Below are 72,089 nucleotides of genomic sequence, written 5' to 3'. Positions count from 1 at the left end.
CACCAACGTCCACTGCTGTCCTGGGAGAAGGTGTCATCTTACATCACTGATCCACCAACGTCCACTGCTGTCCTGGGAGAAGGTGTCATCTTACATCACTGATCCACCAACGTCCACTGCTGTCCTGGGAAAAGGTGTCATCTTACATCACTGATCCACCAACGTCCACTGCTGTCCTGAGAGAAGGTGTCATCTTACATCACTGATCAACCAACGTCCACTGCTGTCCTGAGAGAAGGTGTCATCTTACATCACTGATCAACCAACGTCCACTGCTGTCCTGAGAGAAGGTGTCATCTTACATCGCTGATCCACCAACGTCCACTGCTGTCCTGGGAGAAATTGTCATCTTACATCACTGATCAACCAACGTCCACTGCTGTCCTGGGAGAAGGTGTCATCTAACATCACTGATCCAGCAACGTCCACTGCTGTCCTGGGAGAAGGTGTCATCTTACATCACTAATCCACCAACGTCCACTGCTGTCCTGAGAGAAAGTGTCATCTTACACAGGGCTCTGGCAGACAGAGAGCTGCTCTGCACATCTATGGAAGTTAGATGTGCTGCCTGTGTGCTGGGGCGGGGCGGGGCGGGGCGCCCCCCCCCTCCAGCTGGCCACGCCCCCCCCTCCAGCTGGCCACGCCCCCCCCTCCAGCTGGCCGCCTGCCTCTTTCGTGCAGCAGAGGTGAAGAACACTGAGGGAGAAGGAGAAAGGGAGAACTGGGACCGAGGAGGAGGCACAGACAGAAGGTGGGAGAGACAGCAGCTGCACGGGGGAGGGCAGATACACAGGAAGTGCTGCAGGAGACACACAGGAAGTGCTGCAGGAGACACACAGGAAGTGCTGCAGGAGACACGGCCCCCCCCGGGAACAGGCAGGTGAGAGCTGTGGTGCCGCTGGTACAGAACACAATCACCAGCACTGAGGAGAGGAGAAGGGCTGTCACCCGGCAATGCTGATCTTAGCTGGGGGGAAAGGTGAGCGCTGTGCTTCCTGTACATGAAGAATGACTGCAGCTGTACACACCACACACTGTATACACTGAGGGGCAGGGCCGGCGTCAGCACCTGGCATACTCGGGCAAGTGCCGGGGCCCACGGCCGCCCAAGGGGCCCCCGACACTTGCCCAAGCAGTGAGACAGACGCCCGCCGCATCACCGACCGCCGTGGGAGCGGGTGCTGCTGACCCCAAGTCCAGGGAAGGCTGGAGGGGCTGGGGAAGGACCTGCCGTGTTTGCTGCACTGGGGAAGGACCTGTGGTGACGTCATAAGAGGGCAGGGCTGAGAACGTGAGAGGCTGTATATGGATGAAGGACCTGTGGTGACGTCATAAGTGGGCGGGGCTGAGAACGGGAGAGGCTGTATATGGATGAATGACCTGTGGTGACGTCATAAGTGGGCGGGGCTGAGAACGGGAGAGGCTGTATATGGATGAAGGACCTGTGATCATTGTCATGTGACATGAGGAGGCGGGGCTCACTAATACCTTCCCTCTGTATGCTGTGAGTTTTAGTCCTTCTATTATATCTCCTTCTGTAATGGCCTCTGATCTCCCATAATAACAGCTGTCCATGCTGGGAGTTGTAGTTCTCCTCATATAATGGCCTCTGATCTCCCATAATAACAGCTGTCCATGCTGGGAGTTGTAGTTCTCATATCTCCTCCTGTAATGGCCTTTGATCTCCCATAATAACAGGCTGTCCATGCTGGGAGTTGTAGTTCTCATATCTCCTCCTGTAATGGCCTCTGATCTCCCATAATAACAGGCTGGACACACTGGGAGTTGTAGTACTATTATATCTCCTTCTGTAATGTCCTCTGATCTCCCATAATAACAGCTGTCCATGCTGGGAGTTGTAGTTCTCCTCATATCTCCTCCTGTAATGGCCTCTGATCTCCCATAATAACAGGCTGTCCATGCTGGGAGTTGTAGTCCTCTTATATCTCCTCCTGTAATGGCCTCTGATCTCCCATAATAACAGGCTGTCCATGCTGGGAGTTGTAGTCCTCTTATCTCCTTCTGTAATGGCCTCTGATCTCCCATAATAACAGCTGTCCATGCTGGGAGTTGTAGTCCTCTTATCTCCTCTTGTAATGGCCTCTGATCTCCCATAATAACAGGCTGGACACACTGGGAGTTGTAGTACTATTATATCTCCTCCTGTAATGTCCTCTGATATCCTATAATAACAGCTGTCCATGCTGGGAGTTGTAGTCCTCTTATCTCCTTCTGTAATGGCCTCTGATCTCCCATAATAACAGGCTGGACACACTGGGAGTTGTAGTACTATTATATCTCCTCCTGTAATGTCCTCTGATATCCTATAATAACAGGCTGTCCATGCAGGGAGTTGTAGTCCTCTTATCTCCTTCTGTAATGGCCTCTGATCTCCCATAATAACAGGCTGGACACACTGGGAGTTGTAGTACTATTATATCTCCTTCTGTAATGTCCTCTGATCTCCCATAATAACAGGCTGGACACACTGGGAGTTGTAGTACTATTATATCTCCTTCTGTAATGTCCTCTGATATCCCATAATAACAGGCTGTCCATGCTGGGAGTTGTAGTCCTATTATATCTCCTCCTGTAATGGCCTCTGATCTCCCATAATAACAGGCTGGACACTCTGGGAGTTGTAGTTCCCCCTGGTATACCTCATGTAATGTCTCTTATTGTAACTCCATTCTAGCCTGCTCTATGGTGAAGAAGCTAGAACACAGACTCCAGGGGGACGACCTCCTTCTAGCACGTCCATTCTAGTCCATTCTAGCATGGATGCGATCTCACCAACAGGCGCAGAGCGATGACGTCATCACGCCTGCTGGTGGATCCACAAGGCGCACACAAGGGAGAAGAGGACCCGTCCCCCGCCCGGATTAGTGAGTATGTTTTATTTTTTTATTTTCTTGTGCTGAGGGAGATCAGGGGGCATTTCTATGGGGCAGAGCAGGGGGCATTTCTATGGGGCAGAGCAGGGGGCATTTCTATGGGGCAGAGCAGGGGGCATTACTATGGGGCAGAGCAGGGGGCATTTCTATGGGGCAGAGCAGGGGGCATTACTATGGGGCAGAGCAGGGGGCATTACTATGGGGACAGAGCAGGGGGCATTACTATGGGGCAGAGCAGGGGGCATTTCTATGGGGCAGAGCAGGGGGCATTACTATGGGGACAGAGGGCATTATTACTATATGGGGGGCACAGCACGGGACCCACAAACCTCATTACTTTACGGCACATGACACCAAACAGTGAAGTTACTACTGTATAGGAGCCTATGGGTGGGAAAAAGGGAAGGAAGTTGCTGGAAAAGTGCGGAGCCTAAGATGTTTGTCTGACAGGTCCAGAAGAGATGAATTGTAGCTGGAAGAAATCATCATGGAGGTCTGGGCCACATGGAGAGGAAACGGAGAGCGATCGCCTCAGATCAAAGAAGACGTCACCTGTGAGCTACTGGATTACGCTTTTTTTCGATATTTTGTCAAACTTTATTTGGTAGGTGTGCCCCGAGGTGTGCTATACAAAGGGGCCCGCTGAGGCTCTCTCGCCCAAGGGCCCACAAAAACCTGCAGCCAGCCCTGCTGAGGGGGCAGCCATAGTGTGTGATGAGGAGCCCTGTATACACTGAGGAGGCAGCCATAGTGTGTGATGAGGAGCCCTGTATACACTGAGGAGGCTGCCATAGTGTGTGATGAGGAGCCCTGTATACACTGAGGAGGCTGCCATAGTGTGTGATGAGGAGCCCTGTATACACTGAGGAGGCAGCCATAGTGTGTGATGAGGAGCCCTGTATACACTGAGGAGGCAGCCATAGTGTGTGATGAGGAGCCCTGTATACACTGAGGAGGCAGCCATAGTGTGTGATGAGGAGCCCTGTATACACTGAGGAGGCTGCCATAGTGTGTGATGAGGAGCCCTGTATACACTGAGGAGGCAGCCATAGTGTGTGATGAGGAGCCCTGTATACACTGAGGAGGCTGCCATAGTGTATGATGAGGAGCCCTGTATACACTGAGGAGGCTGCCATAGTGTGTGATGAGGAGCCCTGTATACACTGAGGAGGCTGCCATAGTGTGTGATGAGGAGCCCTGTATACACTGAGGAGGCAGCCATAGTGTATGATGAGGAGCCCTGTATACACTGAGGGGGCAGCCATAGTGTATGATGAGGAGCCCTGTATACACTGAGGGGGCTGCCATAGTATATGATGAGGAGCCCTGTATACACTGAGGAGGCTGCCATAGTGTGTGATGAGGAGCCCTGTATACACTGGAGGCTGCCATAGTGTGTGATGAGGAGCCCTGTATACACTGAGGAGGCTGCCATAGTGTGTGATGAGGAGCCCTGTATACACTTAGGAGGCTGCCATAGTGTGTGATGAGGAGCCCTGTATACACTGAGGAGGCTGCCATAGTGTGTGATGAGGAGCCCTGTATACACTGAGGAGGCAGCCATAGTGTGTGATGAGGAGCCCTGTATACACTGGAGGCTGCCATAGTGTGTGATGAGGGGCCCTGTATACACTGGAGGCTGCCAAAGTATATGATGAGGAGCCCTGTATACACTGAGGAGGCTGCCATAGTGTGTGATGAGGAGCCCTGTATACACTGAGGAGGCTGCCATAGTGTGTGATGAGGAGCCCTGTATACCCTGAGGAGGCAGCCATAGTGTGTGATGAGGAGCCCTGTATACACTGAGGAGGCTGCCATAGTGTGTGATGAGGAGCCCTGTATACACTGAGGGGGCTGCCATAGTGTATGATGAGGAGCCCTGTATACACTGAGGAGGCTGCCATAGTGTGTGATGAGGAGCCCTGTATACACTGAGGAGGCTGCCATAGTGTGTGATGAGGAGCCCTGTATACACTGAGGAGGCTGCCATAGTGTGTGATGAGGAGCCCTGTATACACTGAGGAGGCTGCCATAGTGTATGATGAGGAGCCCTGTATACACTGAGGAGGCTGCCATAGTGTGTGATGAGGAGCCCTGTATACACTGAGGAGGCTGCCATAGTGTGTGATGAGGAGCCCTGTATACACTGAGGAGGCTGCCATAGTGTGTGATGAGGAGCCCTGTATACACTGAGGAGGCAGCCATAGTGTGTGATGAGGAGCCCTGTATACACTGGAGGATGCCATAGTGTGTGATGAGGAGCCCTGTATACACTGAGGAGGCTGCCATAGTGTGTGATGAGGAGCCCTGTATACACTGGAGGCTGCCATAGTGTGTGATGAGGAGCCCTGTATACACTGAGGGGGCAGCCATAGTGTGTGATGAGGGGCCCTGTATACACTGAGGAGGCAGCCATAGTGTGTGATGAGGAGCCCTGTATACACTGAGGAGGCAGCCATAGTGTGTGATGAGGAGCCCTGTATACACTGAGGAGGCTGCCATAGTGTGTGATGAGGAGCCCTGTATACACTGAGGGGGCAGCCATAGTGTGTGATGAGGAGCCCTGTATACACTGAGGAGGCTGCCATAGTGTGTGATGAGGAGCCCTGTATACACTGAGGAGGCAGCCATAGTGTGTGATGAGGAGCCCTGTATACACTGGAGGCTGCCATAGTGTGTGATGAGGAGCCCTGTATACACTGAGGAGGCTGCCATAGTATATGATGAGGAGCCCTGTATACACTGAGGAGGCAGCCATAGTGTGTGATGAGGAGCCCTGTATACACTGAGGAGGCTGCCATAGTGTGTGATGAGGGGCCCTGTATACACTGAGGAGGCTGCCATAGTGTGTGATGAGGAGCCCTGTATACACTGGAGGATGCCATAGTGTGTGATGAGGAGCCCTGTATACACTGAGGAGGCTGCCATAGTGTATGATGAGGAGCCCTGTATACACTGAGGAGGCTGCCATAGTGTGTGATGAGGAGCCCTGTATACACTGAGGAGGCTGCCATAGTGTGTGATGAGGAGCCCTGTATACACTGAGGAGGCTGCCATAGTGTGTGATGAGGAGCCCTGTATACACTGAGGAGGCAGCCATAGTGTGTGATGAGGAGCCCTGTATACACTGGAGGATGCCATAGTGTGTGATGAGGAGCCCTGTATACACTGGAGGCAGCCATAGTGTGTGATGAGGAGCCCTGTATACACTGGAGGATGCCATAGTGTGTGATGAGGAGCCCTGTATACACTGAGGAGGCTGCCATAGTGTGTGATGAGGAGCCCTTTATACACTGGAGGCTGCCATAGTGTGTGATGAGGAGCCCTGTATACACTGGAGGCTGCCATAGTGTGTGATGAGGAGCCCTGTATACACTGAGGAGGCTGCCATAGTGTGTGATGAGGAGCCCTGTATACACTGAGGAGGCTGCCATAGTGTGTGATGAGGAGCCCTGTATACACTGGAGGCTGCCATAGTGTGTGATGAGGAGCCCTATATACACTGAGGAGGCTGCCATAGTGTGTGATGAGGAGCCCTGTATACACTGAGGGGGCAGCCATAGTGTGTGATGAGGAGCCCTGTATACACTGAGGGGGCTGCCATAGTGTGTGATGAGGAGCCCTGTATACACTGAGGGGGCAGCCATAGTGTGTGATGAGGAGCCCTGTATACACTGAGGAGGCTGCCATAGTGTGTGATGTGGAGCCCTGTATACACTGAGGAGGCTGCCATAGTGTGTGATGAGGAGCCCTGTATACACTGGAGGCAGCCATAGTGTGTGATGAGGAGTCCTGTATACACTGGAGGCAGCCATAGTGTGTGATGAGGAGCCCTGTATACACTGGAGGATGCCATAGTGTGTGATGAGGAGCCCTGTATACACTGAGGGGGCAGCCATAGTGTGTGATGAGGAGCCCTGTATACACTGAGGAGGCTGCCATAGTGTGTGATGAGGAGCCCTGTATACACTGAGGAGGCAGCCATAGTGTGTGATGAGGAGCCCTGTATACACTTAGGAGGCAGCCATAGTGTGTGATGAGGAGCCCTGTATACACTGGAGGCTGCCATAGTGTGTGATGAGGAGCCCTGTATACACTGAGGGGGCAGCTATAGTGTGTGATGAGGAGCCCTGTATACACTGGAGGCAGCCATAGTGTGTGATGAGGAGCCCTGTATACACTGAGGAGGCTGCCATAGTGTGTGATGAGGAGCCCTGTATACACTGAGGAGGCTGCCATAGTGTATGATGAGGAGCCCTGTATACACTGAGGAGGCTGCCATAGTGTGTGATGAGGAGCCCTGTATACACTGAGGAGGCAGCCATAGTGTGTGATGAGGAGCCCTGTATACACTGAGGAGGCTGCCATAGTGTGTGATGAGGAGCCCTGTATACACTGAGGAGGCAGCCATAGTGTGTGATGAGGAGCCCTGTATACACTGGAGGATGCCATAGTGTGTGATGAGGAGCCCTGTATACACTGAGGGGGCAGCCATAGTGTGTGATGAGGAGCCCTGTATACACTGAGGAGGCTGCCATAGTGTGTGATGAGGAGCCCTGTATACACTGAGGAGGCTGCCATAGTGTGTGATGAGGAGCCCTGTATACACTGAGGAGGCTGCCATAGTGTGTGATGAGGAGCCCTGTATACACTGAGGAGGCTGCCATAGTGTGTGATGAGGAGCCCTGTATACACTGAGGAGGCAGCCATAGTATATGATGAGGAGCCCTGTATACACTGAGGAGGCTGCCATAGTGTGTGATGAGGAGCCCTGTATACACTGAGGGGGCAGCTATAGTGTGTGATGAGGAGCCCTGTATACACTGGAGGATGCCATAGTGTGTGATGAGGAGCCCTGTATACACTGGAGGCTGCCATAGTGTGTGATGAGGAGCCCTGTATACACTGAGGAGGCAGCCATAGTGTGTGATGAGGAGCCCTGTATACACTGAGGAGGCAGCCATAGTGTGTGATGAGGAGCCCTGTATACACTTAGGAGGCTGCCATAGTGTGTGATGAGGAGCCCTGTATACACTGAGGAGGCTGCCATAGTGTGTGATGAGGAGTCCTGTATACACTGGAGGCTGCCATAGTGTGTGATGAGGAGCCCTGTATACACTGAGGAGGCTGCCATAGTGTGTGATGAGGAGCCCTGTATACACGGAGGAGGCTGCCATAGTATATGATGAGGAGCCCTGTATACACTGGAGGCAGCCATAGTGTGTGATGAGGAGCCCTGTATACACTGAGGAGGCAGCCATAGTGTGTGATGAGGAGCCCTGTATACACTGAGGAGGCAGCCATAGTGTGTGATGAGGAGCCCTGTATACACTGAGGAGGCAGCCATAGTGTGTGATGAGGAGCCCTGTATACACTGAGGAGGCAGCCATAGTATATGATGAGGAGCCCTGTATACACTGAGGAGGCTGCCATAGTGTGTGATGAGGAGCCCTGTATACACTGAGGAGGCTGCCATAGTGTGTGATGAGGAGCCCTGTATACACTGAGGAGGCTGCCATAGTGTGTGATGAGGAGTCCTGTATACACTGGAGGCAGCCATAGTGTGTGATGAGGAGCCCTGTATACACTGAGGGGGCAGCCATAGTGTATGATGAGGAGCCCTGTATACACTGAGGAGGCTGCCATAGTGTGTGATGAGGAGCCCTGTATACACTGGAGGCTGCCATAGTGTGTGATGAGGAGCCCTGTATACACTGAGGAGGCAGCCATAGTGTGTGATGAGGAGCCCTGTATACACTGAGGGGGCAGCCATAGTGTGTGATGAGGAGCCCTGTATACACTGAGGAGGCAGCCATAGTGTGTGATGAGGAGTCCTGTATACACTGAGGAGGCTGCCATAGTGTATGATGAGGAGCCCTGTATACACTGAGGGGGCAGCCATAGTGTGTGATGAGGAGCCCTGTATACACTGAGGAGGCTGCCATAGTGTATGATGAGGAGCCCTGTATACACTGGAGGCTGCCATAGTATATGATGAGGAGCCCTGTATACACTGAGGAGGCTGCCATAGTGTGTGATGAGGAGCCCTGTATACACTGGAGGCAGCCATAGTGTGTGATGAGGAGCCCTGTATACACTGAGGAGGCTGCCATAGTGTGTGATGAGGAGTCCTGTATACACTGAGGAGGCTGCCATAGTGTGTGATGAGGAGCCCTGTATACACTGAGGAGGCAGCCATAGTGTGTGATGAGGAGCCCTGTATACACTGAGGAGGCTGCCATAGTGTGTGATGAGGAGCCCTGTATACACTGAGGAGGCTGCCATAGTATATGATGAGGAGCCCTGTATACACTGAGGAGGCTGCCATAGTGTGTGATGAGGAGCCCTGTATACACTGAGGAGGCTGCCATAGTGTGTGATGAGGAGCCCTGTATACACTGAGGAGGCTGCCATAGTGTATGATGAGGAGCCCTGTATACACTGAGGGGGCAGCCATAGTATATGATGAGGAGCCCTGTATACACTGAGGAGGCTGCCATAATGTGTGATGAGGAGCCCTGTATACACTGAGGGGGATGCCATAGTGTGTGATGAGGAGCCCTGTATACACTGAGGAGGCTGCCATAGTGTGTGATGAGGAGCCCTGTATACACTGAGGAGGCTGCCATAGTGTGTGATGAGGAGCCCTGTATACACTGAGGAGGCTGCCATAGTGTGTGATGAGGAGTCCTGTATACACTGAGGAGGCTGCCATAGTGTGTGATGAGGAGCCCTGTATACACTGAGGGGGCAGCCATAGTGTGTGATGAGGAGCCCTGTATACACTGAGGAGGCTGCCATAGTGTGTGATGAGGAGCCCTGTATACACTGAGGAGGCTGCCATAGTGTGTGATGAGGAGCCCTGTATACACTGAGGAGGCTGCCATAGTGTGTGATGAGGAGCCCTGTATACACTGAGGAGGCTGCCATAGTGTGTGATGAGGAGCCCTGTATACACTGAGGAGGCTGCCATAGTGTGTGATGAGGAGCCCTGTATACACTGAGGAGGCAGCCATAGTGTGTGATGAGGAGCCCTGTATACACTGGAGGATGCCATAGTGTGTGATGAGGAGCCCTGTATACACTGGAGGCAGCCATAGTGTGTGATGAGGAGCCCTGTATACACTGGAGGATGCCATAGTGTGTGATGAGGAGCCCTGTATACACTGAGGAGGCTGCCATAGTGTGTGATGAGGAGCCCTGTATACACTGGAGGCTGCCATAGTGTGTGATGAGGAGCCCTGTATACACTGGAGGCTGCCATAGTGTGTGATGAGGAGCCCTGTATACACTGAGGAGGCTGCCATAGTGTGTGATGAGGAGCCCTGTATACACTGAGGAGGCTGCCATAGTGTGTGATGAGGAGCCCTGTATACACTGGAGGCTGCCATAGTGTGTGATGAGGAGCCCTATATACACTGAGGAGGCTGCCATAGTGTGTGATGAGGAGCCCTGTATACACTGAGGGGGCAGCCATAGTGTGTGATGAGGAGCCCTGTATACACTGAGGAGGCTGCCATAGTGTGTGATGAGGAGCCCTGTATACACTGAGGGGGCAGCCATAGTGTGTGATGAGGAGCCCTGTATACACTGAGGAGGCTGCCATAGTGTGTGATGAGGAGCCCTGTATACACTGAGGAGGCTGCCATAGTGTGTGATGAGGAGCCCTGTATACACTGGAGGCAGCCATAGTGTGTGATGAGGAGTCCTGTATACACTGGAGGCAGCCATAGTGTGTGATGAGGAGCCCTGTATACACTGGAGGATGCCATAGTGTGTGATGAGGAGCCCTGTATACACTGAGGGGGCAGCCATAGTGTGTGATGAGGAGCCCTGTATACACTGAGGAGGCTGCCATAGTGTGTGATGAGGAGCCCTGTATACACTGAGGAGGCAGCCATAGTGTGTGATGAGGAGCCCTGTATACACTTAGGAGGCAGCCATAGTGTGTGATGAGGAGCCCTGTATACACTGGAGGCTGCCATAGTGTGTGATGAGGAGCCCTGTATACACTGAGGGGGCAGCTATAGTGTGTGATGAGGAGCCCTGTATACACTGGAGGCAGCCATAGTGTGTGATGAGGAGCCCTGTATACACTGAGGAGGCTGCCATAGTGTGTGATGAGGAGCCCTGTATACACTGAGGAGGCTGCCATAGTGTATGATGAGGAGCCCTGTATACACTGAGGAGGCTGCCATAGTGTGTGATGAGGAGCCCTGTATACACTGAGGAGGCAGCCATAGTGTGTGATGAGGAGCCCTGTATACACTGAGGAGGCTGCCATAGTGTGTGATGAGGAGCCCTGTATACACTGAGGAGGCAGCCATAGTGTGTGATGAGGAGCCCTGTATACACTGGAGGATGCCATAGTGTGTGATGAGGAGCCCTGTATACACTGAGGGGGCAGCCATAGTGTGTGATGAGGAGCCCTGTATACACTGAGGAGGCTGCCATAGTGTGTGATGAGGAGCCCTGTATACACTGAGGAGGCTGCCATAGTGTGTGATGAGGAGCCCTGTATACACTGAGGAGGCTGCCATAGTGTGTGATGAGGAGCCCTGTATACACTGAGGAGGCTGCCATAGTGTGTGATGAGGAGCCCTGTATACACTGAGGAGGCAGCCATAGTATATGATGAGGAGCCCTGTATACACTGAGGAGGCTGCCATAGTGTGTGATGAGGAGCCCTGTATACACTGAGGGGGCAGCTATAGTGTGTGATGAGGAGCCCTGTATACACTGGAGGATGCCATAGTGTGTGATGAGGAGCCCTGTATACACTGGAGGCTGCCATAGTGTGTGATGAGGAGCCCTGTATACACTGAGGAGGCAGCCATAGTGTGTGATGAGGAGCCCTGTATACACTGAGGAGGCAGCCATAGTGTGTGATGAGGAGCCCTGTATACACTGAGGAGGCTGCCATAGTGTGTGATGAGGAGCCCTGTATACACTGAGGAGGCTGCCATAGTGTGTGATGAGGAGTCCTGTATACACTGGAGGCTGCCATAGTGTGTGATGAGGAGCCCTGTATACACTGAGGAGGCTGCCATAGTGTGTGATGAGGAGCCCTGTATACACGGAGGAGGCTGCCATAGTATATGATGAGGAGCCCTGTATACACTGGAGGCAGCCATAGTGTGTGATGAGGAGCCCTGTATACACTGAGGAGGCAGCCATAGTGTGTGATGAGGAGCCCTGTATACACTGAGGAGGCAGCCATAGTGTGTGATGAGGAGCCCTGTATACACTGAGGAGGCAGCCATAGTGTGTGATGAGGAGCCCTGTATACACTGAGGAGGCAGCCATAGTATATGATGAGGAGCCCTGTATACACTGAGGAGGCTGCCATAGTGTGTGATGAGGAGCCCTGTATACACTGAGGAGGCTGCCATAGTGTGTGATGAGGAGCCCTGTATACACTGAGGAGGCTGCCATAGTGTGTGATGAGGAGTCCTGTATACACTGGAGGCAGCCATAGTGTGTGATGAGGAGCCCTGTATACACTGAGGGGGCAGCCATAGTGTATGATGAGGAGCCCTGTATACACTGAGGAGGCTGCCATAGTGTGTGATGAGGAGCCCTGTATACACTGGAGGCTGCCATAGTGTGTGATGAGGAGCCCTGTATACACTGAGGAGGCAGCCATAGTGTGTGATGAGGAGCCCTGTATACACTGAGGGGGCAGCCATAGTGTGTGATGAGGAGCCCTGTATACACTGAGGAGGCAGCCATAGTGTGTGATGAGGAGTCCTGTATACACTGAGGAGGCTGCCATAGTGTATGATGAGGAGCCCTGTATACACTGAGGGGGCAGCCATAGTGTGTGATGAGGAGCCCTGTATACACTGAGGAGGCTGCCATAGTGTATGATGAGGAGCCCTGTATACACTGGAGGCTGCCATAGTATATGATGAGGAGCCCTGTATACACTGAGGAGGCTGCCATAGTGTGTGATGAGGAGCCCTGTATACACTGGAGGCAGCCATAGTGTGTGATGAGGAGCCCTGTATACACTGAGGAGGCTGCCATAGTGTGTGATGAGGAGTCCTGTATACACTGAGGAGGCTGCCATAGTGTGTGATGAGGAGCCCTGTATACACTGAGGAGGCAGCCATAGTGTGTGATGAGGAGCCCTGTATACACTGAGGAGGCTGCCATAGTGTGTGATGAGGAGCCCTGTATACACTGAGGAGGCTGCCATAGTATATGATGAGGAGCCCTGTATACACTGAGGAGGCTGCCATAGTGTGTGATGAGGAGCCCTGTATACACTGAGGAGGCTGCCATAGTGTGTGATGAGGAGCCCTGTATACACTGAGGAGGCTGCCATAGTGTATGATGAGGAGCCCTGTATACACTGAGGGGGCAGCCATAGTATATGATGAGGAGCCCTGTATACACTGAGGAGGCTGCCATAATGTGTGATGAGGAGCCCTGTATACACTGAGGGGGATGCCATAGTGTGTGATGAGGAGCCCTGTATACACTGAGGAGGCTGCCATAGTGTGTGATGAGGAGCCCTGTATACACTGAGGAGGCTGCCATAGTGTATGATGAGGAGCCCTGTATACACTGAGGAGGCTGCCATAGTGTGTGATGAGGAGCCCTGTATACACTGAGGAGGCTGCCATAGTGTGTGATGAGGAGCCCTGTATACACTGAGGGGGCAGCCATAGTGTGTGATGAGGAGCCCTGTATACACTGAGGAGGCTGCCATAGTGTGTGATGAGGAGCCCTGTATACACTGAGGAGGCTGCCATAGTGTGTGATGAGGAGCCCTGTATACACTGAGGAGGCTGCCATAGTGTGTGATGAGGAGCCCTGTATACACTGAGGAGGCTGCCATAGTGTGTGATGAGGAGCCCTGTATACACTGGAGGCTGCCATAGTGTATGATGAGGAGCCCTGTATACACTGAGGAGGCTGCCATAGTGTGTGATGAGGAGCCCTGTATACACTGAGGGGGCAGCTATAGTGTGTGATGAGGAGCCCTGTATACACTGAGGAGGCTGCCATAGTATATGATGAGGAGCCCTATATACACTGGAGGATGCCATAGTGTGTGATGAGGAGCCCTGTATACACTGAGGAGGCTGCCATAGTATATGATGAGGAGCCCTATATACACTGGAGGATGCCATAGTGTGTGATGAGGAGCCCTGTATACACTGAGGAGGCTGCCATAGTGTGTGATGAGGAGCCCTGTATACACTGAGGAGGCTGCCATAGTGTGTGATGAGGAGCCCTGTATACACTGAGGGGGCAGCCATAGTGTGTGATGAGGAGCCCTGTATACACTGAGGAGGCTGCCATAGTGTGTGATGAGGAGCCCTGTATACACTGGAGGCTGCCATAGTGTGTGATGAGGAGCCCTGTATACACTGAGGAGGCTGCCATAGTGTGTGATGAGGAGCCCTGTATACACTGAGGAGGCAGCCATAGTGTGTGATGAGGAGCCCTATATACACTGAGGGGGCTGCCATAGTATATGATGAGGAGCCCTGTATACACTGAGGAGGCAGCCATAGTGTGTGATGAGGAGCCCTATATACACTGGAGGATGCCATAGTGTGTGATGAGGAGCCCTGTATACACTGAGGAGGCAGCCATAGTGTGTGATGAGGAGCCCTGTATACACTGGAGGCTGCCATAGTGTGTGATGAGGAGCCCTGTATACACTGAGGAGGCTGCCATAGTGTGTGATGAGGAGCCCTGTATACACTGAGGGGGCAGCCATAGTGTGTGATGAGGAGCCCTGTATACACTGAGGGGGCAGCCATAGTGTGTGATGAGGAGCCCTGTATACACTGAGGAGGCTGCCATAGTGTGTGATGAGGAGCCCTGTATACACTGAGGAGGCTGCCATAGTGTGTGATGAGGAGCCCTGTATACACTGAGGAGGCTGCCATAGTGTGTGATGAGGAGCCCTGTATACACTGAGGGGGCAGCCATAGTGTGTGATGAGGAGCCCTGTATACACTGAGGAGGCTGCCATAGTGTGTGATGAGGAGCCCTGTATACACTGGAGGCTGCCATAGTGTGTGATGAGGAGCCCTGTATACACTGAGGAGGCTGCCATAGTGTGTGATGAGGAGCCCTGTATACACTGAGGAGGCAGCCATAGTGTGTGATGAGGAGCCCTATATACACTGAGGGGGCTGCCATAGTATATGATGAGGAGCCCTGTATACACTGAGGAGGCAGCCATAGTGTGTGATGAGGAGCCCTATATACACTGGAGGATGCCATAGTGTGTGATGAGGAGCCCTGTATACACTGAGGAGGCAGCCATAGTGTGTGATGAGGAGCCCTGTATACACTGGAGGCTGCCATAGTGTGTGATGAGGAGCCCTGTATACACTGAGGGGGCAGCCATAGTGTGTGATGAGGAGCCCTATATACACTGGAGGCAGCCATAGTGTGTGATGAGGAGCCCTGTATACACTGAGGAGGCAGCCATAGTGTGTGATGAGGAGCCCTGTATACACTGAGGAGGCTGCCATAGTATGTGATGAGGAGCCCTGTATACACTGAGGAGGCTGCCATAGTGTGTGATGAGAAGCCCTAGTGTGTACATAGCTCTGCCATGTGTCTGTGTGTGTGTGTACATAGCTCTGTCATGTGTCTGTGTGTGTGTGTGTGTGTGTACATAGCTCTGCCATGTGTCTGTGTGTGTGTGTACATAGCTCTGTCATGTGTGTGTGTGTGTGTGTGTGTGTGTACATAGCTCTGCCATGTGTCTGTGTGTGTGTGTGTGTGTACATAGCTCTGTCATGTGTCTGTGTGTGTGTGTACATAGCTCTGTCATGTGTCTGTGTGTGTGTACATAGGTCTGTCGTGTGTGTGTGTTTGTGTACATAGCTCTGTCATGTGTCTGTGTGTGTGTACATAGCTCTGTCATGTGTCTGTGTGTGTGTGTGTGTGTGTGTACATAGCTCTGTCGTGTGTGTGTACATAGTTCTGTCATGTGTGTTTGTGTACATAGCTCTGTCATGTGTCTGTGTGTGTGTTTGTACATAGCTCTGTCATGTGTCTGTGTGTGTGTGTACATAGCTCTGTCGTGTGTGTGTGTGTGTACATAGCTCTGTCATGTGTCTGTGTGTGTGTGTGTGTGTGTACATAGCTCTGTCGTGTGTGTGTGTGTACATAGTTCTGTCATGTGTGTGTGTGTACATAGGTCTGTCATGTGTCTGTGTGTGTGTACATAGCTCTGTCATGTGTCTGTGTGTGTGTGTGTGTGTGTACATAGCTCTGTCATGTGTCTGTGTGTGTGTACATAGCTCCGTCATGTGTCTGTGTGTGTACATAGCTCTTTCATGTGTCTGTGTGTGTGTGTACATAGCTCTGTCGTGTGTGTGTGTGTGTGTGTACATAGCTCTGTCGTGTGTGTGTGTGTGTGTGTGTGTGTATATAGCTCTGTCATGTGTCTGTGTGTGTGTGTACATAGCTCTGTCATGTGTCTGTGTGTGTGTGTATATAGCTCTGTCATGTGTCTGTGTGTGTACATAGCTCTGTCATGTGTCTGTGTGTGTGTGTACATAGCTCTGTCATGTGTGTGTGTGTGTGTATATAGCTCTGTCATGTGTCTGTGTGTGTGTACATAGCTCTGCCATGTGTCTGTGTGTGTGTGTGTACATAGCTCTGCCATGTGTCTGTGTGTGTGTGTGTGTGTGTGTATATAGCTCTGTCATGTGTCTGTGTGTGTGTGTACATAGCTCTGTCATGTGTCTGTGTGTGTGTGTGTGTGTACATAGCTCTGTCATGTGTCTGTGTGTGTGTACATAGCTCTGTCGTGTGTGTGTGTGTGTGTGTGTATATAGCTCTGTCATGTGTCTGTGTGTGTGTGTACATAGCTCTGTCATGTGTGTGTGTGTGTGTGTACATAGCTCTGTCATGTGTCTGTGTGTGTATGTGTGTGTATATAGCTCTGTCATGTGTCTGTGTGTGTGTGTACATAGCTCTGTCATGTGTCTGTGTGTGTGTGTGTGTGTACATAGCTCTGTCATGTGTCTGTGTGTGTGTGTACATAGCTCTGTCGTGTGTGTGTGTGTGTGTGTGTGTGTATATAGCTCTGTCATGTGTCTGTGTGTGTGTGTACATAGCTCTGTCATGTGTGTGTGTGTGTGTGTACATAGCTCTGTCATGTGTGTGTGTGTGTGTGTGTGTGTGTGTGTGTACATAGCTCTGTCATGTGTCTGTGTGTGTGTGTGTGTGTGTGTGTGTGTACATAGATCTGTCATTTGTCTGTGTGTGTGTGTACATAGCTCTGTCATGTGTCTGTGTGTGTGTACATAGCTCTGTCATGTGTCTGTGTGTGTGTGTGTGTGTGTGTACATAGTTCTGTCGTGTGTGTGTGTGTGTACATAGGTCTGTCGTGTGTGTGTGTGTACATAGCTCTGCCATATGTGTGTGTGTACATAGCTCTGTCATGTGTCTGTGTGTGTGTGTATATAGCTCTGCCATGTGTCTGTGTGTGTGTGTGTGTGTACATAGCTCTGTCATGTGTCTGTGTGTGTGTGTGTACATAGCTCTGCCATGTGTCTGTGTGTGTGTGTGTACATAGCTCTGCCATGTGTCTGTGTGTGTGTGTGTGTGTGTATATAGCTCTGTCATGTGTCTGTGTGTGTGTGTACATAGCTCTGTCATGTGTCTGTGTGTGTGTGTGTGTGTGTGTACATAGCTCTGTCATGTGTCTGTGTGTGTGTGTGTACATAGCTCTGTCATGTGTCTGTGTGTGTGTGTACATAGCTCTGTCGTATGTGTGTGTCTGTCTGAGTGTCTGAGTTTGGGGAGCTGGGGGTGGTAGTTGTGTGTATGGCTGGGGGTAGTTTGGTGAATGGATCTGGGGGTAGTTGTGTGTATGGCTGGGGGGGTTGGTTGTTGTTGATGTGTGAATGGTGGAGGGGTAGTTGCATGTATGGCTGGGGGGGTTGGGTAGTTGTGTGTATGGCTGAGGGGTAAGGTAGTTGTGTGTTTTGCGGGGCTAGTTGTGTGAATGGCTGGGGGTAGTTGTGTGAATGGCTGGGGGTAGTTGTGTGTATGGCTGAGGGGTAAGGTAGTTGTGTGTTTTGCGGGGATAGTTGTGTGAATGGCTGGGGGTAGTTGTGTGTATGGCTGAGGGGTAAGGTAGTTGTGTGTTTTGCGGGGATAGTTGTGTGAATGGCTGGGGGTAGTTGTGTGTATGGCTGGGGCTAGTTGTGTGAATGGCTGGGGGTAGTTGTGTGAATGGCTGGGGGTAGTTGTGTGTATGGCTGGGGCTAGTTGTGTGAATGGCTGGGGCTAGTTGTGTGAATGGCTGGGGGTAGTTGTGTGAATGGCTGGGGGTAGTTGTGTGTATGGCTGGGGCTAGTTGTGTGAATGGCTGGGGGTAGTTGTGTGAATGGCTGGGGGTAGTTGTGTGTATGGCTGGGGCTAGTTGTGTGAATGGCTGGGGGTAGTTGTGTGAATGGCTGGGGGTAGTTGTGTGAATGGCTGGGGGTAGTTGTGTGTATGGCTGAGGGGTAAGGTAGTTGTGTGAATGGCTGGGGGTAGTTGTGTGTATGGCTGAGGGTAGTTGTGTGTTTTGCGGGGATAGTTGTGTGAATGGCTGGGGGTAGTTGTGTGTATGGCTGGGGCTAGTTGTGTGAATGGCTGGGGGTAGTTGTGTGTTTTGCGGGGATAGTTGTGTGAATGGCTGGGGGTAGTTGTGTGAATGGCTGGGGGTAGTTGTGTGTATGGCTGGGGCTAGTTGTGTGAATGGCTGGGGCTAGTTGTGTGAATGGCTGGGGGTAGTTGTGTGAATGGCTGGGGGTAGTTGTGTGTATGGCTGGGGCTAGTTGTGTGAATGGCTGGGGGTAGTTGTGTGTATGGCTGAGGGGTAAGGTAGTTGTGTGAATGGCTGGGGGTAGTTGTGTGAATGGCTGGGGGTAGTTGTGTGAATGGCTGGGGGTAGTTGTGTGAATGGCTGGGGGTAGTTGTGTGAATGGCTGGGGGTAGTTGTGTGAATGGCTGGGGGTAGTTGTGTGAATGGCTGGGGGTAGTTGTGTGTATGGCTGGGGGTAGTTGTGTGAATGGCTGGGGGTAGTTGTGTGAATGGCTGGGGGTAGTTGTGTGTATGGCTGGGGGTAGTTGTGTGTATGGCTGGGGGTAGTTGTGTGTATGGCTGGGGGTAGTTGTGTGAATGGCTGGGGGTAGTTGTGTGAATGGCTGGGGGTAGTTGTGTGTATGGTCGGGTCATGGCTGTTGTCTGGAGGGCTTGGAGGCTGAAGGAGCTTTATGTTACCTTTAAAGGTGTGTGTGTTTGGGGGGGCGCCGAAAACAAGGTTTGCACAGGGCGCCATTTACCCTAAGGCCGGCCCTGATCTTACATCACTGATCCACCAACGTCCACTGCTGTCCTGAGAGAAAGTGTCATTGTCAGGATGGTATCTGTGCGGAGCGTCATGCGTCCCTCTGCTCGTGCTGTGCGGCCGAGAAGGCGCTGATTTTCTTGTATCCTGTTTCTGTGTTTTGTTTTGCTGTGTCTGAACACTGGTTTATTTGCTCTCTTTGGGAGACACACCCGACTTCACCTGCTGAGTTCTGTCTGGCCATGTCAGGGTTAATCTGTGTTCTGGTTCTGCTGTGACTGACAGGTCATCCTGCCAGTGATCTGTCTTGTTCTCAGGTGTCTGTGCTTGGAGATCAGGGGGATGGTCCAATTACATTCTGGATCAGATCCCCGGCCTCCTATATAACCTCAGTCTGTGCACTTATGGCTGGTTATTGACTTGTCTCTGCCCGCTTGTATCTTCTGTGTATTTGCTATCTCTGACTCAGTCTCTGCCCGCTTGTATCTTGTGTGTATTTGCTATCTCTGACTCAGTCTCTGCCCGCTTGTATCTTGTGTGTATTTGCTATCTCTGACTCAGTCTCTGCCCGCTTGTATCTTCTGTGTATTTGCTATCTCTGACTCAGTCTCTGCCCGCTTGTATTTTCTATCTCTGACTTAGTCTCTGCCCGCTTGTATTTGCTATCTCTGACTCAGTCTCTGCCCGCTTGTATCTTCTGTGTATTTGCTATCTCTGACTTAGCAAATACAAGCGGGCAGAGACTAAGTCAGAGAAAGCAAATACACAGAAGATACAAGCGGGCAGAGACTGAGTCAGAGATAGCAAATACACACAAGATACAAGCGGGCAGAGACTGAGTCAGAGATAGCAAATACAAGCGGGCAGAGACTAAGTCAGAGATAGAAAATACAAGCGGGCAGAGACTGAGTCAGAGATAGCAAATACACAGAAGATACAAGCGGGCAGAGACTGAGTCAGAGATAGCAAATACAAGCGGGCAGAGACTAAGTCAGAGATAGTCTCTGCCCGCTTGTATTTGCTATCTCTGACTTAGTCTCTGCCCGCTTGTATTTGCTATCTCTGACTTAGTCTCTGCCCGCTTGTATTTGCTATCTCTGACTCAGTCTCTGCCCGCTTGTATCTTCTGTGTATTTGCTATCTCTGACTCAGTCTCTGCCCGCTTGTATCTTCTGTGTATTTGCTATCTCTGACTCAGTCTCTGCCCGCTTGTATCTTCTGTGTATTTGCTATCTCTGACTCAGTCTCTGCCCGCTTGTATCTTCTGTGTATTTGCTATCTCTGACTCAGTCTCTGCCCGCTTGTATCTTCTGTGTATTTGCTATCTCTGACTCAGTCTCTGCCCGCTTGTATCTTCTGTGTATTTGCTATCTCTGACTCAGTCTCTGCCCGCTTGTATCTTGTGTGTATTTGCTGTCTCTGACTTAGTCTCTGCCCGCTTGTATCTTCTGTGTATTTGCTATCTCTGACTTAGTCTCTGCCTGCTTGTATCTTGTGTGTATTTGCTATCTCTGACTCAGTCTCTGCCCGCTTGTATTTTCTGTGTATTTGCTATCTCTGACTCAGTCTCTGCCCGCTTGTATCTTGTGTGTATTTGCTATCTCTGACTCAGTCTCTGCCCGCTTGTATCTTGTGTGTATTTGCTATCTCTGACTCAGTCTCTGCCCGCTTGTATCTTGTGTGTATTTGCTATCTCTGACTCAGTCTCTGCCCGCTTGTATCTTGTGTGTATTTGCTATCTCTGACTCAGTCTCTGCCCGCTTGTATCTTGTGTGTATTTGCTATCTCTGACTCAGTCTCTGCCCGCTTGTATCTTGTGTGTATTTGCTATCTCTGACTCAGTCTCTGCCCGCTTGTATCTTGTGTGTATTTGCTATCTCTGACTCAGTCTCTGCCCGCTTGTATCTTCTGTGTATTTGCTATCTCTGACTCAGTCTCTGCCCGCTTGTATCTTGTGTGTATTTGCTATCTCTGACTTAGTCTCTGCCTGCTTGTATCTTGTGTGTATTTGCTATCTCTGACTCAGTCTCTGCCCGCTTGTATCTTGTGTGTATTTGCTATCTCTGACTCAGTCTCTGCCCGCTTGTATCTTCTGTGTATTTGCTATCTCTGACTCAGTCTCTGCCCGCTTGTATCTTGTGTGTATTTGCTATCTCTGACTTAGTCTCTGCCTGCTTGTATCTTGTGTGTATTTGCTATCTCTGACTCAGTCTCTGCCCGCTTGTATCTTCTGTGTATTTGCTATCTCTGACTCAGTCTCTGCCCGCTTGTATCTTCTGTGTATTTGCTATCTCTGACTTAGTCTCTGCCTGCTTGTATCTTGTGTGTATTTGCTATCTCTGACTCAGTCTCTGCCCGCTTGTATTTTCTGTGTATTTGCTATCTCTGACTCAGTCTCTGCCCGCTTGTATCTTGTGTGTATTTGCTATCTCTGACTCAGTCTCTGCCCGCTTGTATCTTGTGTGTATTTGCTATCTCTGACTCAGTCTCTGCCCGCTTGTATCTTGTGTGTATTTGCTATCTCTGACTCAGTCTCTGCCCGCTTGTATCTTGTGTGTATTTGCTATCTCTGACTCAGTCTCTGCCCGCTTGTATCTTGTGTGTATTTGCTATCTCTGACTCAGTCTCTGCCCGCTTGTATCTTGTGTGTATTTGCTATCTCTGACTCAGTCTCTGCCCGCTTGTATCTTGTGTGTATTTGCTATCTCTGACTTAGTCTCTGCCCGCTTGTATTTGCTATCTCTGACTCAGTCTCTGCCCGCTTGTATCTTGTGTGTATTTGCTATCCCTGATCTTTGCCTTATTTCCTGACCTCCCTTGCTTGCCGCCGGCCCTTGACCATTTTGCCTGGACTTTGACTACGTTTATAGGATTGTGATTTTGTACTTTTGCTGCCCGATTGTTGTGACCCGGATTGTTTACTATTCTTTATTGTGTTTTGTCTGTCTGTCTTGTATTTGTGTCCCACCTAGCCAGTGCAGGGACCGCCGCCCAGTTGCTCACCGCCATCTTAGGGCGGATTGTGGCAAGTAGGTAGAGGACAGTGGGCGGGGCTGAGCTTAGAGCTCACTGTCTTGTCTTGTCCTGCTGTCCGGTTCCTGACAGTCATCTTACATCACTGATCAACCAACGTCCACTGCTGTCCTGAGAGAAAGTGTCATCTTACATCACTGATCAACCAACGTCCACTGCTGTCCTGAGAGAAGGTGTCATCTTACATCACTGATCAACCAACGTCCACTGCTGTCCTGAGAGAAAGTGTCATCTTACATCACTGATCCACCAACGTCCACTGCTGTCCTGAGAGAAGGTGTCATCTTACATCACTGATCAACCAACGTCCACTGCTGTCCTGAGAGAAAGTGTCATCTTACATCACTGATCCACCAACGTCCACTGCTGTCCTGGGAGAAGGTGTCATCTTACATCGCTGATCCACCAACGTCCACTGCTGTCCTGAGAGAAAGTGTCATCTTACATCACTGATCAACCAACGTCCACTGCTGTCCTGAGAGAAAGTGTCATCTTACATCACTGATCAACCAACGTCCACTGCTGTCCTGGGAGAAGGTGTCATCTTACATCACTGATCCACCAACGTCCACTGCTGTCCTGAGAGAAGGTGTCATCTTACATCGCTGATCCACCAACGTCCACTGCTGTCCTGGGAGAAAGTGTCATCTTACATCACTGATCCACCAACGTCCACTGCTGTCCTGGGAGAAGGTGTCATCTTACATCACTGATCCACCAACGTCCACTGCTGTCCTGGGAGAAGGTGTCATCTTACATCACTGATCCACCAACGTCCACTGCTGTCCTGAGAGAAGGTGTCATCTTACATCACTGATCCACCAACGTCCACTGCTGTCCTGGGAGAAGGTGTCATCTTACATCTCTGATCCACCAACGTCCACTGCTGTCCTGGGAGAAGGTGTCATCTTACATCACTGATCCACCAACGTCCACTGCTGTCCTGGGAGAAGGTGTCATCTTACATCGCTGATCCACCAACGTCCACTGCTGTCCTGAGAGAAGGTGTCATCTTACATCGCTGATCCACCAACGTCCACTGCTGTCCTGAGAGAAGGTGTCATCTTACATCGCTGATCCACCAACGTCCACTGCTGTCCTGAGAGAAGGTGTCATCTTACATCACTGATCCACCAACGTCCACTGCTGTCCTGGGAGAAGGTGTCATCTTACATCACTGATCCACCAACGTCCACTGCTGTCCTGGGAGAAGGTGTCATCTTACATCACTGATCCACCAACGTCCACTGCTGTCCTGAGAGAAGGTGTCATCTTACATCACTGATCCACCAACGTCCACTGCTGTCCTGGGAGAAGGTGTCATCTTACATCACTGATCCACCAACGTCCACTGCTGTCCTGGGAGAAGGTGTCATCTTACATCGCTGATCCACCAACGTCCACTGCTGTCCTGGGAGAAGGTGTCATCTTACATCACTGATCAACCAACGTCCACTGCTGTCCTGGGAGAAGGTGTCATCTTACATCGCTGATCAACCAACGTCCACTGCTGTCCTGGAAGAAGGTGTCATCTTACATCGCTGATCCACCAACGTCCACTGCTGTCCTGGGAGAAGGTGTCATCTTACATCGCTGATCCACCAACGTCCACTGCTGTCCTGGGAGAAGGTGTCATCTTACATCACTGATCAACCAACGTCCACTGCTGTCCTGGGAGAAGGTGTCATCTTACATCGCTGATCCACCAACGTTCACTGCTGTCCTGGGAGAAGGTGTCATCTTACATCACTGATCAACCAACGTCCACTGCTGTCCTGGGAGAAGGTGTCATCTTACATCACTGATCCACCAACGTCCACTGCTGTCCTGAGAGAAGGTGTCATCTTACATCGCTGATCCACCAACGTCCACTGCTGTCCTGGGAGAAGGTGTCATCTTACATCGCTGATCCACCAACGTCCACTGCTGTCCTGGGAGGTGTCATCTTACATCACTGATCAACCAACGTCCATTGCTGTCCTGGGAGAAGGTGTCATCTTACATCACTGATCCACCAACGTCCACTGCTGTCCTGGGAGAAGGTGTCATCTTACATCACTGATCCACCAACGTCCACTGCTGTCCTGAGAGAAGGTGTCATCTTACATCACTGATCCACCAACGTCCACTGCTGTCCTGGGAGAAGGTGTCATCTTACATCACTGATCCACCAACGTCCACTGCTGTCCTGAGAGAAGGTGTCATCTTACATCGCTGATCCACCAACGTCCACTGCTGTCCTGGGAGAAGGTGTCATCTTACATCGCTGATCCACCAACGTCCACTGCTGTCCTGGGAGAAGGTGTCATCTTACATCGCTGATCAACCAACGTCCACTGCTGTCCTGGGAGAAGGTGTCATCTTACATCGCTGATCCACCAACGTCCACTGCTGTCCTGGGAGAAGGTGTCATCTTACATCGCTGATCCACCAACGTTCACTGCTGTCCTGGGAGGTGTCATCTTACATCACTGATCAACCAACGTCCACTGCTGTCCTGGGAGAAAGTGTCATCTTACATCACTGATCCACCAACGTCCACTGCTGTCCTGGGAGAAAGTGTCATCTTACATCACTGATCCACCAACGTCCACTGCTGTCCTGAGAGAAAGTGTCATCTTACATCACTGATCCACCAACGTCCACTGCTGTCCTGGGAGAAAGTGTCATCTTACATCACTGATCAACCAACGTCCACTGCTGTCCTGAGAGAAAGTGTCATCTTACATCACTGATCCACCAACGTCCACTGCTGTCCTGGGAGAAAGTGTCATCTTACATCACTGATCAACCAACGTCCACTGCTGTCCTGAGAGAAGGTGTCATCTTACATCACTGATCAACCAACGTCCACTGCTGTCCTGAGAGAAAGTGTCATCTTACATCACTGATCCACCAACGTCCACTGCTGTCCTGGGAGAAAGTGTCATCTTACATCACTAATCCACCAACGTCCACTGCTGTCCTGGGAGAAGGTGTCATCTTACATCACTGATCCACCAACGTCCACTGATGTCCTGGGAGAAATTGCATGATTGACAGAGTGATTTACATCTTTTAAAAATTGTAATTTTCAAATTTTTGACCCTGTTTAAGGAACATCTGTTGATGAAAACCTCCCCCCCAGTGGTGTCCTGGTAGCTGTAGTCCCCCCCCCATCCCCAGTGATGTCCTGATAGTTGTAGTCCCCCCCAGTGGTGTCCTGGTAGCTGTAGTCCCCCCCCCATCCCCAGTGATGTCCTGATAGTTGTAGTCCCCCCCCCAGTGGTGTCCTGGTAGCTGTAGTTCTCCACCTGGTAGCTGTAGTCCCCCCCAGTGATGTCCTGGTAGCTGTAGTCCCCCCCAGTGGTGTCCTGGTAGCTGTAGTCCCCCCCCATCCCCAGTGATGTCCTGATAGTTGTAGTCCCCCCCCCCCCAGTGGTGTCCTGGTAGCTGTAGTCCCCCCCCATCCCCAGTGATGTCCTGATAGTTGTAGTCCCCCCCAGTGGTGTCCTGGTAGCTGTAGTCCCCCCCAGTGGTGTCCTGGTAGCTGTAGTCCCCCCCAGTGATGTCCTGGTAGCTGTAGTCCCCCCCAGTGATGTCCTGATAGTTGTAGTCCCCCCCAGTGGTGTCCTGGTAGCTGTAGTCCCCCCCCATCCCCAGTGATGTCCTGATAGTTGTAGTCCCCCCCCCCCCAGTGGTGTCCTGGTAGCTGTAGTTCTCCACCTGGTAGCTGTAGTCCCCCCCAGTGATGTCCTGGTAGCTGTAGTCCCCCCCAGTGGTGTCCTGGTAGCTGTATTCCCCCCCCCCCCCCCAGTGGTGTCCTGGTAGCTGTAGTCCCCCCCCCCCCCCAGTGGTGTCCTGGTAGCTGTAGTCCCCCCCAGTGATGTCCTGGTAGCTGTAGTTCAATCTCCTCACAATGTCCCTTCTCCTGTCTCTGCTCCACCTGCTCCAGAAACTGCTTATGGCACCTGACGTGTTTTTTTCAGGTAAATGGTATTTGCAGCCTCTTGCTTTGTGTATTGGCCTCTGTTTATTAGCGGGTCCTCCATATTGGCTAAGATTTACATGAGGTAAAAAGGGGGGGGGGGCAGTATACATAGCACAAATCTTCATACAAATATATATATATATATATATATATATATATATATATATATATATAGTGTAGAGACACATTGTATTATACTGAATTACACTAAATCTCACAGTGTATTTTACTGGATTTTGGGGGTAGTAATGGACTCACAGGCCATGATGTGTTATATTGAATACATTGTGTATGACAATAAAGGGGACCTAGAACATGTTTTGGGGACACAGTACATGGCGGTATATACTGGACAGTGTGTGGCACTAGTCTCTACATACAGGATAAGGATCCGCAGCCAAAGATACCAGCAGGGTAAAATACCTGAACTGGTGAAACAAATGCCCGGTGACATGGATGATAACTCTGATGTCTTCCTCCTTCCTAGGGACGGATTCTTGCTGACAGCCTACGCTACGCCAACCATCTGCAGGGTGACAATCCTCTTCAGCATCTCTTTAGACCCGGTAATTGTTCTGCGCTGCACAGTTGACACAGTGATTGGGGGGAGATTTCTATGTGGGCTGATGGGGTTTGCCCCGCCATAGGGTGATAACATAAGAGAAGAGAGAGGTGGTAGCTGTAGATGCCGAGATCCCAAGCCAGGAGATGGGGGAATGGAGAATGGTAGATGAAGTGTCTGATCCTCGGGCGGGGACCACAGGAGCCAGAATGACCGCGCTTCACGGCTTCAGGTTTAATGAAGTAAAATGATGAATTTTAATGGTCTTATGAACAACGCGTTTTGAGGCATAAATTGCCCCTTTGTCAAGTAGGAGAGACACCCCTGCCATAGATCCTCCAGCCTAAACCCAGAACACTGCTTCCGGGTTCGGGCTGGTGGGAGCCTCTGGGTGGTGGGGGCCCCAGGCCATGTGCCCCAGGTGCCCTCCCTTTAATCTGGCCCTGGTGCCACCACACCTGACCTTCCCTTCCAGAGAGCCACAACACATGGTGACACCCCGACAGTGTCTGGGGGCCGAGCACTGGGACCACTCCAACCCCGGGCGCTGCATATGGACTGGATAGAATCCTCCCTTCTAAAGTGAAGGAGAGTCAAGATGTTTTCCAGGGGAGGAAAAGATTCATTGCTATCCTCCCCTACACACATGGCGTCCACAACCCCACACAGGAGGTGGCTGAAGAGGATCTATTCTGAGCGACCGCCGCTACAACATAAACCAGTAATACCCTCACAGCCCCTCGCCCCCCCTCACAGCCACTCGCCCCCCTCCCAGCTCCCTTGCCCCCCTCCGTACATCCTCTCCCCCTGTTTGTTACTCAGGATTTATGAAACTTCCTAAGAGAAACTGCTGACCTAAAACCATTGAGGAATAAGACCAGTGGAAATCTGATGGCTATCTGGCACCTGATAGAGCAAGTAAGGATGGGTGTGTGCATGTAAGGATGGGTGTGTGTGTGTGTGTGTGTGCATGTAAGGGATGGGTGTGTGCATGTAAGGATAGGTGTGTGTGCATGTAAGGATGGGTGTGTGTGTGCATGTAAGGATGGGTGTGTGTGTGCATGTAAGGATGGGTGTGTGTGTGCATGTAAGGATGGGTGTGTGTGCATGTAAGGATGGGTGTGTGTGTGCATGTAAGGATGGGTGTGTGTGTGCATGTAAGGATGGGTGTGTGTGTGCATGTAAGGATGGGTGTGTGTGTGCATGTAAGGATGGGTGTGTGTGTGCATGTAAGGATGGGTGTGTGCATGTAAGGATGGGTGTGTGTGTGCATGTAAGGATGGGTGTGTGTGTGCATGTAAGGATGGGTGTGTGTGTGCATGTAAGGATGGGTGTGTGTGCATGTAAGGATGGGTGTGTGTGTGCATGTAAGGATGGGTGTGTGTGTGCATGTAAGGATGGGTGTGTGTGTGCATGTAAGGATGGGTGTGTGTGTGCATGTAAGGATGGGTGTGTGTGTGCATGTAAGGATGGGTGTGTGTGTGCATGTAAGGATGGGTGTGTGCATGTAAGGATGGGTTTGTGTGTGCATGTAAGGATGGGTGTGTGTGTGCATGTAAGGATAGGTGTGTGTGCATGTAAGGATGGGTGTGTGTGTGTGCATGTAAGGATGGGTGTGTGTGTGTGCATGTAAGGATGGGTGTGTGTGTGTGCATGTAAGGATGGGTGTGTGCGCGGGTTGTTATTACAAAAGTTGAATAACATAATTATGAAAAGAAAGAAACTTTAATCTTTTTGCAATAAGTAAACAGATACAGCAGTCAGCCTTGGTAGAGGCTTAGATACAGCAGTCAGCCTTGGTAGAGGCTTAGATACAGCAGTCAGCCTTGGTAGAGGCTTAGATACAGCAGTCAGCCTTGGTAGAGGCTTAGATACAGCAGTCAGCCTTGGTAGAGGCTTAGATACAGCAGTCAGCCTTGGTAGAGGCTTAGATACAGCAGTCAGCCTTGGTAGAGGCTTAGATACAGCAGTCAGCCTTGGTAGAGGCTTAGATACAGCAGTCAGCCTTGGTAGAGGCTTAGATACAGCAGTCAGCCTTGGTAGAGGCTTAGATACAGCAGTCAGCTTTGGTACAGGCTTAGATACAGCAGTCAGCCTGGGCACAGAGTACTCTCCATTCTTGTAAAGAGACTTCTACAATCTGCTGTAGGACTATGGGGCAGTCACACCATGGGGTATGGTCACTGAAACACATCTCCCCTATGATGGGGGTGAGGGGGTGCTTTGTTTTAGAGTCAGATCTTCTGAATGACTGGGTGAAGCCAAGCTCCATTGGGATTGGTAACTGCACTCGGCATCGGAGTCTGCACTGTGGCTAGGAGGATGGGCGGCTTCCTCTGCAGCTTCTTCCTGATACCAGGAGCTGCAAGGGGTGACAGAGAAATGGGCTGAGCTGCCGCCACTGGCGGGGGCCTCTCTGGGGGCAGCGGGTGGGGTCAGGGCCCGCACTGCATTGTGGAAGGACCTCAGGGCTCTCTCACTGCGTTGTCTTTCCTGACGCTCTTTCTTCTCTTTGCGCCGCTGTTGTTTGCGCTGTTCCCTCATCATTTTTTTACGAGAGTCAACAAGGTCCCTGATGAGAAAATGTGAAGATGAGAAAAAAGGATCAGTGCAACCATTTCAGGAGAGGCAGAGAGGGGAGACTTATCCATCACACGTCCGGCGTACATTGGCAAGAAGACACTGATTTTTAGTTTACACTAAAATCTGCACCTTTTTGCCACTGGATATGTGGAGAGCGCGGCAAGGTGGAGAGGAGGCATGGCACTCCCCGGCACCACAGCTAGGATAGATTAGTGAGGCTGCCACACCGCAGGGTCAGATTTACCAAAGTCATTGAGAGATGTGCACATCCCGTGAATCCAGCGTGGAGCATGAGGGCGGGAATTTATCCAAGACAAAGGCGCACATCTAGGTCATGATAAATTCCACCCCCATAATGCACGCTGTCTAGAGACTCAATCATGTTAGGACAATACATGGAGACCTGGAGAAGGCCAAGGTTCGCGAGATAAGAGCGGAGCAGGTAAAGACACTGTTCAGAAGAGGAATTATGGTGATCTGGAGACGAGAGACAGCGAAAATGGTGAGCAGGAGCTGAGGACAATGCTGGAGTGTAAACCTATGATTGTCAGCAGTAACACAACCAGACATGCATGGACCACTGAGAGACATATGAGGACTACAGTGACGTGGACCTCCTGGGGGATTACATGGGATATAGGATATAGCTCTCACCTGTAGTCTATGGTGCCCGTCTGGTCTTTATCCAGTCTTTGCACCAATGAATCCATCTGGGCAGCATCCAAGGGCAGACCTTCCGCCTGGGAAAGGAGATTTGGGTGATTACACAGGACACAAAGTAACCACTTTGCCCATTAAAGGAGAAGTCATATTGACCTGTTCTGGTGCCCACGCAGTGCCGCGTTCCGCTCCTGGATCCTGGCGGCTGTCTTCTTAGCTCCCTGCTGGCTACTTTATGACCAGCCTGTCAGGGGCGGGACGCCGCTGCAGTCACTGATTGGCTGAGCAGGATAAACCCCACCCATCTGTGAGGGTGACCCTGGGTCGTGATGTACCTGGGAGAAGATGACAGCCGGCAGGTGCCAGGAGCTCTGTGATGTGGCGCAGCACAGGCTATGGGAGCAGTAAGCATATTGGTCTGCCCGTAGTTATTTTTGCCCGGTTTAGGACTTCTCCTTTAACCATCTAAGGCCCTTTAGTCCCTCAGTCTACTGGTCATAGGTCAGCTGAGGTAAAGCTCAGCCTCACTCCTCACCAGTCACATACATAGTGACAACTGTATATGGGAAGGTTCCAAAAACCCAGGAGAACCCAATGACCTCTCATCTGGAGCATGGTACTCACTGCCATGTATCTGCAGAAGTCGCTGACAAGAACTCTCATGCTGCCATCTTTGTCCATTTTCTTGAAAAAATCCAGTAATCTTAGTTTGCGTTCATCTAGGAAATCCTATTGAGAACATGAAGAAACCTTCAGGTCAGGTTATCTCTGTGCCACATCCACCAATGGATTCAGTCACACCTCAAGCTAACCCCAGTATCCACACGCCCAGAACAAGGCCACGTATGTCTTATAGCCTGCAGGATGGAGCAGCGTATGGTGGGCAGGGATAGGCCAGGGCTGATGGTATTACGGCCATGGACGTGCACACAGCACTGACCACACTGAACATTAGGGCAGACAGAAAGCTCCACATTGACGCTGAGGCCTTATAGAAATAAACATGCAGAACCTGAATGACTCTCATGGGATCTGGACGAGCCGACCGCTTTTTGGCAGTGAAGCCCTTTTTGCCAGCATAGAAGACATGTAGGGAAGGACGGGATGAAGAAGCCAAGTTAAGGATGGACAGGAACTGCTCATTCACCAGAACGTTCTAGAAAACACAAGACCTTCAAATGCTTGCACCATAAACTCCATGGCTTGTTGTGTAGACCTCCTTGGTATACTCACAGAGATGTCCAGCTCTTCAATCCTGTTCTCTGGCCTCTTAGTGATGGAGCTCAGGAGCGTGATGGCACCCTCCACAGTGATGGGGTTTCTGGAGAGCTGAAGGAAGTATAATGCAGGCTATTATGACCATGTGTCTCTTCTACACCCTGGGGCATGATGGATAGGGTGAGGCTGCTGGACCTTGCTCATGCACACAAGCTACAGGGGCCATCTCATTGTCAGTGTTGTGGTTTCTGAAGCACATGCGTCCTTTCTAGTGTGGCTTTTGGGTTTGGGTTATTTTATCCTCCGTGGTCATATGTAGAACTACATAAGGAACACACCACCCGCAACACTATCTGGAGGTCTGGGATTCGGAACACAGCGCTGCCCGGGGAAAAAGTCACCTGAGAGAGCCCAGTGGGGACACCATAACTGACTGGAGAAACGTGAGAGAGCACAGCAACCTAAAGGTCAGTGCTGCCTGGGCACATTGTGCAGGGTCCATCCTCTCACCCTGAGCACACGCATTGTCTCATTGCTCTCCAGGCCTTTACAGATCAGACGGGCTCCTTCATTACTGATCCGGTTGCAGCTGATATCGAGGTGAAGCAGCGAACTATTCACCCTCAGAGCTTCTCCCAGCGCCAGAGCCCCCTCATTGCCAAAACCATTATAGGAAAGATCGAGGACTTTCAGCATCCCATTCACCTGTGTGAGGACAAAGAACATCCATGAGACTGCTGCTACAGAAGTCAATAACATCATATCGGGGGGTTAGTATGGGGGTGATATTGGAGGGTTAGTATGGGGGGATATTGGAGGGTTAGTATGGGGGGATATTGGAGGGTTAGTATGGGGGTGATATTGGAGGGTTAGTATGGGGGGATATTGGAGGGTTAGTATGGGGGGATATTGGAGGGTTAGTATAGGGGTGATATTGGAGGGTTAGTATAGGGGTGATATTTGAGCGTTAGTATGGGGGTGATATTGGAGGGTTAGTATGAGGGTGATATTGGAGGGTTAGTATAGGGGTGATATTGGAGGGTTAGTATGGGGGGATATTGGAGGGTTAGTATGAGGGTGATATTGGAGGGTTAGTATAGGGGTGATATTGGAGGGTTAGTATGGAGGGATATTGGAGGGTTAGTATGAGGGTGATATTGGAGGGTTAGTATAGGGGTGATATTGGAGGGTTAGTATGGAGGGATATTGGAGGGTTAGTATGGGGGGATATTGGAGGGTTAGTATAGGGGTGATATTGGAGGGTTAGTATGGAGGGATATTGGAGGGTTAGTATGGGGGAATATTGCAGCGTTAGTATGGGGGGGACACTGGAGGGTTAGTATGGGGGAGCTATTGGAGGGTGGTCATGGGGGGATATTGGAGGGTTGGCATGGGGGTGATATTGATGGCAGGGCAGGTCCAGGGCTAGTATAAGACTACTGTGTATATCAAGGATTCTTGAAGCCTATATGATATGAGATTTGGGACAAGTCACCCGGATTTACCCTGAGGCCGGCGCTGAGTGCTATGGCCCCCTTCATGCGGATGTGGTTCCAGCTGAGATTCAGCTCCTGGAGACCCTCATTTGCTGCTAAAATGAAAGTAGAGTCAGCAGAATTACATGACGGAAACCTCCGTGCTGCAGCTACTACACCTGTATATACCACAGGGGATGTATTGTGTCCCTGGAGCCCTACCCTATGTACAGTACAAAAAGCCGGCATTCACCGATTATATATTTCTTCAGTCTTTATTCAATATCCATTATCATAAAAGTGTGAATGTTCAAACCAAGCAGAACGCGTTTCGGCATAATAGCCTTTATCAACTGCCTTGTACACCACACAAACTAACTTAAATAACAAAGAAAGTCCATGATCACTAGGATTGCGGGGATCGCTGGGATTGTACTCCTGTCCTTGTGCACCACGGGACTTTGCACGGAGTGCTCCTCTGAACTTTCTTCTGTACTACCCAGGAAGGAACCAGTGACCCCTATATTGGAGCCCCCTACCCTCTTACAACTGCTTCCCTTCATGGAGATTAGACCAATGATCCTGAGTGCATCATAAAACCCCGGGATCACCAGTGCGAATCCACATTACACATGAAACTGTGTAACTACAAGGTACTGCGAGTGCGGCCTGGTCATGAGGGCTAAAGTAGCCGGGGCCAGGGTCTCTTGCAGTATGGTAAGTATACAAGGAACGGGGAAAAGAGTATACAGAGACTGGTGAGACTGATGAAGAACATCCAGTCAAAGGGGATACGGAAACATGGGAAGGGATGAGAGGAGGATGTCAGGAATCGTTCTGATGAACAGGAGTCCAGATACTGCAGCCAAATACAACAATAGGGTCTGACTAATATGTCCAACCCACAAGTCACCGCTCCTGAGCACAGAAATAACAGCAAGCAGCCTGCTTCAGCGGAAAACAAAGATGCAGCTCCAGAACAGCGGGAATTACATGACTAAGCAGTGGGGAAACATGGCCGGTCAGATGGATCCAGATCTCTGTGGGGAAACACGGCCGGTCAGATGGATCCAGATCTCTGTGGGGAAACACGGCCGGTCAGATGGATCCAGATCTCTGTGGAGAAACATGGCCGGTCAGATGGATCCAGATCTCTGTGGGGAAACACGGCCGGTCAGATGGATCCAGATGTCTGTAGAGAAACACGGCCGGTCAGATGGATCCAGATCTCTGTGGGGAAACATGGCGGGTCAGATGGATCCAGATCTCTGTGGGAAAACATGGCCGGTCAGATGGATCCAGATATCTTTAGAGAAACACGGCCGGTCAGATGGATGCAGATCTCTGTGGGGAAACACTGCTGGTCAGATGGATCCAGATCTGTATAGAGAAACATGGCCGGTCAGATGGATCCAGATCTCTGTGGGGAAACACGGCTGGTCAGATGGATGCAGATCTTTGTGGGGAAACACGGCCGGTCAAATGGATCCAGATCTCTGTGGGGAAACATGGCTGGTCAGATGGATCCAGATCTCTGTGGAGAAACATGGCCGGTCAGATGGATCCAGATCTCTAGAGAAACACGGCCAGTCAGATGGATCCAGATCTCTATGGAGAAACATGGCCGGTCAGATGGATCCAGATCTCTGTGGAAAAACATGGCCGGTCAGATGGATCCAGATCTCTATAGAGAAACATGGCAGGTCAGATGGATCCAGATCACTATAGAGAATCATGGCCGGACAGAGGGATCCAGATCTCTATAGAGAAACATGGCCGGTCAGATGGATCCAGATCTCTATAGAGAAACATGGCCGGTCAGATGGATCCAGATCTCTATAGAGAAACATGGCCGGTCAGATGGATCCAGATCTCTGTGGAGAAACATGACCAGTCAGATGGATCCAGATCTCTGTGGAGAAACATGGCCAGTCAGATGGATCCAGATATCTATAGAGAAACACGGCCGTCAGATGGATCCAGATCTCTGTGGGGAAACAAGGCCGGTCAGATGGATCCAGATCTCTGTGGGGAAACACGGCAGGTCAGATGGATCCAGATCTGTATAGAGAAACATGGCCGGTCAGATGGATCCAGATCTCTGTGGGGAAACACGGCCGGTCAGATGGATCCAGATCTCTGTGGGGAAACACGGCCGGTCAGATGGATCCAGATCTCTGTGGGGTAACACGGCAGGTCAGATGGATCCAGATCTGTATAGAGAAACATGGCTGGTCAGATGGATCCAGATCTCTGTGGGGAAACACGGCTGGTCAGATGGATCCAGATCTCTGTGGGGAAACACGGCCGATCAGATGGATCCAGATCTCTGTGGGGAAACACGGCCGGTCAGATGGATCCAGATCTCTGTGGGGAAACACGGCCGGTCAGATGGATCCAGATCTCTGTGGGGAAACACGGCCGGTCAGATGGATCCAGATCTGTATAGAGAAACATGGCCGGTCAGATGGATCCAGATGTCTGTAGAGAAACATGGCTGGTCAGATGGATCCAGATGTCTGTAGAGAAACATGGCCGGTCAGATGGATCCAGATCTCTATAGAGAAACATGGCCGGTCAGATGGATCCAGATCTCTGTGGAGAAACATGGCCGGTCAGATGGATCCAGATCCCTATAGAGAAACATCGCGGGTTAGATGGATCCAGATCTCTGTGGAGAAACACTGCTGGTCAGATGGATCCAGATCTCTGTGGAGAAACATGGCCGGTCAGATGGATCCAGATCTCTGTGGAGAAACATGGCCGGTCAGATGGATCCAGATCTCTGTGGTGAAACATGGCCGGTCAGATGGATCCAGATCTCTATGGAGAAACATGGCCCGGTCAGATGGATCCAGATCTCTGTGGTGAAACATGGCCGGTCAGATGGATCCAGATCTCTGTGGAGAAACATGGCCGGTCAGATGGATCCAGATCTCTGTGGAGAAACATGGCCGGTCAGATGGATCCAGATCTCTGTGGTGAAACATGGCCGGTCAGATGGATCCAGATCTCTGTGGAGAAACATGGCCGGTCAGATGGATCCAGATCTCTGTGGGGAAACATGGCCGGCAAGATGGATTCAGATCTCTTTAGAGAAACATGGCCGGTCAGATGGATTCAGATCTCTGTGGAGAAACATGGCTGGTCAGATGGATCCAGATCTCTATGGAGAAACATAGCTGGTCAGATGGATCCAGATCTCTATGGAGAAACATGGCCGGTCATATGCATTCAGATCTCTGTGGAGAAACATGGCCGGTCAGATGGATCCAGATCTCTGTGGAGAAACCTGGCCGGCAAGATGGATTCAGATCTCTATAGAGAAACATGGCCGGTCAGATGGATTCAGATCTCTGTGGAGAAACATGGCTGGTCAGATGGATCCAGATCTCTATAGAGAAACATGGCGGGTCAGATGGATCCAGATCTCTATAGAGAAACATGGCCGGTCAGGTGGATCCAGATCTCTATAGAGAAACATGGCCGGTGTGATAGATCCAGATCTCTGTGGAGAAACATTGATGGATCCAGAACACTGTGCCACTATGCTAATGGTGATGTCCTTCCTGACAGGTGTGAACAGTATGGGCTGGTTGAGGAGATGTTATTGGGAAGTTCTTAGTGCATGCTGGCTACTTTGAGACCCAACGTTGGACATTTGGACAGTAGGGCTTATTTCAGAATTGTGGCAACCAAGCTCATGCCTCCACGGTAGCTTCCTTTCCTATGGCAGAAGGAGACTGCCAGCAGGACTGTTATGTCTGTGTCAGTACTGACTTCCACGCGTTCCTTGGTTCATGTGTTGTGGCCAAGACAGTGCTGAATCTTGGAGTTTTGTATGTATCTTGCCATGTTCTGAGCTTAGGCTGAACACTGGTCTGTCTGGGTTTGTTCAGTCACCCGCTCTGCTTGTTATGCTTCTGGCAACCTTGGAGTTAAGGAAAACAATGATCCAGCACTTAGCGAAGAACGTTAGCCTTTTATTTTTCCATTGCAGATAAAAACATGTGATACACCATAGTGCAGGGACCCCACAGGAATCAGACGCGTTTCGAGCGCATGCGCTCCTCTGAACCAGAAACCGATAACATGGACAGTTCAGCTTCGGAGGCTTCTCCTAAAGCCTCCACTAGTGCCTCATACTTCTCAAAAAATAAAAAATCAAAAAACAAGCAAGGCCCCGTCGGGGCGGCAGGAAACATAGGAGGAGGGGAGGCACGCGAATTGAGGAGCCAAGTGAGAAAAAAAACGTAATGAATTTATCCACTCGGGAATTATCCCAAGACCAAATCTATGTTTTGTCCAAAGGTTTAAATTTTGCGCCCACAAATACACCTAATGCATTTTCCATTTTGTGTGATGTTAATAGGTTCATTCGCAATCTCACTGTGCGCAGACATTTTTTCAATGTTGATCCAGTTCACACCACATTTCCATGTGATGGTGAGGTTGCGAATGAATTTATAGGAAAAAATTTCTCTGAGCAGCAGGCTCTTTTGTCATTATTGGATTTACAAGGTACTACTGATCAAGGTGTGATTCATAATAATGTATTTCACACCACTAAAAATCCTGGGTTCTATCCAGTCCAGTCCCATGTGGACTGTATGGATCGATTCCAGCATGTGGTGGAACGTGATGTTTCTTCCATGATTGCAGAAAATACCATACATAAACAATCAAGGCATAATCTGTCTTTGAATGAGCAGAAAGCTCTAAAGGAACTGTCCACCTTTGACAAGGGTGGTATAGTTACTGTCATGAATAAGACGGATTATATGCTGCAAATAGAAAATTTATTAAGTGATGAAACTACATATTCAAAACTAACATTTAATCCTACCAGCAAATATTTGGAAGAATTACGCAAGATAGTGGCATATGGGGTAAATTTGGGCATACTTAGTAATAAAGAGTCAGACTATCTTATAGTAGAAAATCCCATTACCCCCATTATGTATGCGCTACCGAAAACACACAAGGGGGTGTCACCGCCCCCCATGCGCCCTATAGTGTCCAGTACAGGGTCACTATTGGAGAGACTCTCTCCGTGGCTAGATGGCTTATTACAGCCATTGGTCAGGCGAGTTCCAGGCTATTTGCAAGACTCCAGAGATGTTCTTACATCACTCAGTGACATCACATGGCAGCCAGAGTGGCACTGGCTGTCGTGTGATGTCACGTCATTGTATACATCCATCCCATGGTCGGTGGCTTTGCATGCCCTTCAATTTCATTTACATAAGTATGGACAGTACACCAGTGAACTCAATGAATTCATTATGGAAGTGACCTCTTTTTTGTTGAGCCATAATTTTTTCATGTTTGACGGCAAATTTTTTCTTCAATGTAGTGGGGTTTCGATGGGGGCCAGACACTCCCCCTCATTAGCTAACCTCACCATGTCTTTTTGGGAAGAACAATATATTTTTTCTGTGTCTAATCCTTTTTCCTCTTGTTTACAATGGTACGGAAGATTCATTGATGATGTCATCATCATTTGGAACGGAGATGAATCTTCTGTACCATTATTTTTGTCCTATCTAAATTCCAATAACTATAATTTGAAATTCACACACAATTTTCAAAAACATTGTATAGAATTTTTGGATTTGCTGCTACAGGGATCACCTAATAACAAAATAGAATTTTCCACTTATCGTAAACCCATTTCGTGCAACACATTACTCAGAGCGGACAGCAATCATCCACCTCCTACTATACGGGCCATTCCCGTGGGGGAAATGACCCGTATTAAGAGGAACTGTACTAACAGTGACATTTTTGAGCAAGAGGCCTGCAACTTGGAAGATAGACTCAAAGCTCGAGGATACACCAATTTCCATTGCAGTAGAGCACGAAATATAGTCATCAAGAAAGATCGTTTAACATTAATCCAATCTAAACATAAGTCACCAGTAAATAAACAACAACTAAAAAACTGTTCTAAACCGGTGCTGTCACTTACATATACTCCGCTTTTTGATAGTATAAAATACATTATCAAGAAACACATTCACATTTTGCAGGAGGATGATAAGTTGGTGGAAATACTGGCTCAGGGTTGTGCAGTCGTCCCCAAGAGGGCTAAAACCCTCGGGGACATATTGTCCCCTAGTTTGGTCCTATCAGATAAAAGGTCTCCGACATGGTTACAACGGCTTGGCTTTTTTAAGTGTGGCACTTATCCGTTTGCTAAAGTTTGCAGTACATTTTATAATAATTCCAATACCAGACATTTTTCTATTAAACAACATATAGATTGTAATTCCACATATGTGGTGTATGTCATTGAGTGTACCATGTGTAAAATTAAATATGTTGGTTGCACCAGCAGAAAATTAAAAGTTCGTGCACTGGAACATCTCAATGACATCACCGGAAATCCACTAAGAAATAAATCGGGTGCATCACTACACTTTATTAACTGTCACCATTCTAACTATAAATCTTTTGTAATTTATGGCATTGAAAAAATTGTGCCCTCAGCAAGAGGTGGTGATATACATAAACAATTACGGGACCGGGAAGCCTTTTGGCAATTCACGTTGGGCACACGTGCCCCTGAGGACATGAATGTACGTCGGGAGTTATTATTTCATTATTAATTTCAGTAATTTTATTATTCATTTCTGGTCTCCCTTTACTTTGCTGCCCTTTTAGTTTCCATCACACACATACATATATATATTATTGCTATCCTTATATGTGTGATTTCAACTACGTTATATTTATGAATATTGCCTCTTGTTCACACAGTACGCAATGAACAGCGTTATACAAATGGTGACTTTATAATCTGTTGTTTTTCCATTGTCCACACATATCTGGTTATAACATTTATTTGTATAGTACAGGTGTGTTCATGGAATTGTGTAGGATGAATACATGGGTATACAGGTTGTATACATATATATAAAAATAGACATTGTTGTAATTCGAGCTGTATGGATGGTTTTTGACATTCATTTTCCCATGTATCCAGTATATGGCGTTCCTATAATGTGTACATTTATTACTTATCATCATCGTGTCCATCTCCTACTTTCCTGTCTGTTTATCCTCATGTGTTTTTATTGTTTACTTTTGTGTATATACATTTTGCAAATGTATGTGTTAGGTTTTGTGGCTATACCAACAGCACATCATATGTTCATTTATTCACCCCCACGGTTATTAAACTCACCTGGTTGCAAGGCATTTAAGGAAGGAATGTGGTGGAGTTATCAGTGAGCAAGAGTGCGCATGCGCTCGAAACGCGTCTGATTCCTGTGGGGTCCCTGCACTATGGTGTATCACATGTTTTTATCTGCAATAAAAGGCTACGTTCTTCGCTAAGTGCTGGATCATTGTTTTCCTTGAATACGTTGGCACACACCAGCCAGGTGTGGATCCGGAGCACTGAAGAGTGCCAACAACCGGTGAGCTGATTATTACTCTTTAACCTTGGAGTTAACCCTGCTGCCAGTTAGATCTTACCACTTATCAGGTGTTTGCATTTGGGCCTGGTCAGGGGCCTGGCCCAGGCCTCTGGCTCCCTATAAGTTGTTGCATTAGGTGCTGGCTATTGTGCGTATTCTATCAATTCCTGCTATTTTTTATACCTGACCTTTTGGCTTGCTGCCCACCCTGACTATCTGCCTGACTTTTGACCTAGCTTTGGCCTTGTGATGTAGTACCTCTGCTACCTGACAGTAAACAGCCAGGATTGCTGACTCCTCTTGTGTTTGTCTGTCTTGTTTGTACTTATTTAGGGTAGGGTCCTTCTCCAAGTTACCCGCTGTCGATTAGGACAGTAATCTGTGCGACGATACTACGAGACTACGATATCTAGAATCACGCAGACGGTGACTGGCTGTCACTTACCGAGCATCTGACCCAGGTATTCTCCTCCTCCCTCACAGAACTCGTTGTGGCTGAGATCCAACCGGGTCACCTGGAAGTTGGTCTGTGGGGGGAAACAGAGGGTCACAGGGGGATATGGGGGGTGTTCGCTGGGGTGTAAGGGGCCTGATATTAGGGGATATGGGGGTCAGTGCTGGGGTGTAAGGGGCCTGATATTAGGGGATATGGGGGTCAGTGCTGGGGTGTAAGGGGTCTGTTATTAGGGGATGTGGGGGTCAGTGCTGGGATGTAAGGGGTCTGTTATTAGGGGATATGGGGGGTCAGTGCTGGGGTGTAAGGGGTCTGTTATTAGGGGATATGGGGGTCAGTACTGGGGTGTAAGGGGTCTGTTATTAGGGGATATGGGGGTCAGTACTGGGGTGTAAGGGGTCTGTTATTAGGGGATATGGGGGTCAGTGCTGGGGTGTAAGGGGTCTGTTATTAGGGGATATGGGGGTCAGTGCTGGGGTGTAAGGGGTCTGTTATTAGGGGATATGGGGGGTCAGTGCTGGGGTGTAAGGGTCTGTTATTAGGGAATATGGGGGGGGGTCAGTGCTGGGGTGTAAGGGGCCTGATATTAGGGGATATGGGGGTCATTGCTGGGGTGTAAGGGGCCTGATATTAGGGGATATGGGGGTCAGTGCTGGGGTGTAAGGGGTCTGATATTAGGGGATATGGGGGTCAGTGCTGGGATGTAAGGGGTCTGTTATTAGGGGATATGGGGGGTCAGTGCTGGGGTGTAAGGGGTCTGTTAGGGAATATGGGGGTCAGTGCTGGGGTGTAAGGGGTCTGTTATTAGGGGATATGGGGGTCAGTGCTGGGGTGTAAGGGGTCTGTTATTAGGGGATATGGGGGTCAGTGCTGGGATGTAAGGGGTCTGTTATTAGGGGATATGGGGGTCAGTGCTGGGGTGTAAGGGGTCTGTTATTAGGGGATATGGGGGTCAGTGCTGGGGTGTAAGGGGTCTGTTATTAGGGGATATGGGGGTCAGTGCTGGGGTGTAAGGGGTCTGTTATTAGGGGATATGGGGGTCAGTACTGGGGTGTAAGGGGCCTGTTATTAGGGAATATGGGGGTCAGTGCTGGGGTGTAAGGGGTCTGTTATTAGGAGATATGGGGGGTCAGTGCTGGGGTGTAAGGGGTCTGTTATTAGGGGATATGGGGGTCAGTGCTGGGGTGTAAGGGGTCTGTTATTAGGGGATATGGGGGTCAGTGCTGGGGTGTAAGGGGTCTGTTATTAGGGGATATGGGGGTCAGTGCTGGGGTGTAAGGGGTCTGTTATTAGGGGATATGGGGGTCAGTGCTGGGATGTAAGGGGTCTGTTATTAGGGGATATGGGGGTCAGTACTGGGGTGTAAGGGGTCTGTTATTAGGGGATATGGGGGTCAGTACTGGGGTGTAAGGGGTCTGTTATTAGGAGATATGGGGGTCAGTACTGTGGTGTAAGGGGTCTGTTATTAGGGGATATGGGGGTCAGTGCTGGGGTGTAAGGGGTCTGTTATTAGGGCATATGAGGGTCAGTGCTGGGGTGTAAGGGGCCTGTTATTAGGGGATATGGGGGTCAGTGCTGGGGTGTAAGGGGTCTGTTATTAGGGGATATGGGGGTCAGTGCTGGGGTGTAAGGGGTCTGTTATTAGGGGATATGGGGGTCAGTGCTGGGGTGTAAGGGGTCTGATATTAGTGTATATGGGGGTCAGTGCTGGGATGTAAGGGGTCTGTTATTAGTGTATATGGGGGTCAGTGCTGGGGTGTAAGGGGTCTGTTATTAGGAGATATGGGGGGGTCAGTGCTGGGGTGTAAGGGGTCTGTTATTAGGGGATATGGGGGTCAGTGCTGGGATGTAAGGGGTCTGTTATTAGGGGATATGGGGGTCAGTGCTGGGGTGTAAGGGGTCTGTTATTAGGAGATATGGGGGGGTCAGTGCTGGGGTGTTAGGGGTCTGTTATTAGGGGATATGGGGGTCAGTGCTGGGATGTAAGGGGTCTGTTATTAGGGGATATGGGGGTCAGTGCTGGGGTGTAAGGGGTCTGTTATTAGGGGATATGGGGGTCAGTACTGGGGTGTAAGGGGTCTGTTATTAGGGAATATGGGGGGTCACTGCTGGGATGTAAGGGGTCTGATATTAGGAGATATGGGGGTCAGTGCTGGGGTGTAAGGGGTCTGTTATTAGGAGATATGGGGGTCAGTGCTGGGGTGTAAGGGGTCTGTTATTAGGGGATATGGGGGTCAGTGCTGGGGTGTAAGGGGTCTGTTATTAGGAGATATGGGGGTCAGTGCTGGGGTGTAAGGGGTCTGATATTAGGGGATATGGGGGGTCAGTGCTGGGGTGTAAGGGGTCTGATATTAGGGGATATGGGGGGTCAGTGCTGGGGTGTAAGGGGTCTGATATTAGGGGATATGGGGGTCAGTGCTGGGGTGTAAGGGGTCTGTTATTAGGGGATATGGGGGGGTCAGTGCTGGGGTGTAAGGGGTCTGTTATTAGGGGATATGGGGGTCAGTGCTGGGATGTAAGGGGTCTGTTATTAGGGGATATGGGGGTCAGTGCTGGGGTGTAAGGGGTCTGTTATTAGGGGATATGGGGGTCAGTGCTGGGATGTAGGGGTCTGTTATTAGGGGATATGGGGGTCAGTGCTGGGGTGTAAGGGGTCTGTTATTAGGGGATATGGGGGTCAGTGCTGGGGTGTAAGGGGTCTGTTATTAGGGGATATGGGGGTCAGTGCTGGGATGTAAGGGGTCTGATATTAGGGGATATGGGGGTCAGTGCTGGGGTGTAAGGGGTCTGTTATTAGGGGATATGGGGGTCAGTGCTGGGATGTAAGGGGTCTGTTATTAGGGGATATGGGGGTCAGTGCTGGGGTGTAAGGGGCCTGATATTAGGGGATATGGGGGTCAGTGCTGGGGTGTAAGGGGTCTGTTATTAGGGGATATGGGGGTCAGTACTGGGGTGTAAGGGGTCTGTTATTAGGGAATATGGGGGGGGTCAGTGCTGGGGTGTAAGGGGTCTGTTATTAGGGGATATGGGGGTCAGTACTGGGGTGTAAGGGGTCTGTTATTAGGGGATATGGGGGTCAGTGCTGGGGTGTAAGGGGTCTGTTATTAGGGGATATGGGGGTCAGTGCTGGGGTGTAAGGGGTCTGATATTAGGGGATATGGGGGTCAGTGCTGGGGTGTAAGGGGTCTGTTATTAGGGGATATGGGGGTCAGTACTGGGGTGTAAGGGGTCTGTTATTAGGGGATATGGGGGTCAGTGCTGGGGTGTAAGGGGTCTGTTATTAGTGGATATGGGGGTCAGTGCTGGGGTGTAAGGGGTCTGTTATTAGGGGATATGGGGGGTCAGTGCTGGGTGTAAGGGTCTGTTATTAGGGGATATGGGGGTCAGTGCTGGGGTGTAAGGGGTCTGTTATTAGGGAATATGGGGGGGGGGGGTCAGTGCTGGGGTGTAAGGGGTCTGTTATTAGGGGATATGGGGGTCAGTGCTGGGGTGTAAGGGGTCTGTTATTAGGGAATATGGGGGTCAGTGCTGGGGTGTAAGGGGTCTGTTATTAGGGGATATGGGGGTCAGTACTGGGGTGTAAGGGGTCTGTTATTAGGGGATATGGGGGTCAGTGCTGGGGTGTAAGGGGTCTGTTATTAGGGGATATGGGGGTCAGTGCTGGGGTGTAAGGAGTCTGTTATTAGGGGATATGGGGGTCAGTGCTGGGGTGTAAGGGGTCTGTTATTAGGGCATATGAGGGTCAGTGCTGGGGTGTAAGGGGTCTGTTATTAGGGGATATGGGGGTCAGTACTGGGGTGTAAGGGGTCTGTTATTAGGGGATATGGGGGGGTCAGTACTGGGGTGTAAGGGGTCTGTTATTAGGGAATATGAGGGTCAGTACTGGGGTGTAAGGGGTCTGTTATTAGGGGATATGGGGGTCAGTGCTGGGGTGTAAGGGGTCTGTTATTAGGGAATATGGGGGTCAGTGCTGGGGTGTAAGGGGCCTGATATTAGGGGATATGGGGGTCAGTGCTGGGGTGTAAGGGGTCTGTTATTAGGGGATATGGGGGTCAGTGCTGGGATGTAAGGGGTCTGTTATTAGGGGATATGGGGGTCAGTACTGGGGTGTAAGGGGTCTGTTATTAGGGGATATGGGGGGGTCAGTGCTGGGGTGTAAGGGGTCTGTTATTAGGGGATATGGGGGTCAGTGCTGGGGTGTAAGGGGTCTGTTATTAGGGGATATGGGGGTGGTCAGTGCTGGGGTGTAAGGGGTCTGTTATTAGGGAATATGGGGGGGGTCAGTGCTGGGGTGTAAGGGGTCTGTTATTAGGGGATATGGGGGTCAGTGCTGGGATGTAAGGGGTCTGTTATTAGGGGATATGGGGGTCAGTGCTGGGGTGTAAGGGGTCTGATATTAGGGGATATGGGGGGTCAGTGCTGGGGTGTAAGGGTCTGTTATTAGGGGATATGGGGGTCAGTGCTGGGATGTAAGGGGTCTGTTATTAGGGGATATGGGGGTCAGTACTGGGGTGTAAGGGGTCTGTTATTAGGGAATATGGGGGGGGTCAGTGCTGGGGTGTAAGGGGCCTGATATTAGGGGATATGGGGGTCATTGCTGGGGTGTAAGGGGTCTGTTATTAGGGGATATGGGGGTCAGTGCTGGGGTGTAAAGGGTCTGTTATTAGGGGATATGGGGGTCAGTGCTGGGGTGTAAGGGTCTGTTATTAGGGGATATGGGGGTCAGTGCTGGGGTGTAAGGGGTCTGTTATTAGGGACTATGGGGGGTCAGTGCTGGGGTGTAAGGGGTCCTGTTATTAGGTGATATGGGGGTCAGTGCTGGTGGTGTAAAGGGGTCTGTTATTAGGGGATATGGGGGTCAGTACTGGGGTGTAAGGGGTCTGTTATTAGGAGATATGGGGGTCAGTACTGTGGTGTAAGGGGTCTGTTATTAGGGGATATGGGGGTCAGTGCTGGGGTGTAAGGGGTCTGTATTAGGGAATATGGGGTCAGTGCTGGGGTTGTAAGGGTCTGTTATTAGGGGATATGGGGGTCAGTGCTGTGGTGTAAGGGGGCCTGATATTAGGGGATATGGGGGTCAGTGCTGGGTGTAAGGGGTCTGTTATTAGGGGATATGGGGGTCAGTGCTGGGGTGTAAGGGGTCTGTTATTAGGGGATATGGGGGTCAGTGCTGGGTGTAAGGGTCTGTTATTAGGGGATATGGGGGTCAGTACTGGGGTGTAAGGGTCTGTTATTAAGGAATATGGGGGTCAGTGCTGGGGTGTAAGGGGTCTGTTATTAGGGGATATGGGGGTCAGTGCTGGGGTGTAAGGGGTCTGTTATTAGGGGATATGGGGGTCAGTACTGGGGTGTAAGGGGTCTGTTATTAGGAGATATGGGGGTCAGTGCTGGGATGTAAGGGGTCTGTTATTAGGGGATATGGGGGTCAGTGCTGGGGTGTAAGGGGTCTGTTATTAGGGAATATGGGGGTCAGTGCTGGGGTGTAAGGGGTCTGTTATTAGGGGATATGGGGTCAGTGCTGGGGTGTAAGGGGTCTGTTATTAGGGGATATGGGGGTCAGTGCTGGGGTGTAAGGGGCCTGTTATTAGGGGATATGGGGGTCAGTGCTGGATGTAAGGGGTCTGTTATAGGGGATATGGGGGGTCAGTGCTGGGGTGTAAGGGGTCTGTTATTAGTGGATATGGGGGTCAGTGCTGGATGTAAGGGGTCGGTTATTAGAGGAATATGGGGCGTCAGTACTGGGGTGTAAGGGGTCTGTTATTTAGGGAATATGGGGGTCAGTGCTGGGTGTAAGGGTCTGTTATTAGGAGATATGGGGGGGTCAGTGCTGGGTGTTTAGGGGTCTGTTAGGGAATATGGGGGTCAGTGCTGGGGTGTAGGGGGTCTGTTATTAGGGATATGGGGGTCAGTGCTGGGGGTAAGGGTCTGTTATTAGGGGATATGGGGGTCAGTGCTGGGGTGTAAGGGGTCTGGTAGGGAATATGGGGGTCAGGTGCTGGGTGTAAGGGGTCTGTTATTAGGGATATGGGGGTCAGTGCTGGGTGTAAGGGGTCTGTTATTAGGGGATATGGGGGTCAGTACTGGGGTGTTAGGGGTCTGTTATTAGGGGATATGGGGGTCAGTGCTGGGTGTAAGGGTCTGTTAGGGAATATGGGGGTCAGTGCTGGGGTTGTAAGGGGTCTGTTATTAGGGGATATGGGGTCAGTGCTGGGGTGTAAGGGGTCTGTTATTAGGGATATGGGGTCAGGTGCTGGGTGTCAGGGGTCTGTTATTAGGGGATATGGGGGTCAGTGCTGGGGTGTAAGGGGCCTGATATTAGGGGATATGGGGGTCAGTGCTGGGATGTAAGGGGTCTGTTATTAGGGGATATGGGGGTCAGTGCTGGGGTGTAAGGGGTCTGTTATTAGGGAATATGGGGGGTGTTCGCTGGGGTGTAAGGGGCCTGATATTAGGGGATATGGGGGTCAGTGCTGGGGTGTAAGGGGCCTGATATTAGGGGATATGGGGGTCAGTGCTGGGGTGTAAGGGGTCTGTTATTAGGGGATATGGGGGTCAGTGCTGGGGTGTAAGGGGTCTGTTATTAGGGGATATGGGGGTCAGTGCTGGGGTGTAAGGGGTCTGTTATTAGGGGATATGGGGGGTCAGTGCTGGGGTGTAAGGGGTCTGTTATTAGGGCATATGAGGGTCAGTGCTGGGGTGTAAGGGGCCTGATATTAGGGGATATGGGGGTCAGTGCTGGGATGTAAGGGGTCTGTTATTAGGGGATATGGGGGTCAGTGCTGGGGTGTAAGGGGTCTGTTATTAGGGGATATGGGGGTCAGTGCTGGGATGTAAGGGGTCTGTTATTAGGGGATATGGGGGTCAGTGCTGGGGTGTTAGGGGTCTGTTATTAGGGGATATGGGGGTCAGTGCTGGGGTGTAAGGGGTCTGTTATTAGGGGATATGGGGGTCAGTGCTGGGGTGTAAGGGGTCTGATATTAGGGGATATGGGGGGGTCAGTGCTGGGGTGTAAGGGGTCTGATATTAGGGGATATGGGGGGTCAGTGCTGGGATGCATACAGTATGTAAGCTGAAGCTGCTGGAGGGCAGATACTCACAGACATGGCCTCTGCCATGTGCTTCGCGGACGTGTCGCTAAATCCATTGTCTGGAAGATAAATAAGTGATGAGGCACAGACATTAGAGCGGAGAGCAGAAACCTGATCTATGGCCGATAGATACAGGGACATTCCTGTACTCCAGCATCTGATAATTCAGAATGTCATGATTCCTGAGGGCTTGGCCTTTAGGTGCTATAGTTACCTAGAGATGTATTGTATTTAGTGCCACCAGGAGAAGCCATCAAAGTGCATCACAGGGATCTGTTACCGAGGTTCTGTGGCTCTGGGATCTGTTCTTGAAGTTCTGTGATTGCAAGGATCTTTTTTTGGGGGGGAGGGGGGGTTGTGACGGCAGGGATCTGTTATTGGGGTTCTTTAACAGCAGGGATCTGTTATTGGGGTTTTTTGACAGCAGGGATCTGTTATTGGGGTTCTATAATGACATTGATCTATTATTGGGGTTCTGTGACGACATGGATCTGTTATTGGGGTTATGTGAATGCAAAGATCTGTTATTGAGGTTCTGTGACTCTTGGATCTGTTATTGGGGTTCCGTGACACTGGAACCTGTTCCTGGAGCTCTGTGACTCTGGAATCTAGTCTTGAGGTTATGTGAATCTGGGATCTGGTCTTAGGGTTATGTGACTTTGGGATCTGTTCTGGGAATTCAATGACTCTGGTATCTGTTATTGGGGTTCTGTGACTCTGGGATCAGTAGTTGGGCTTCTCTGACTCTGGGATCTGTTCTTGGGGTCTTCTGACTCTGGGATCTGTTCTTGGGGGTTCTCTGACTCTGTGATCTGGTCTTGGACATATGTAAATCTGGGATCTGTTCTTGGGGTTCTCCATAGGGTTCTGTGACTTTGATATATGTTCTTGGGGTTCTGTGGCTCTGGGATCTGTTCTTGGTGATCTGTTCTTGGGGTTCTGTGACTGGGATCATTTCTTGAGCTTCTCTTGCTTTGGTATCTGGTCTTGGGGGTTCTCTGACTCTAGGATCTGGTCTTGGGTATCTGTGACTCTGGGATCTGTTCTTGGGCCTCTATTGATCTATTATTTGCCTTGGTGGGGCATACAGGAGAGGCTGCGCTTCATCAGTGTTTCCCTCTATATGCTTGGAGAGTTGCGCCTCAGTCTTGCACAACCACATAAGGTGAGGGAATGCATTGTTAAACTCCACTACTTGATCTACCTCTGTTTTTATGATCATACACCATGGAGCCCTGTCTTTTCTGTATTTTCTAGAGGGATCTGTGACCCTGGGATCTGTTCTTGAGATTCTGTGACTCTGGGATCTATTATCTGGGTTTTGTAAGTCTGGGATCTATTCTTGGGGTTCTGTGACTCTGGGATCTGGTCTTGAGGTTCTGTGACTCTGGGGTCTGGTCTTGGGGTTCTGTGACTCTGGGATCTGGTCTTGAGGTTCTGTGACTCTGGGGTCTGGTCTTGGGGTTCTGTGACTCTGGGATCTGGTCTTGGGGTTCTGTGACTCTGGGATCTGTTCTTGGGGTTCTGTGACTCTGGGATCTGGTCTTGGGGGTTCTGTGACTCTGGGATCTGGTCTTGAGGTTCTGTGACTCTGGGATCTGGTCTTGAGGTTCTGTGACTCTGGGGTCTGGTCTTGGGGTTCTGTGACTCTGGGGTCTGCTCTTGGGGTTCTGTGACTCTGGGATCTGGTCTTGGGGTTCTGTGACTCTGGGATCTGGTCTTGAGGTTCTGTGACTCTGGGGTCTGGTCTTGGGGTTCTGTGACTCTGGGATCTGGTCTTGGGGTTCTGTGACTCTGGGATCTGGTCTTGAGGTTCTGTGACTCTGGGGTCTGGTCTTGGGGTTCTGTGACTCTGGGATCTGCTCTTGGGGTTCTGTGACTCTGGGATCTGCTCTTGGGGTTCTGTGACTCTGGGATCTGCTCTTGGGGTTCTGTGACTCTGGGATCTGCTCTTGGGGTTCTGTGACTCTGGGATCTGGTCTTGGGGTTCTGTGACTCTGGGATCTGGTTTTGAGATTCTGTGACTCTGGGGTCTGGTCTTGGGGTTCTGTGACTCTGGGAATCTGTGACTCTGCTCTCTTTTCTTGGGGTTCACTAACTCTTGGATCTGTTCTTAGGGTTCTATGACTTTGGTATCTGTTTTTGGGGTTCTGCGAATTTGGGATTTGTTCTTTGGGTTCTAGCAATAGAGCAAATTGCCAGCAGCAACCAACTGGGGTTAAGAACCTTCCAAACGAGCCTGGCGCAGGTGTAGGGAAATCCACTATTTCATACCATTAGGGGCCTATTCCACGGGAGCGATAATCGGCCGAATTGGCCCCATTTGGCCCGATTCAGCCGATTATCACTCGGTGGAATAGAGAAAACGACCACCCGATGATCGTGTCATCGGCTGATCGTTTATTTAGGGCCAGACCTAAAATCATTGGTTCCCCACTGCACATCGCTATGGTGGAATACCGGTGCGTGACCAACGATTTGAGAAGCCCCATACATAACCTGGCAGGACTTCTCCTCCTCTCCGTCTTCCTCCCCGGGTCCCGCGGCGGAGCATCAGCAGCTCTGGAGCGGCCTGACTGAGCTGTCAGACCGCTCAGCCAATCACAGGCCAGGACCGGAGCAGCCAGTAATTGGCTGAGCGGTCTGACAGCTCAGTCGGGCCACTCCGGAGCTGCTGATGCGCTGCAGGACCCGGGGAGGAAGACGGAGCACAGGAGGAGAAGTCCTGCCAGGTAATGGGGGCTGCAAGGACATTGGTAACGATGTCCCTGCACACCCTCGCTCAACGATCATCGGGCCGTGGAATAGGCCCAGTAAACGAGTGGCGATCTAGCAGAACCAGCCGACGCCCAATGTCTCTCTGACCTGATTCCCACACATCACACTGTGCTGCCAGGGAGCCAAAACCCAGCTTCATGCTTCTCCTGACTCCTCTTCTCTGGTGCTCGTGGGGTTAAGCCTTCAGGCGTTGCATTCTCCTGGGGCTTGCCCCATTCAGAGCACAGGGGTGGCTCCCTGGCTGCTATTGGTCTCCATCACTGCTGTCAGACTCCTTGCTCCTATCAGGGGCGGCTCCCTGGCTGCTATTGGTCTCCATCACTGCTGTCAGACTCCTTGCTCCAATCAGGGGCGGCTCCCTGGCTGCTATTGGTCTCCATGCTGCTGTCAGACTCCTTGCTCCTATCAGGGGCGGCTCCCTGGCTGCTATTGGTCTCTATGCTGTCAGACTCCTTGCTCCTATCAGGGGCGGCTCCCTGGCTGCTATTGGTCTCCATCACTGCTGTCAGACTCCTTGCTCCTATCAGGGGCGGCTCCCTGGCTGCTATTGGTCTCCATCACTGCTGTCAGACTCCTTGCTCCTATCAGGGGCGGCTCCCTGGCTGCTATTGGTCTCCATCACTGCTGTCAGACTCCTTGCTCCTATCAGGAGCGGCTCCCTGGCTGCTATTGGTCTCCATCACTGCTGTCAGACTCCTTGCTCCTATCAGGGGCAGCTCCCTGGCTGCTATTGGTCTCCATCACTGCTGTCAGACTCCTTCCTCCTATCAGGGGCGGCTCCCTGGCTGCTATTGGTCTCCATGCTGTCAGACTCCTTGCTCCTATCAGGGGCGGCTCCCTGGCTGCTATTGGTCTCCATGCTGTCAGACTCCTTGCTCCTATCAGGGGCGGCTCCCTGGCTGCTATTGGTCTCCATGCTGTCAGACTCCTTGCTCCTATCAGGGGCGGCTCCCCGGCTGCTATTGGTCTCCATGCTGTCAGACTCCTTGCTCCTATCAGGGGCGGCTCCCTGGCTGCTATTGGTCTCCATGCTGCTGTCAGACTCCTTGCTCCTATCAGGGTGCGGCTCCCTGGCTGCTATTGGTCTCCATCACTGCTGTCAGACTCCTTGCTCCTATCAGGGGCGGCTCCCTGGCTGCTATTGGTCTCCATGCTGTCAGACTCCTTGCTCCTATCAGGGGCGGCTCCCTGGCTGCTATTGGTCTCCATGCTGCTGTCAGACTCCTTGCTCCTATCAGGGGCGGCTCCCTGGCTACTATTGGTCTCCATCACTGCTGTCAGACTCCTTGCTCCTATCAGGGGCGGCTCCCTGGCTGCTATTGGTCTCCATCACTGCTGTCAGACTCCTTGCTCCTATCAGGGCGGCTCCCTGGCTGCTATTGGTCTCCATGCTGTCAGACTCCTTGCTCCTATCAGGGGCGGCTCCCTGGCTGCTATTGGTCTCCATGCTGTGAGACTCCTTGCTCCTATCAGGGGCGGCTCCCTGGCTGCTATTGGTCTCCATCACTGCTGTCAGACTCCTTGCTCCTATCAGGGGCGGCTCCCTGGCTGCTATTGGTCTCCATGCTGTCAAGACTCCTTGCTCCTATCAGGGGCGGCTCCCTGGCTGCTATTGGTCTCTATCACTGCTGTCAGACTCCTTGCTCCTATCAGGGGCGGCTCCCTGGCTGCTATTGGTCTCCATCACTGCTGTCAGACTCCTTGCTCCAATCAGGGGCGGCTCCCTGGCTGCTATTGGTCTCCATCACTGCTGTCAGACTCCTTGCTCCTATCAGGGGCGGCTCCCTGGCTGCTATTGGTCTCCATCACTGCTGTCAGACTCCTTGCTCCTATCAGGGGCGGCTCCCTGGCTGCTATTGGTCTCCATGCTGCTGTCAGACTCCTTGCTCCTATCAGGGGCAGCTCCCTGGCTGCTATTGGTCTCCATGCTGCTGTCAGACTCCTTGCTCCTATCAGGAGCGGCTCCCTGGCTGCTATTGGTCTCCATGCTGCTGTCAGACTCCTTGCTCCTATCAGGGGCGGCTCCCTGGCTGCTATTGGTCTCCATGCTGTCAGACTCCTTGCTCCTATCAGGGGCGGCTCCCTGGCTGCTATTGGTCTCCATCACTGCTGTCAGACTCCTTGCTCCTATCAGGGGCGGCTCCCTGGCTGCTATTGGTCTCCATCACTGCTGTCAGACTCCTTGCTCCTATCAGGGGCGGCTCCCTGGCTGCTATTGGTCTCCATCACTGCTGTCAGACTCCTTGCTCCTATCAAGGGCGGCTCCCTGGCTGCTATTGGTCTCCATGCTGTGAGACTCCTTGCTCCTATCAGGGGCGGCTCCCTGGCTGCTATTGGTCTCCATCACTGCTGTCAGACTCCTTGCTCCTATCAGGGGCGGCTCCCTGGCGGCTATTGGTCTCCATCACTGCTGTCAGACTCCTTGCTCCTATCAGGGGCGGCTCCCTGGCTGCTATTGGTCTCCATGCTGTCAGACTCCTTGCTCCTATCAGGGGCGGCTCCCTGGCTGCTATTGGTCTCCATCACTGCTGTCAGACTCCTTGCTCCTATCAGGGGCAGCTCCCTGGCTGCTATTGGTCTCCATCACTGCTGTCAGACTCCTTGCTCCTATCAGGGGCGGCTCCCTGGCTGCTATTGGTCTCCATGCTGCTGTCAGACTCCTTGCTCCTATCAGGGGCGGCTCCCTGGCTGCTATTGGTCTCCATCACTGCTGTCAGACTCCTTACTCCTATCAGGGGCGGCTCCCTGGCTGCTATTGGTCTCCATGCTGTCAGACTCCTTGCTCCTATCAGGGGCGGCTCCCTGGCTGCTATTGGTCTCCATCACTGCTGTCAGACTCCTTGCTCCTATCAGGGGCGGCTCCCTGGCTGCTCTTGGTCTCCATGCTGTCAGACTCCTTGCTCCTATCAGGGGGCGGCTCCCTGGCTGCTATTGGTCTCCATCACTGCTGTCAGACTCCTTGCTCCTATCAGGGGCGGCTCCCTGGCTGCTATTGGTCTCCATGCTGTCAGACTCCTTGCTCCTATCAGGGGCGGCTCCCTGGCTGCTATTGGTCTCCATCACTGCTGTCAGACTCCTTGCTCCTATCAGGGGCGGCTCCCTGGCTGCTATTGGTCTCCATCACTGCTGTCAGACTCCTTGCTCCTATCAGGGGCGGCTCCCTGGCTGCTATTGGTCTCCATCACTGCTGTCAGACTCCTTGCTCCTATCAGGGGCGGCTCCCTGGCTGCTATTGGTCTCCATCACTGCTGTCAGACTCCTTCCTCCTATCAGGAGCGGCTCCCTGGCTGCTATTGGTCTCCATCACTGCTGTCAGACTCCTTGCTCCTATCAGGGGCGGCTCCCTGGCTGCTATTGGTCTCCATCACTGCTGTCAGACTCCTTGCTCCTATCAGGGGCGGCTCCCTGGCTGCTATTGGTCTCCATCACTGCTGTCAGACTCCTTGCTCCTCTCAGGGGCGGCTCCCTGGCTGCTATTGGTCTCCATCACTGCTGTCAGACTCCTTGCTCCTATCAGCGGCCGGGGCGGGTCATTTCCATCAGTAGTGTAGTAGTTTCTATCAGTGTGTGTTTGGTCTCCAGCTACAGCAGCGGATCCATTATACTGCTTGTTATTTGACACTTGGCCTTTGGCTCTGCCTCACCCCTCTGTACTACGTCACCTCTTGTGCTCGACCTTGGCCCAGACTCTGTTAACCCATTGCTTGCCGATTTGGACTTTGACGTTACCTCCTGTTGCCAACTCGGACTGCCTGACCTGTTATTGTATACCTGTCTGTGTGTACTGTCTACCGCCCTGTATCTCTAGTTAGGCTAGGGACTGTCGCCCAGTTGGTGCCCTGGGGTTTAGCCCAGGGGGGCAAGTAGGCAGGGACAGGGGTTGCGGGTCAAGAAAAGGGACTGCCCTGACACATACACCACCAAGGAGAATTTTCAAGTGGTATTTATGCAATGCGTTTCGGCTCACAAATAAGATAGGGCCTTCCTCAGGCATCATACACCGCTTAGACGTACTCCTTGGTGGTGTATGATATACTGGATTTCCCTACACCTGCCCCAGTCTCGTCTGGAAGGTTCTTTCCTGTCCCAGTTTGTTGCTGCTGGGAATTTGCTCTACTACTACTGTCTTCACCTCCCGGTTTATCTGTGAGGCACCTGTAGCCGGCTGCGGTGTTATATTGAGCTAGTGATAGTGTTGTGCCTACATCAGCACAACCTGTACAGGTGAGTATACACTCTGTTCACCTCTTCTGCTTATTTTGAGCTGACCTTAATTACTGCACTAGAAGGCATCCGATTCTGTCTTTGTGTTTTTTCTTCTTTGGGTTTTGTCACTTTGGGATCTGTTCTGGGGGTTCTGTGACTATGGGATCTAGTCTTGGGGGTTCTCTGACTCTGGGATCTTGTTTGGGGTTTCTCTGACTCTGGCATCTGGTTTGGGGGGTTCTCTGACTCTGGGATCTGGTTTGGGGGTTCTCTGGGATCTGGTTTCGGGGTTCTCTGACTCTGGGAACTGGTTTGAAGGTTCTCTGACTCTGGGATCTGGTTTGAAGGTTCTCTGACTCTGGGATCTGGTTTGGTGGTTCTGTGACTCTGGGATCTGGTTTGGGGGTTCTGTGACTCTGGGATCTGGTTTGGGGGTTCTGTGACTCTGGGATCTGGTTTGGGGGTTCTGTGACTCTGGGATCTGGTTTGGGGGTTCTGTGACTCTGGGATCTGGTTTGGGGGTTCTCTGGGATCTGGTTTGGGGGTTCTCTGACTCTGGGATCTGGTTTGGGGGTTCTCTGACTCTGGGATCTGGTTTGGTGGTTCTGTGACTCTGGGATCTGGTTTGGTGGTTCTGTGACTCTGGGATCTGGTTTGGGGGTTCTGTGACTCTGGGATCTGGTTTGGGGGTTCTGTGACTCTGGGATCTGGTTTGGGGGTTCTGTGACTCTGGGATCTGGTTTTGGGGTTCTGTGACTCTGGGATCTGTTCTTGGAGGTTCCGTGACTCTGGGATCTATTCTTGAGGTTCTGTGACTCTTGGATCCGATCTTAGGGTTCTATGACTTTGGTATCTGTTCTTGGGGCTCGGCGACTCTGGGATCTGTTCCCGGGGTTCTGTAGGGAGTTGCACTTTTTTGGTACACTGGTGGCCTGTACTAGTTTGCAGTACACTGGATCTGCCTCCTCCATCAGATCCTCAGGGGCGGGGCATTGACTTACGTGCTAGATTGAGGGCTCTGAGGGACAGATTGTCCTGTAACATCCTGGAGAGCATGTCCGCGCCCTGCACCCCCAGATGGTTGTTGGAAAGGTCCTGGAGGAGAAAAACACATGGCTGAGTATGGCGGCGGCCTGGTCCTGTACACACGCGGCTTATTACCCCCCTACCAGCTCCTGGATGGTGGTGTTCTTTCTGAGCATTGGCACCAGATGGAGCAGCCCCTCTGCCTCAATCCAGTTGTCCTCCAAGCTCAGGTGGGTGATGCTTGTGTTAGTCTGGAAAAAAGAAAAAATGACGGCTGCTCTGTGTGAACAGTCCCTAATATAGACCTCTGCTTCAAGACACTTACCTTCAGGGCCGCAGCTATAGCACGGGCTCCACGGGGCCCCAATCCATAATGCTTCAGGTCCATGTGTGTCTCATTTATGTGACGGAGGAAGTAGGAAGCAGGAACAATTCCCACCTGACGGCAGGCCTGCACATAGACATCCTGCCCAGCAGGGGCCTGTGAGGGAGACCCCTCTAACCCTGAGGAAAGAAGATCTGATCAGTCAAATCATTTGGAATCAGCAAAGCCAGAGCTGATGCCTGTGTGGCCACATCTCACTGCCAACCCCATCTATACTGTACATACATCACTGCGGACCCCCATCTATACTGTACATACATCACTGCGGACCCCCCATCTATACTGTACATACATCACTGCGGACCCCCATCTACACTGTACATACATCACTGCGGACCCCCCCATCTATACTGTACATACATCACTGCGGACCCCCATCTATACTGTCCTTACATCACTGCGGACCCCCCATCTATACTGTACATACATCACTGCCAACCCCATCTATACTGTACATACATCACTGCGGACCCCCATCTACACTGTACATACATCACTGCGGACCCCCATCTATACTGTACATACATCACTGCCAACCCCATCTATACTGTACATACATCACTGCGGACCCCCATCTATACTGTACATACATCACTGCGGACCCCCATCTACACTGTACATACATCACTGCGGACCCCCCCATCTATACTGTACATACATCACTGCGGACCCCCATCTATACTGTCCTTACATCACTGCGGACCCCCCATCTATACTGTACATACATCACTGCCAACCCCATCTATACTGTACATACATCACTGCGGACCCCCATCTACACTGTACATACATCACTGCGGACCCCCATCTATACTGTACATACATCACTGCCAACCCCATCTATACTGTCCTTACATCACTGCGGACCCCCCATCTATACTGTACATACATCACTGCGGACCCCCATCTATACTGTCCTTACATCACTGCGGACCCCCATCTATACTGTCCTTACATCACTGCCAACCACATCTATACTGTCCTTACATCACTGCGGACCCCCCATCTATACTGTCCTTACATCACTGCGGACCCCCCATCTATACTGTCCTTACATCACTGCGGACCCCCCATCTATACTGTACATACATCACTGCCAACCCCATCTATACTGTACATACATCACTGCGGACCCCCATCTATACTGTACATACATCACTGCGGACCCCCATCTATACTGTACATACATCACTGCGGACCCCCCATCTATACTGTACATACATCACTGCGGACCCCCCATCTACACTGTACATACATCACTGCGGACCCCCCCATCTATACTGTACATACATCACTGCGGACCCCCATCTATACTGTCCTTACATCACTGCGGACCCCCCATCTATACTGTACATACATCACTGCCAACCCCATCTATACTGTACATACATCACTGCCAACCCCATCTACACTGTACATACATCACTGCGGACCCCCATCTATACTGTACATACATCACTGCCAACCCCATCTATACTGTCCTTACATCACTGCGGACCCCCCATCTATACTGTACATACATCACTGCGGACCCCCATCTATACTGTCCTTACATCACTGCGGACCCCCATCTATACTGTCCTTACATCACTGCCAACCACATCTATACTGTCCTTACATCACTGCGGACCCCCCATCTATACTGTCCTTACATCACTGCGGACCCCCCATCTATACTGTCCTTACATCACTGCGGACCCCCCATCTATACTGGTACATACATCACTGCCAACCCCATCTATACTGTACATACATCACTGGCGGACCCCCCCCATCTATACTGTCCTTACATCACTGCGGACCCCCCATCTATACTGTCCTTACATCACTGCGGACCCCCATCTATACTGTCCTTACATCACTGCCAACCCCATCTATACTGTCCTTACATCACTGCAGACCCCCATCTATACTGTCCTTACATCATTGCCAAACCCATCTATACTGTACATACATCACTGCCAACCCCATCTATACTGTACATACATCATTGCCAACCCCATCTATACTGTACATACATCACTGCGGACCCCCATCTATACTGTACATACATCACTGCCAACCCCATCTATACTGTCCTTACATCACTGCGGACCCTCCATCTATACTGTACATACATCACTGCCAACCCCATCTATACTGTCCTTACATCACTGCGGACCCCCCCATCTATACTGTACATACATCACTGCGGACCCCCCCATCTATACTGTCCTTACATCACTGCGGACCCCCATCTATACTGTACATACATCATTGCCAAACCCATCTATACTGTCCTTACATCACTGCGGACCCTCATCTATACTGTACATACATCACTGCGGACCCCCCCATCTATACTGTCCTTACATCACTGCGGACCCTCCATCTATACTGTCCTTACATCACTGCGGACCCTCATCTATACTGTCCTTACATCACTGCGGACCCCCATCTATACTGTACATACATCACTGCGGACCCCCATCTATACTGTCCTTACATCACTGCGGACCCTCATCTATACTGTCCTTACATCACTGCCAACCCCATCTATACTGTACATACATCACTGCGGACCCCCATCTATACTGTCCTTACATCACTGCGGACCCCCATCTATACTGTCCTTACATCACTGCGGACCCCCCATCTATACTGTACATACATCACTGCGGACCCCCATCTATACTGTACATACATCACTGCGGACCCCCATCTATACTGTCATACATCACTGCGGACATCTATACTGTACACACACTGCGGACCCCCCATCTATACTGTCCTTACATCATTGCGGACCCCCATCTATACTGTACATACACTCACTGCGGACCCCCCCATCTATACTGTCCTACATCACTGCGGACCCCCCATCTATACTGTACATACATCACTGCGGCCCCCCCATCTATACTGTACATACATCACTGCGGACCCCCCATCTATACTGTACTTACATCACTGCGGACCCCCCATCTATACTGTCCTTACATCACTGCGGACCCCCATCTATACTGTACATACATCACTGCCAACCCCATCTATACTGTACATACATCACTGCGGACCCCCATCTATACTGTTAAACATCACTGCGGACCCCCCATCTATACTGTCCTTACATCACTGCGGACCCCCCATCTATACTGTACATACATCACTGCCAACCCCATCTATACTGTACATACATCACTGCGGACCCCCCCATCTATACTGTCCTTACATCACTGCGGACCCCCATCTATACTGTCCTTACATCACTGCGGACCCCCATCTATACTGTCCTTACATCACTGCCAACCCCATCTATACTGTACATACATCACTGCCAACCCCATCTATACTGTCCTTACATCACTGCGGACCCCATCTATACTGTACATACATCACTGCGGACCCCATCTATACTGTACATACATCACTGCGGACCCCCCATCTATACTGTACATACATCACTGCGGACCCCCATCTATACTGTCCTTACATCACTGCGGACCCCCATCTATACTGTCCTTACATCATTGCCAAACCCATCTATACTGTACATACATCACTGCCAACCCCATCTATACTGTACATACATCACTGCGGACCCCATCTATACTGTACATACATCACTGCGGACCCCCATCTATACTGTACATACATCACTGCGGCCCCCCCATCTATACTGTACATACATCACTGCGGACCCCCATCTATACTGTACATACATCACTGCGGACCCCCCATCTATACTGTCCTTACATCACTGCGGACCCCCATCTATACTGTACATACATCATTGCCAACCCCATCTATACTGTACATACATCACTGCCAACCCCATCTATACTGTACATACATCACTGCGGACCCCCCATCTATACTGTACATACATCACTGCAGACCCCCATCTATACTGTACATACATCACTGCCAACCCCATCTATACTGTCCTTACATCACTGCGGACCCTCCATCTATACTGTCCTTACATCACTGCGGACCCTCATCTATACTGTCCTTACATCACTGCGGACCCCCATCTATACTGTACATACATCACTGCGGACCCCCATCTATACTGTCCTTACATCACTGCGGACCCCCCATCTATACTGTCCTTACATCACTGCCAACCCCATCTATACTGTACATACATCACTGCGGACCCCCCATCTATACTGTACATACATCACTGCGGACCCCCCATCTATACTGTACATACATCACTGCGGACCCCCATCTATACTGTCCTTACATTACTGCGGACCCCCATCTATACTGTCCTTACATCACTGCGGACCCCCCATCTATACTGTACATACATCACTGCGGACCCCCCATCTATACTGTACATACATCACTGCGGACCCCCATCTATACTGTCCTTACATTACTGCGGACCCCCATCTATACTGTCCTTACATCACTGCCAACCCCATCTATACTGTACATACATCACTGCGGACCCCCATCTATACTGTCCTTACATCACTGCGGACCCCCATCTATACTGTACATACATCACTGCGGACCCCCCATCTATACTGTACATACATCACTGCGGACCCCCATCTATACTGTCCTTACATCACTGCGGACCCCCATCTATACTGTACATACATCACTGCGGACCCCCCATCTATACTGTACATACATCACTGCCAACCCAATCTATACTGTACATACATCACTGCGGACCCCCCATCTATACTGTACATACATCACTGCGGACCCCCATCTATACTGTACATACATCACTGCGGACCCCCATCTATACTGTACATACATCACTGCGGACCCCCATCTATACTGTCCTTACATCACTGCGGACCCCATCTATACTGTACATACATCACTGCGGACCCCCCATCTATACTGTACATACATCACTGCGGACCCCCATCTATACTGTACATACATCACTGCGGACCCCCATCTATACTGTACATACATTACTGCCAACCCCATCTATACTGTACATACATCACTGCGGACCCCCCATCTATACTGTCCTTACATCACTGCGGACCCCCCATCTATACTGTACATACATCACTGCGGACCCCCATCTATACTGTCCTTACATCACTGCGGACCCCCATCTATACTGTCCTTACATCACTGCGGACCCCCCATCTATACTGTACATACATCACTGCGGACCCCCCCATCTATACTGTCCTTACATCACTGCGGACCCCCATCTATACTGTCCTTACATCACTGCCAACCCCATCTATACTGTACATACATCACTGCGGACCCCCATCTATACTGTACATACATCACTGCGGACCCCCCATCTATACTGTCCTTACATCACTGCGGACCCTTATCTATACTGTCCTTACATCACTGCGGACCCCCCATCTATACTGTCCTTACATCACTGCGGACCCCCATCTATACTGTCCTTACATCACTGCGGACCCCCCATCTATACTGTACATACATCACTGCGGACCCCCATCTATACTGTACATACATCACTGCGGACCCCCCATCTATACTGTACATACATCACTGCGGACCCCCATCTATACTGTACATACATCACTGCCAACCCCATCTATACTGTACATACATCACTGCGGACCCCCATCTATACTGTACATACATCACTGCGGACCCCCATCTATACTGTCCTTACATCACTGCGGACCCTCCATCTATACTGTACATACATCACTGCGGACCCCCCATCTATACTGTACATACATCACTGCGGACCCCCATCTATACTGTACATACATCACTGCGGACCCCCATCTATACTGTACATACATCACTGCGGACCCCCCATCTATACTGTACATACATCACTGCGGACCCCCATCTATACTGTACATACATCACTGCGCACCCCCATCTATACTGTACATACATCACTGCGGACCCCCATCTATACTGTACATACATCACTGCGGACCCCCATCTATACTGTACATACATCACTGCGGACCCCCATCTATACTGTACATACATCACTGCGGACCCCCATCTATACTGTCCTTACATCACTGCGGACCCCCATCTATACTGTACATACATCACTGCGGACCCCCATCTATACTGTACATACATCACTGCGGACCCCCCATCTATACTGTACATACATCACTGCGGACCCCCCATCTATACTGTACATACATCACTGCGGACCCCCATCTATACTGTACATACATCACTGCGGACCCCCCATCTATACTGTACATACATCACTGCGGACCCCCATCTATACTGTCCTTACATCACTGCGGACCCCCCATCTATACTGTACATACATCACTGCGGACCCCCCATCTATACTGTACATACATCACTGCGGACCCCCATCTATACTGTACATACATCACTGCGGACCCCCCATCTATACTGTACATACATCACTGCGGACCCCCATCTATACTGTACATACATCACTGCGGACCCCCCATCTATACTGTACATACATCACTGCGGACCCCCCATCTATACTGTACATACATCACTGCGGACCCCCATCTATACTGTACATACATCACTGCGGACCCCCCATCTATACTGTCCTTACATCACTGCGGACCCCCATCTATACTGTACATACATCACTGCGGACCCCCCATCTATACTGTACATACATCACTGCGGACCCCCCATCTATACTGTACATACATCACTGCGGACCCCCCATCTATACTGTCCTTACATCACTGCGGACCCCCCATCTATACTGTACATACATCACTGCGGACCCCCCATCTATACTGTACATACATCACTGCGGACCCCCCATCTATACTGTACATACATCACTGCGGACCTCCATCTATACTGTACATACATCACTGCGGACCCCCATCTATACTGTACATACATCACTGCGGACCCCCATCTATACTGTCCTTACATCACTGCGGACCCCCCATCTATACTGTCCTTACATCACTGCGGACCCCATCTATACTGTACATACATCACTGCGGACCCCCATCTATACTGTACATACATCACTGCGGACCCCCCATCTATACTGTACATACATCACTGCCAACCCCATCTATACTGTACATACATCACTGCGGACCCCCATCTATACTGTCCTTACATCACTGCGGACCCCCATCTATACTGTACATACATCATTGCCAACCCCATCTATACTGTACATACATCACTGCGGACCCCCCATCTATACTGTACATACATCACTGCGGACCCCCCATCTATACTGTACATACATCACTGCGGACCCCCCATCTATACTGTACATACATCACTGCGGACCCCCCATCTATACTGTACATACATCACTGCCAACCCCATCTATACTGTACATACATCACTGCGGACCCCCATCTATACTGTACATACATCACTGCGGACCCCCCATCTATACTGTCCTTACATCACTGCGGACCCCCATCTATACTGTACATACATCACTGCGGACCCCCCATCTATACTGTCCTTACATCACTGCGGACCCCCCATCTATACTGTCCTTAAATCACTGCCAACCCCATCTATACTGTCCTTACATCACTGCGAACCTCCCATCTATACTGTTCTTACATCACTGCGGACCCCCCATCTATACTGTACATACATCACTGCGGACCCCCATCTATACTGTCCTTACATCACTGCGGACCCCCATCTATACTGTCCTTACATCACTGCCAACCCCATCTATACTGTACATACATCACTGCCAACCCCCCATCTATACTGTACATACATCACTGCGGACCCCCCATCTATACTGTACATACATCACTGCGGCCCCCCCATCTATACTGTCCTTACATCATTGCGGACCCCCATCTATACTGTACATACATCACTGCGGACCCCCCATCTATACTGTCCTTACATCACTGCGGACCCCCCATCTATACTGTACATACATCACTGCGGACCCCCCATTTATACTGTACATACATCACTGCGGACCCCCATCTATACTGTACATACATCACTGCGGACCCCCATCTATACTGTACATACATCACTGCGGACCCCCCATCTATACTGTACATACATCACTGCGGACCCCCATCTACACTGTACATACATCACTGCCAACCCCATCTATACTGTACATACATCACTGCGGACCCCCCATCTATACTGTACATACATCACTGCGGACCCCCATCTATACTGTACATACATCACTGCGGACCCCCATCTATACTGTACATACATCACTGCGGACCCCATCTATACTGTACATACATCACTGCGGACCCCCATCTATACTGTCCTTACATCACTGCGGACCCCCATCTATACTGTCCTTACATCACTGCGGACCCCCATCTATACTGTACATACATCATTGCGGACCCCCATCTATACTGTACATACATCACTGCGGACCCCCCATCTATACTGTCCTTACATCACTGCGGACCCCCCATCTATACTGTACATACATCACTGCGGACCCCCCATCTATACTATACATACATCACTGCGGACCCCCCATCTATACTGTCCTTACATCACTGCGGACCCCCCATCTATACTGTACATACATCACTGCGGACCCCCATCTATACTGTACATACATCACTGCGGACCCCCCATCTATACTGTACATACATCACTGCGGACCCCCCATCTATACTGTACAGTACATCACTGCGGACACCCCATCTATACTGTACATACATCACTGCGGACCCCCCATCTATACTGTACATACATCACTGCGGACCCCATCTATACTGTACATACATCACTGCGGACCCCCCATCTATACTGTCCTTACATCACTGCGGACCCCCCATCTATACTGTACATACATCACTGCGGACCCCCCATCTATACTGTACATACATCATTGCGGACCCCCATCTATACTGTACATACATCACTGCGGACCCCCCATCTATACTGTCCTTACATCACTGCGGACCCCCCATCTATACTGTACATACATCACTGCCAACCCCATCTATACTGTACATACATCACTGCGGACCCCCCATCTATACTGTCCTTACATCACTGCGGACCCCCCATCTATACTGTACATACATCACTGCGGACCCCCCATCTATACTGTACATACATCACTGCGGACCCCCCATCTATACTGTACATACATCACTGCGGACCCCCCATCTATACTGTCCTTACATCACTGCGGACCCCCATCTATACTGTCCTTACATCACTGCGGACCCCCATCTATACTGTACATACATCACTGCGGACCCCCCCATCTATACTGTCCTTACATCACTGCGGACCCCCATCTATACTGTCCTTACATCACTGCGGACCCCCCATCTATACTGTACATACATCACTGCGGACCCCCATCTATACTGTACATACATCACTGCGGACCCCTCACCATCGTCCTCCTCCTCCTCTAGGTCGGCGTCCTCCCTGGGCTGTAGTAAGAGGTTCTGCAGCAGCGGGGACAGGTCAGCCATGTTGCTGCTGCTGGTGCCTTGTGTGACTGCTGAGTATATGACACCAGGGATCATGTATCCCCCATGGAGGACCCCCCTCCCCATAGTCACATGATCCCACTGTCACCTGGAGACCAGCGCCGACCTCTCACCTCCATGCAGCATCTGGGGGATGAGAGATGGATTCTTGTTCACTAACTGATGACATCACAAGATTACTAGATGACATCATGTCTACAATGAGTCTAACTCGCTATGATACGTCCAATAGGCCACGATCTGTGTGTGGTCAGGAAGTCGGGGACACCCCTATACCTCCTCGGTATCTAAGCGGGGACACCCCTATACACAATCAGTATCTAAGCGGGGACACCCCTATACCTCCTCAGTATCTAAGCGGGGACACCCCTATACCTCCTCAGTATCTAAGCGGGGACACCCCTATACACCCTCAGTATCTAAGCGGGGACACCCCTATACCTCCTCATATCTACGCGGGGACACCCCTATACCTCCTCGGTATCTAAGCGGGGACACCCCTATACCTCCTCAGTATCTAAGCGGGGACACCCCTATACCTCCTCGGTATCTAAGCGGGGACACCCCTATACACCCTCAGTATCTAAGCGGGGACACCCCTATACCTCCTCAGTATCTAAGCGGGGACACCCCTATACCTCCTCGGTATCTAAGCGGGGACACCCCTATACCTCCTCAGTATCTAAGCGGGGACACCCCTATACCTCCTCGGTATCTAAGCGGGGACACCCCTATACACTCCTCAGTATCTAAGCGGGACACCCCTATACCTCCTCAGTATCTAAGCGGGGACACCCCTATACCTCCTCGGTATCTAAGCGGGGACACCCCTATACACAATCAGTATCTAAGCGGGGACACCCCTATACACCCTCAGTATCTAAGCGGGGACACCCCTATACCTCCTCGGTATCTAAGCGGGGACACCCCTATACACAATCAGTATCTAAGCGGGGACACCCCTATACCTCCTCGGTATCTAAGCGGGGACACCCCTATACACCCTCAGTATCTAAGCGGGACACCCCTATACCTCCTCAGTATCTAAGCGGGGACACCCCTATACCTCCTCAGTATCTAAGCGGGGGACACCCCTATACCTCCTCTCGTATCTAAGCGGGGACACCCCTATACACCCTCAGTATCTAAGCGGGGACACCCCTATAACCCTCAGTATCTAAGCGGGGACACCCCTATACCTCCTCAGTATCTAGGCGGGGACACCCCTATACCTCCTCAGTATCTAAGCGAAGACACCCCTATACCTCCTCGGTATCTAAACGGGGACACCCCTATACACAATCAGTATCTAAGCGGGGACACCCCTATACCTCCTCGGTATCTAAGCGGGGACACCCCTATACACCCTCAGTATCTAAGCGGGGACACCCCTATACCTCCTCAGTATCTAAGCGGGGACACCCCTATACCTCCTCGGTATCTAAGCGGGGACACCCCTATACACCCTCAGTATCTAAGCGGGGACACCCCTATACCTCCTCAGTATCTAAGCGGGGACACCCTATACCTCCTCAGTATCTAAGCGGGGACACCCCTATACCTCCTCAGTATCTAAGCGGGGACACCCCTATACCTCCTCAGTATCTAAGCGGGGACACTCCTATACACCCTCAGTATCTAAGCGGGGACACCCCTATACACCCTCAGTATCTAAGCGGGGACACCCCTATAACCCTCAGTATCTAAGCGGGGACACCCCTATACCTCCTCAGTATCTAGGCGGGGACACCCCTATACACCCTCAGTATCTAAGCGGGGACACCCCTATACACCCTCAGTATCTAAGCGGGGAACCACCCCTATACACCTCAGTATCTAAGCGGGGACACCCCTCTACCTCCTCGGTATCTAAGCGGGGACACCCCTATACTCCTCGTATCTAAGCGGGGACACCCCTATACCCCTCAGTATCTAGCAGGGACACCCCTATACCTCCTCAGTATCTAAGCGGGGACACCCCTATACCTCCTCAGTATCTAAGCCGGGGACACCCCTATACACCCTCAGTATCTAAGCGGGACACCCCTATACCTCCTCAGTATCTAAGCGGGGACACCCCTATACCTCCTCAGTATCTAAGCGGGGGACACCCTATACCTCCTCAGTATCTAATGCGGGGACACCCCTATACCCCCTCAGTATCTAACGGGGACACCCCTATACCTCCTCAGTATCTAAGCGGGGACACCCCTATAACCTCCTCAGTATCTAAGGCGGGGACAACCCCTATACCTCCTCAAGTATCTAAGCGGGGACACCCCTATACCTCCTCAGTATCTAAGCTGGACACCCCTATTACCCCTCAGTATCTAAGCGGGACACCCCTATACCTCCTCAGTATCTAAGCGGGGACACCCCTATACCTGCTCAGTATCTAAGCGGGGACACCCCTATACCTCCTCAGTATCTAAGCGGGGACACCCCTATACCTCCTCAAGTCTAAGCGGGGACACCCCTATACCTCACCTCAGTATCTAAGCGGGGACACCCCTATACCTCCTCAGTATCTAAGCGGGGACACCCCTATACCTCCTCAGTATCTAAGCGGGGACACCCCTATACCTCCTCAGTATCTAAGCGGGGACACCCCTATACACCCTCAGTATCTAAGCGGGGACACCCCTATACCTCCTCAGTATCTAAGCGGGGACACCCCTATACACCCTCAGTATCTAAGCGGGGACACCCCTATACCTCCTCAGTATCTAAGCGGGGACACCCCTATACCTCCTCAGTATCTAAGCGGGGACACCCCTATACACCCTCAGTATCTAAGCGGGGACACCCCTATACCTCCTCAGTATCTAAGCGGGGACACCCCTATACACCCTCGGTATCTAAGCGGGGACGCCCCTATACCTCCTCAGTATCTAAGCGGGGACACCCCTATACCTCCTCAGTATCTAAGCGGGGACACCCCTATACACCCTCAGTATCTAAGCGGGGACACCCCTATACCTCCTCAGTATCTAAGCGGGGACACCCCTTATACCTCCTCAGTATCTAAGCGGGGGACACCCCTATACCTCCTCAGTATCTAAGCGGGGACACCCCTATACCTCCTCAGTATCTAAGCGGGGACACCCCTATACCTCCTCGGTATCTAAGCGGGGACACCCCTATACACCCTCAGTATCTAAGCGGGGACACCCCTATACCTCCTCAGTATCTAAGCGGGGACACCCCTATACCTCCTCAGTATCTAAGCGGGGACACCCCTATACCTCCTCAGTATCTAAGCGGGGAAACCCCTCTACCTCCTCAGTATCTAAGCGGGGAAACCCCTCTACCTCCTCAGTATCTAAGCGGGGACACCCCTATACCTCCTCAGTATCTAAGCGGGGACACCCCTATACCTCCTCAGTATCTAAGCGGGGACACCCCTATACCTCCTCAGTATCTAAGCGGGGACACCCCTATACCTCCTCAGTATCTAAGCGGGGACACCCCTATACCTCCTCAGTATCTAAGCGGGGACACCCCTATACACCCTCAGTATCTAAGCGGGGACACCCCTATACCTCTTCAGTATCTAAGCGGGGACACCCCTATACCTCCTCAGTATCTAAGCGGGGACACCCCTATACCTCCTCAGTATCTAAGCGGGGACACCCCTATACACCCTCAGTATCTAAGCGGGGACACCCCTATACACCCTCAGTATCTAAGCGGGGACACCCCTATACCTCCTCAGTATCTAAGCGGGGACACCCCTATACCTCCTCAGTATCTAAGCGGGGACACCCCTATACCTCCTCAGTATCTAAGCGGGGACACCCCTATACCTCCTCAGTATCTAAGCGGGGACACCCCTATACCTCCTCAGTATCTAAGCGGGGACACCCCTATACCTCCTCAGTATCTAAGCGGGGACACCCCTATACCTCCTCAGTATCTAGGCGGGGACACCCCTATACCTCCTCAGTATCTAAGCGGGGACACCCCTATACCTCCTCAGTATCTAAGCGGGGACACCCCTATACCTCCTCAGTATCTAAGCGGGGACACCCCTATACCTCCTCAGTATCTAAGCGGGGACACCCCTATACCTCCTCTGTATCTAAGCGGGGACACCCCTATACCTCCTCAGTATCTAAGCGGGGACACCCCTATACCTCCTCAGTATCTAAGCGGGGACACCCCTATACACCCTCAGTATCTAAGCGGGGACACCCCTATACCTCCTCAGTATCTAAGCGGGGACACCCTTATACCTCCTCAGTATCTAAGCGGGGACACCCCTATACACCCTCAGTATCTAAGCGGGGACACCCCTATACCTCCTCAGTATCTAAGCGGGGACACCCCTATACCTCCTCAGTATCTAAGCGGGGACACCCCTATACCTCCTCAGTATCTAAGCGGGGACACCCCTATACCTCCTCAGTATCTAAGCGGGGACACCCCAATACCTCCTCAGTATCTAGGCGGGGACACCCCTATACCTCCTCAGTATCTAAGCGGGGACACCCCTATACCTCCTCAGTATCTAGGCGGGGACACCCCTATACCTCCTCAGTATCTAAGCGGGGACACCCCTATACCTCCTCAGTATCTAAGCGGGGACACCCCTATACAACCTCAGTATCTAAGCGGGGACACCCCTATACCTCCTCAGTATCTAAGCGGGGACACCCCTATACCTCCTCAGTATCTAAGCGGGGACACCCCTATACCTCTTCAGTATCTAAGCGGGGACACCCCTATACCTCCTCAGTATCTAAGCGGGGACACCCCTATACCTCCTCAGTATCTAAGCGGGGACACCCCTATACACCCTCAGTATCTAAGCGGGGACACCCCTATACCTCCTCAGTATCTAGGCGGGGACACCCCTATACCTCCTCAGTATCTAAGCGGGGACACCCCTATACCTCCTCAGTATCTAAGCGGGGACACTCCTATACACCCTCAGTATCTAAGCGGGGACACCCCTATACCTCCTCAGTATCTAAGCGGGGACACCCCTATACCTCCTCAGTTTCTAAGCGGGGACACCCCTATACACCCTCAGTATCTAAGCGGGGACACCCCTATACCTCTTCAGTATCTAAGCGGGGACACCCCTATACCTCCTCAGTATCTAAGCGGGGACACCCCTATACCTCCTCAGTATCTAAGCGGGGACACCCCTATACACCCTCAGTATCTAAGCGGGGACACCCCTATACCTCCTCAGTAGAGATGAGTGAATAGTGAAATATTCGATGCGATCGGATTACATTCACAAAGCTCCCGATATTCGACTATTTGATCGAATATCAAATCCCATTATAGTCTATGGGAGAAAATTGTTTTACACTTGGAAATCAAGATTCGACCACTAGGAGGCGACCAAGTGCCCAATGACACCTCAGGAAATGATGCCAACACAGCAGGGGAAGCATGCCTGGGTACATATAGGACAGCGGGGGAAGCATGCCCGGGTACATATAGGACAGCAGGGGAAGCATGCCTGGGTACATATAGGACAGCAGGGGAAGCATGCCTGGGTGTATATAGGAGAGCAGGGGAAGCATGCCTGGGTACATATAGGACAGCAGGGGAAGCATGTCTGGGTGTATATAGGACAGCAGGGGAAGCATGCCTGGGTACATATAGGACAGCAGGGGAAGCATGCCTGGGTACATATAGGACAGCAGGGGAAGCATGCCTGGGTGTATATAGGACAGCAGGGGAAGCATGCCTGGGTACATATAGGACAGCAGGGGAAGCATGCCTGGGTACATATAGGACAGCGGGGGAAGCATGCCTGGGTACATATAGGACAGCAGGAGAAGCATGCCTGGGTGTATATAGGACAGCAGGGGAAGCATGCCTGGGTACATATAGGACAGCAGGGGAAGCATGCCTGGGTGTATATAGGACAGCAGGGGAAGCATGCCTGGGTACATATAGGACAGCGGGGGAAGCATGCCTGGGTGTATATAGGACAGCAGGGGAAGCATGCCTGGGTGTATATAGGAGAGCAGGGGAAGCATGCCTGGGTACATATAGGACAGCAGGGGAAGCATGCCTGGGTGTATATAGGACAGCGGGGGAAGCATGCCTGGGTACATATAGGACAGCGGGGGAAGCATGCCTGGGTACATATAGGACAGCAGGGGAAGCATGCCTGGGTGTATATAGGACAGCAGGGGAAGCATGCCTGGGTACATATAGGACAGCGGGGGAAGCATGCCTGGGTCTATATAGGACAGCAGGGGAAGCATGCCTGGGTGTATATAGGACAGCAGGGGAAGCATGCCTGGGTGTATATAGGAGAGCAGGGGAAGCATGCCTGCGTGTATATAGGACAGCAGGGGAAGCATGCCTGGGTACATATAGGACAGCAGGGGAAGCATGCCTGGGTGTATATAGGAGAGCAGGGGAAGCATGCCTGGGTACATATAGGACAGCGGGGGAAGCATGCCTGGGTGTATATAGGACAGCGGGGGAAGCATGCCTGGGTACATATAGGACAGCAGGGGAAGCATGCCTGGGTACATATAGGACAGCAGGGGAAGCATGCCTGGGTACATATAGGACAGCAGGGGAAGCATGCCTGGGTGTATATAGG

General features: G+C 51.1%; 1 protein-coding gene across 1 annotated transcript; it reads right to left on the bottom strand.

The window, feature by feature from the left end:
• Window positions 1–28,787: 28,787 nt before the first annotated feature.
• On the bottom strand, window positions 28,788–65,538 carry LRRC74A (leucine rich repeat containing 74A). Its single transcript, XM_069950270.1, has 13 exons — window positions 65,410–65,538; window positions 56,025–56,203; window positions 55,843–55,950; window positions 55,675–55,768; window positions 47,699–47,748; window positions 40,593–40,674; window positions 32,754–32,839; window positions 31,759–31,953; window positions 31,264–31,359; window positions 31,043–31,186; window positions 30,655–30,759; window positions 30,025–30,110; window positions 28,788–29,359 (listed from the first exon to the last, which is right to left on the bottom strand). Exons 1-13 carry the CDS (start codon window positions 65,489–65,491, stop codon window positions 28,987–28,989), a joined length of 1,680 nt encoding a protein of 559 aa, XP_069806371.1. The 5' UTR covers window positions 65,492–65,538; the 3' UTR covers window positions 28,788–28,986.
• Between the last annotated feature and the right edge of the window lie 6,551 nt (window positions 65,539–72,089).

Source organism: Dendropsophus ebraccatus, chromosome 13 (assembly GCF_027789765.1).
Source record: "Dendropsophus ebraccatus isolate aDenEbr1 chromosome 13, aDenEbr1.pat, whole genome shotgun sequence".
NCBI lineage: Eukaryota > Metazoa > Chordata > Amphibia > Anura > Hylidae > Dendropsophus > Dendropsophus ebraccatus.
The sequence above is the reverse complement of the archived record's forward strand: the minus strand, read 5'-3'. Positions and strand labels throughout refer to the sequence as shown.

Coding starts and splice junctions, on each gene's coding strand:
- LRRC74A (XM_069950270.1), bottom strand. CDS start 65,491: ATGGCTGACCTGTCCCCGCTGCTGCAGAACCTCTTACTACAGCCCAGG. Junction 31,954..32,753: donor CACTCAGCGCCGGCCTCAGG/GTAAATCCGGGT, acceptor GTCCTCACACAG/GTGAATGGGATGCTGAAAGT. Junction 31,360..31,758: donor AGACAATGCGTGTGCTCAGG/GTGAGAGGATGG, acceptor TACTTCCTTCAG/CTCTCCAGAAACCCCATCAC.